General features: G+C 35.2%; 1 protein-coding gene across 1 annotated transcript; it reads left to right on the forward strand.

Annotated features, from left to right (window-relative positions):
• The first annotated feature begins 34,323 nt into the window (after positions 1 to 34,323).
• On the forward strand, positions 34,324 to 35,863 carry LOC131065468 (protein PLANT CADMIUM RESISTANCE 7). The gene is made up of 4 exons (XM_057999969.2): positions 34,324 to 34,618; positions 34,706 to 34,777; positions 35,016 to 35,225; positions 35,500 to 35,863. Exons 1-4 carry the CDS (start codon positions 34,471 to 34,473, stop codon positions 35,553 to 35,555), a joined length of 486 nt encoding a protein of 161 aa, XP_057855952.2. The 5' UTR covers positions 34,324 to 34,470; the 3' UTR covers positions 35,556 to 35,863.
• Positions 35,864 to 72,089: the final 36,226 nt, after the last annotated feature.

The following is a 72,089-nucleotide window of genomic DNA, read 5'->3' on the forward strand; positions in this document are numbered from 1 at the left end:
ATTAAGTATACTTTTGTTACATTGCAGCCAAAATAGACTAAACTAGAAGATGTGATTCAATTCCCTTCTATGCCTGAAAGAGTTGAATCGAGACCACTTGATAGGAAAGAAGTTGGGGGGATCTCATCTAGCTCTAAATTTTTAGAAGTGGAGGAAGAACCTCCAATTCATCTTGTTCGAAGGTCTACAAGACATAAACAACTAGCTGAAAGGTATTCACCGGATGATTGAAGATGTATTTTTGCTTTGAATACTAATATGGATGAACCTAGATCTATAGAAGGGGTATTAGGTATGAATGATGCAAAATCCTAGAAGATTGCTATGGAAGAAGAAATGACAACTTTGAAAAAGAATGATATATGGGATCTTGTACCATTTCCTAAAGGACAAAAGCCTCTTGGTTACAAATGGGTGTTCAACAAAAAAATTGGTTCAAATGGAAGCATTGAGAAGTATAAAGAAAGGTTGGTTGCAAAGGGCTACTCTCAGGTTGAGGATGCTTATTATGGTGAGATATTTTCTCCTATTGCAAAAATGACATCCATTAGATTTTTGCTTTCTATTGTTGTTTCTTATGATTTAGAGGTTGAGAAAATCAATGTGAAAACTGCTTTTCTTCATGGTGATTTGGAGGATATTTATATGACACAGCTAGAGTACTATATAGTGAAAGGCAAAAGTAATTTGATCTATAAATTGAAGAAATCTTTGTATGGCCTCAAACAGAGTCCTAGGATGTGGTACCAGAAATTTGATACATATGTGTTGAGTTTGGGCTTTGAACATTATAAATTAGATCACTATGTTTATTATAAATCTGATGGTGACGATTTTTCTATACATTGCATTATATGTTGATGATATGTTATTCATTGGTAGAGGGAAAGATATGATTTTAGAACTAAAGTCTCAGCTTACTGATAAATTTTAAATGAAAGATTTTGGTGTGGAGAAACACATTCTTGGGATGGAAATTAAAAGAGATAGAGTGAACAAAAATTTATGGCTAGGCCAGAGTAAGTGTGTGAATTCAGTTTTATGGAGGTTCAACATGCAGGATTGTAGACCATTATGTGTTCCCTTCACAGTTGGAATGAAATTATCTATTTTAGATTGTCCTACATTTCCATCAGAGATGGAAGACATGAGCAGAGTGCCTTACTAGAGTGCAGTTGGAAGTTTGATGTATGTTATGATTTTTACTAGACTGTAGACATTGCACAAGCAGTGGGATTTATTTCTAGATATATGTCTAATCTTAATAGAGTTCATTGGGATGGAATCAAAAGAGTCTTCAGATATTTGAAGGGCACCTCATAGTATTCTTTGTGTTATCATGGTAAGTTAGCTGGAGATGTAATTTCCCTTGATATTCATGGTTATGTGGATTCAAACTGGGCATGTGATATTAATAGAAGAATATCCACTAGTGTTTATGCGTTTACTTTATTTGGTGGTGTAATTAGTTGGATGAGTAAGTGACAAGCTGTGGTTTCTTTTTCCACTATGGAAGTAGAGTATATGGTAGCTACTCATTCTTGTAAAGAAACCATTTGTCTTAAGAGACTATGTTCAAATATTAGAATTAAAAAAGGTGTAGTGATAGTTAGAGTGCAATCTGTATAGCTAAGAACCCAAAATTTCATGCCCAGACCAAGCACATTGATGTTCAATATCATTTTGTCAGAGATATTGTCAAATATGGCAAGGTGAAGCTAGTTAAGGTAGAGCCTTTGATGAATGTTGTAGATTCTTTAACTAAGGTTGTGAGAATAGAGAATTTCATATGGTGTTCAGAGTCTAAGGGCCTCATGGACCCTAGCAATTAATTTATTGTGTTGATACTTCCATTTCTCTTGCAAGGTGTTCGACAAGTAGTAGAATGTTGGAAAAATTGTGTTTCAACCTTGCATTTACCTGAGGTTGATTTTTATAGTAAGTTTTTGTTTGAGTACAAAATGGTACAAAATTCTCCTCAAAGCTTCAGATTGGCCAGATAAGCATATCGTAAATTTTCGTCTCAATATCATAGCTAGTTTTGAAGATATTAAAGTTTTCATTTTTGAAGGGTGCGATGAAAGGTTTAAATTTAATTTTGAGGATTTTATACCCTCTAAAATGCTTTTAAAAGTGGGCATAAATAGCGTAGAAGTTATGAGGTGATAGAGCACTTTGCAAGTTCTCAGGTGTTTCAAACGGTTTGTCAATCAAACACACAGTTCACAAGTTATGGCCTCCAAATGTTTGGACTTCTGAAATAGGAAATATTAATTGTATCAAAAACATAAATGAGTTGTAAAAGGGAGGAACACATGTTGATGTGTGTTTTGACACATCATAGGGCATCTAGAATGGAGATAAGGTTGGCTCTACTTTATTGGGTGGTTTTAGCCCATGGTTTTGTAATATCGTTTGACGGTTTCTTGTATTGTATCTCCTATATATGAGGCATATGAGATATAGGTTGTGTGTATGAGTCTTAAAGCTATTGAGTTACCTCTAAATCTCTCATTAGTGGTACTCTTGTGAAGATATTTCTCTACAAGTATATTGTAATCTGCTACTGATTGTTGAATAATATATTGAGCTTCTTTTGGAGTGTGGGTTTTTTCTCTTGAAAGGGTTTTCTTCATGTAAATCACTGTGTTGTGGTATGCATGATATTATCTTATTTTTGTTAAGTTTCTATAATTGATGTAATAATTTGTAAAATAATGCATTACCCTCCTCTCGAGGTTAGTGTAGGAAGTTGTTCTGCTACTTAACTTCCTTACAATTTCCCTGGGGTTTTCTATAATCCTCAACAATCCTTCATGAATCTATCTTGAAATATATGATGAGTAATTGAAATCCATTTTGACATACTTATGCTGAATTCGCATTGCTATCAGCATTATCCAGACTAGGATTTTTTCTTTAGCATCCAACCCCAAGACTTGACGTAAGGAAGAATATGTTTTAATAAAGTACATCTCAAATTTGTTAATAGAGAAGGGCTCATTTTCAAAAAGTGGTATAGGAAGAGTATTAAATTATCAATCATTGAGCCTAAATAGAGGTAGCTCCCCTTCTTTATATATTTTTTCAGTTTTCTTTTGTAATCTACCTCAAGGGTTTTTTTATCAATCTCAACTTGGCCTGACCCAATCAAACCAAAATAGTTAATGATTGCCAATTCACATATATCCACTAGGATATGTCCCTCTACATCTCTCACTGTTCTTGAAGTTGGATCCTACATAGTTAATAAATGCCTAATCAAGTCCACTTGATTAAACACAATGGGCACAATAATTCTAGTCATGTTCAGAGACCATGGATTGCACTTGGGGATGAGCTCATCCTTATTCTTGTAGAAAAATGAAATCAACCTCCACCCTCTCTCAAGAATGTATGCATCTCCACACAAAACACATACTTCCAAAAGGTCATCATTATCACCATTATTCATGGTGGAAGTAGGTAATATATCTAAAAGATCTTGACATAAGACTCTTCTTGTCCTGCAGGGACTGGCAGAGCTTCCACATTTACCTAGGGCCTCTGAGCATGCTCCTCCAACCTTTCTATAGGAACCCTATGCTCATCATTCAAAACCTCTTCAACTTTTTCCTTTTCAACAAATTTCACTTCTTTCTTCTTTCTAGGGGCACTAGGTTTTTTCTCCCTAAGTGTTAATGATTCTCCAGTCTCTATTTTTTTTCCTAGAGGTCTTAGTTTTTTCTATCTCTTCCTGAAGTGAAGCCTCAACCCTAACATTCTCAGGTTGCTCAAAATAATTTCCAACTACCACCATAGTAGGTACCTCTGGATATGTATCCACTATGTCCTTAACCTTTTCATTTCTTTTACCTATAGAGGACTCTCCCTTCTTTGATATTTTACAAACTAAAACATGCTAGGGATTTCTAAAATTCTTCTTCAAATTTATACAACTCAATCCTTCAATCATAAAAATGCAATTCTTTGTGAAATAGGGAAGAAGCTTACTTACTATTAATTGTCTAAATTGTTTCATGTTGCTTGTTCCCTCTGATGCTTTGTAACCATAAACCTTTTCGTTGGCTTGCTTTATCTTCCAACTCCAAAATAAAAAATGTGAAACATCACTTCAAAAATCATCATTTATAGCTTTGCAATTGGTGCAAGATCATGTCTCCTCGACATTAATGGAAAATAGCTCTAGGTAAGAAGTAATTAGTCATGCACAACTTTGAAACCCAATCATTGATATATGCTATTTCGTCAAATCCAATGGCGAACATTTTCTCTCAACTTACATCATGGATATCAACTCATTTTTCGTGGACCCATAAATTATGCCTAGGATTGAGCCACCACATCACGGGGACATGGGGCCAGTAGTCTCTTTATCATCTTCACTTTTCCTTGCTTCTTCATACTTGTGAATTACCATAGGAAATAACTGATGACATTGCGGGGTTGTGGGGCTTAACATTTCATGTCCACTTGGAACTAACCTAAACTCAATGCGGGTGATCAAGATATATTTGAAGGATGAAACATTTTCCATGTGTAAAATTATAATTATAAAATGGGTCAGTGGGGCATGGCACAAGTTGGAAACCAATGAGATAACCTAAGAACCAAAGAGGGGCCAGTTAAAGCACGAAGGTAGGCCCATAAAATAAACCTTTTAAGAATGGATGACCAGCCTTGCAAGTCAAAGGTTAAACATAACAGAAAGCAACCACAAGGGAAACCTTGTCAAAAAATTAGCCAAACATATCTTTAATATATTACACTCTTGGATGAACAACAAAAATGAGATAATCTGGAGGAAGAGAAAAAACCAGCAATCCTGACACAATCTTCTTTTAGGATGACCTTGGCTTAATAGTATACAAGTTGTCCCTTCTACACTTCATCATAGTGTCAAATTTATTTACAATAATAAGATGTATACTTTATTTGTTGATACCAATTTACAAGCTTGTCTTCAAAATTAATCTTCTAAATATTCTTCAACTACTTCTAATTCCTCTCCAATAAATCCTACTTCTTCAAATACTCCTAATTCTTCTTCCTATCAAACCGAACCACCATCTTCTTCCAAAGATAATTCTTCACCAAAAGAAGTACTCTTAGGTGAGGATTGGGGGTCCTTAGATTTTACACCTACCTTTATAGGAGAATATAAAATCCCCCCAAGAGAGCCTAAGACTGAAAAGGTAGAAGATATGGTGGAAACCAAAAAGCAACCTATTTTGTCTTTAAACAATTTAGTAACTATTTTGTGACTACTTCTAATTCACACAATTCTTCAAAATATTCTTATGACATTGCGACCTTTGAGGCCCCGCCATCTCTTTCCTATATGGCATCCCTTTATGGTTCATGTTTTCACATCTTAGATAAAAGTCGATTTAATGGCAATGGTTGTGGTGTAAATGAACAAGGGATTAATGTTCCTTTAGAAAATAAAATACATGAAGCCTCATTTGTACTTGGGTATAATCCTTTAATTCCCACCAAAGAATCTAAAAGATAATCTGTCAATGTGAATTCCATATTTAGTAGTGATGATGACATCATCTTAATTAGATCATCCTCGACATCTCTCAACACTCATTCCACTCATAAAGACATTATGATGATTGACAAGTCTCTTTATACATCTCCCAAGAGATTGACAATCCCATTTATGAGTCTTTTTCTTCTATTCATGCCCTTTCTTATATGAGTGAGGCCCTAATGAATTATACTTATCCCTCTCCTAAGGTTTCTTTTATGTATGAGGAAATTTGTGTGCAAGAGGAACATGACTTAGAGACATATTCTTCTCCTAGAAACTACTTTCTTGATCAAGACATTGTTACTACTTATCAAGTTGCCATTAGTTTTTATATTCAAAGTCATACTATATATTCTAGTTGGTTAGCACTACCAAATCATGCAATCGGTATAAACAGAGAAGTCGATATGCATAGTCTAGTCAGTTACAGAAGAAAGCAGTCATAGAACACCATATACACCAAAGCTGTCTATCGAGTATCTTTTTGAGACTACCGAGCAGTAAATTTAACACACCGAATTGATATTCACCGAGTGAAACGTGTAACCAGATACATTGAACTTGGACATGCATATGAAAACGTGTTACAAGAACGAGGCACATCTAACCGTTATTACATTGGAAATTGCACTAGAAGATTGTGTATGATTACAAGGTCAATCCAACCAATGAAATATTTTGTTTAGTTATTCATTCGAAGAATCTTGTTTGTAAGATCGAAGCAATGAATTGGATCACCGTTTTAAGAGATCTATTTATACAACATGAATTAAGAGCAAGGTGTGTGCATATATGTATGAAGGAAGATTGTTACAGAGACAGAGGTCACCAAGAAGGTTTTTAGAGAATAGTTGAAGAACAAAGTAAACAGAAGGGTTTACCGAGTTACTATATGGGTTACCGAGGTATGCTATAAGCAAGGTAATCTTATCCTGAGCACATAGAATCTACTATAACATTTCAGATGTAAAGTTGCAGATGTTTGTAATGATTTTATTGTAATATTGTGAAAGAGAAACCTTTAACAGGGTAAAAGACTCTAACCAAGTCTATAATTTGTAAGGCCTCTAACTAGGTGCTGCATTCGGAATAAATGTTGTGAAATCCTTTAGCAAGGTAGATCTAATAGATCTTGTTACTCCTAATAGGGTAAGCTATCAGAAATAGCTAAATGTAGCTCTAACCGAGCATCTTTATTATTGTAGTAGTGAAGTTGTGGGTGCCATCCCCACCACAGTTTTTCTCTCTAACCAAGAGTTTCTACGTAACTAAAATATATGTGTTATGGAGTGAATCATGTATGATTGTTATCTGTTTGTTTTAACTTTATTTTATGTTACTGCACTATTCTGTTTATGCATAATAGTAAGGTTATTATTAAAGAAAAGTTTTGGAGTACTGATTCACCCCTCCCCTCTTAGTACATTAGCTTTCCATATTGGGCCTAACAATTGGTATCAAAGCCTGAATCTTGGAAAAGGGTTTAACTACCTAAAGAGAAAGATCTTATCAATGGAAGGCTATAAAAAATCTCAGAGGATTGTGTATATGCAAGAAGAGCTGGATCATGCAAATCAAGTGATTGCAAACATGCGAAGGCAAATGCAAAAATATCTGAAAGTAAGAAGAAGATTATCTGATGACTTGCAGGATTCTCAAGAGTTAGTGGAACAAATTGAGACATCATCTGAGAATAGTATATTTGAAGAGACTAAAGAAATGATTGGAGTATTGAAAGAAAAGAACAAAGCATTGGCTAATCAACTAAAAGCAATGAAAAGAGAACATGAACATTTCAGTACATAGATGACTGAAAATCTAGATGCATTGAGGACAACAGAGGATAAAGAGATCTACAAAGAGAGAAACAACAACTTGAAGTCTTAGTATTTGATAAGAATGATGAAATCATAAGGTTAATTGGGATTCAACAAAATATGATAGATCAACTAGGTTATGCACATCAGGAAGCAATTCTAAAGAATGATGAGAATCAAGCATTGAAACTTGAAGAATCAAGATTGATCAATGAACTTGAAATAGAGAAGAAATCCAAAGAAACATTGAAGAAGAGTTATGATGCATCAAAGATGTTGGATGAGAAACTGAATACAAGAAGACCCAACAAAGATGCAGGACTTGGTTACAAAGGAAAAGAATCAACCGAGAAAGGAATTCATACTACCAAGAGAGGAGAATCATCAAAGCAAGCTAGAAACAGGAATAACATCAAAAGGAAGAAGCCTATTTGCTACTACTGTGGAAATCAAGGTCATACTGCCAACATATGCCAGATTAGAAAAGGTAAGCAATCAAATATCACTAAGTCCAATGGATATTGTTACAATTGCAATAAATATGGTCACACATCTAATCAATGTAGGACAAAGTCTGTTAACAGCTATCAGAAGGCAAAATTCAAAGGGTTTTATAAAAACTGCAATAGATATGGACATAGTACCGAGAAATGCTGGTTTAAGAAAAAGAATCACATGTGGTCTGCACACCGAGCAAACACTAGAGGTTACCAAACTCACACAGACCCTTACCGACAATATCCAGTAGTACCATGGGATTACAATACAAGGATATGGTGAGAATGTTGTGGAAGATATGGACATATTAGTGCCAACTATTTTATAAGGTTTTGAATGAACAACCGAAGATCATGGAGAAATCCTGGTATGGCATGTTTTCATTGTCACAAAGCTAGACATTTAGCTGGAGATTGCAGAGATCAACCTAGAAGAGACACTGAAGAGATAAAAGAAAAATTTAAGATGATTTGGAAAAAGAAGGAAATCATGTCAGATGAAGAAAGCACCTTACCTATCGAGTTAGGTGCACCTATTCCAAATTAATCAGAAAAAGTATGAAGGGACTGCATTCTCTAAAGGTTAAATCATAACAATTCATATTCTATTATGTACAAAATTCAAAATCTGCATAGTTAAGATGCATTAGTAAGTTTGAAATTCCATCAAAAGCACTTTATAGGAAACCTGTCAAGTCGGTGTATACAGGAAGCCTGTCAAGTCGATAAATGAAGGAAATTTGGTTACTCAGTTAAAACGAGAAAAAAAAGGAGTAAATCGGTTAAAGATAAACTGAGTGCATTTAATGTTTTGACCTAAACCGCACAGAGCCCGATAAGTTATTTTTGTGTACTTAAAGTTATTTTCGTGGTCATTCTCATTCACCAAGTTTTCAAGAAAGCAGAGCAGAGCAAATCAAGGCGATCAAACTTCATTCAGAGCGAATTTCAAGGTATTTACATCAAATCTCATCATACTGTTAAGCTGGTTTTCAATCTTGTCAAATTGCTATTATCTACCAAGTGTGAAGCATCAATTGTTTGTAAACCGTCAAACCCTAAGGATAGTTTGCTAAGTTTTTACCTGAAATCTACAATGGTGCCCAAGATCCAAGATCCTGTAGTTGTCAAGAATGTGGAGAAGCCCTTGCTGAAGTACACTTTGACTCCTAAAGTTGCCTCTGAACTAGATGACAAAATTGCATTCTCACTCATCCCTGATCGAGTCTTGTTAGTCAAAGATGTTAGATTCTTCACCAAATGTCGTGTTGAAGAACTCGGTCATGTTGAGATTAGTGACACATATGATGAAATTTGTACCGATGGCAAAATGGATAGCAAGTATGAGCATATCAAAATCAAGGGATTAACTGAAGCCCTAGCCTATCCCCATGTGTTCAAACCCCGGTGGGTTAAGTTTGTTTTAAGCAAAGTCCATGATGATTTTATGTGGCTAGAAGAGCAACCATTCAAAATCACCATGGAAATCATTCATGTGATCACCGGGTATCCTATCTATGATCATGCACGAGAACAGAAAATGATATCATAGAAGGAGTTAATCAATCTAACTGGAGTAGAATCTAATTACCGAGGACTATAATTGAACAATGGCACTGATGTAGAACTTAAGTTTGCAATTAGAGTAATTGGTTACTGTTTCTTCCAATCAGCAAGGGAAAATAGTGTACCATGTGCCGTAGTTGACTTAGCCTATAAAATAGTGAAAAAGGGAATGAAAGTAGATTTATGTGAAGTGCTACTGAAGAATTTGTTTGAGAACCTTAACACAATAAGGAAGCCGAAGAAGAACAACTCGGCAAATACACTGAAATTTGGTTCACTTCTTGTATGCATGTTTTTCTACTTTGAGAAGTTCTTTCCCTCAGTCGGTAAAGTAGTTTAGGAGCTACACCGACCTATCACCCATCAAATCAATGATTTTATCAAGAAATTGGGAGATAATTTTAATGATATCATGGATGACTATTTCAGCAAATTTCAAGAGAAGATGCACAATAGGTACCGGATTCCACCACAGCTGGTACAAAAATATAAGGATGATATATGTTTTGAGGCAGACACCGATTACTGTTATATGAATGTTGTTGAACCAAGCACTCAATCTTTGCCACCAATGGGTTATGAGATTGACTATGATATTACACAACAACAAATTGATGCCTATCTTTCATTGCCAAGGCATGCTACCGATCTAAGATATGGAACTTATGAAGAGGTGAAAGAAAAAGTAAAAATGAGCATTGTAGTACCCAAGACTACAAGAAAGGCTACAAAGATGATAAAGGTTTTATCTGAGAAATTCAGAGAAGAATCCTCCTCTACACCTGTCAAAGGCACTATTTCCATTACCGAAGAGGAATCAGAAGCTCAAGAGGCAGAAATAACATTAAGTACCGAGTTGCCTAAGGGTAAACTTTTGAAAAGAAAGAAACAAGACATTTAAAAGGCCCTACCAACTCCACCAACAAAGAGATGCAACACTAGAGCATCAGTTGCATCACCAAGTAAGAAACAAAAGAGTGTTACTATTCCCAAGGTAACCAAGACCTACAAGAAATCTACTCGGAGACTCATTTTGGTAAAAGAGTCTAGTGATACAGAATCTGATGATGCAAACAAATTTCAAATTGTAAAAAGCAAAAAGGTAAATATTCATAGTGCTGAAAAATTTTGTGCCAATCTTACAGAATATGGTGGATTTGCAGGATTTAGATATGTCCAGTATGAGACTAGGAATAATGATGAGAAGCGACAAATTGAAGAAGCTATCATTTGCACACTTCTAAAGTTTCGGCTAGCTCCATTAGAACTAGTAAAGTCACTTCCGAGTGAATTATACGTACATATTGATAACAGATGAAAATATGCAATGGACTCAGAGAAACAAATTAGAGAAAGAAGTCTAGTCCATCTATTTCCTGATATGTCTATAGCAAAAATTAAAGAACATTTGACAACATACAATTCTAAATTTCTTGTCAAATAGAGAGCCTTAAAATTGATGAATGGGCTATACATTGATGTAGAAAATGAGACAAAAGCCAAATGGCAGGATATCTTCAAAATAAAGGATGTCAGTGAACAATCTCAAGTTGAAATTGTTGATGTCACCGAGCATGATCCTGATGTCACCGAGCAAGGTCCTGAAGCTACCAAGCAAGACCCAGCTGACACTATTCAAATTGATGAAGATGTCATGGATGCAGAAGCACCGGAGCAAGAAATGATAGAAGGCACTACCTATGCAAAACTTGTATCTAGTGAGTCTATCTTAGAACAAGTTCAGCCTTATCCGCCGGTCAAGCCACCTGTCTCTACCGAAGCTCCTAAGGATACAGAACAAGGCACCGAAGGTCACAAGTTTGAAGCAGTAGAAGATACAACTAAAGATCAGATGTCTCAAGCACCGTCAAGCACTGAAAATGTTACAGCTGAGACCCCTAGTACTGAGACACCCAAGGACACCACGATGGCTACAGGAACCGACCAAAGTGTTGCATCTACCGAGCAACCTACCGAGGGTCAGCAAGCCTCACAAGCACTTGTCTTAGTACAACTGACCAAAGGTAAAGAGATGAAGGTGAGAAAGCATAGTTTCAAAATTGATTTAACTAAATTGATAGTGTTGCTCAATGTGGATATCTCAAAATTAAAAGGGCAAGCACTTATTGATTTTGGTGAACTATGCAAAGCAAAGGTTGAACAAGAAAAACAATTGGCTATTCAAAAGAAGAATAAAGTACTACAGAAGGTGAAGACACTACTAACAGATATGCTACCTTCAGCAACAATGTCAACTGATGCAACCATCCACATTCAACTGGATGAACTCCTTACTCAAATAGAAACATCTAGAGTTGATGCATCTGAGTACTTGAGCAAGCTAAAAGATAAAGAGCTTACTGCAAAGATGATAGAAGAGGTACAAAAAGCTCTCGCTATAGGAAAAGTAAAGCTTGTCAAATTCATTGCTAAATTGTCCCCTCAACTCAAGCATATTCTTTATTTATTTCAGAAACTTTGTACATTTTCCTTATTCATTAAAGATATTAAGAATAAAACTGATACAATTGAGATAGAGATCACCGATCTCTCAACTAAGTTGACCACCAAGCCTAATTCAGTTCAGAATTTTTATACCAAGCTTCAACAACTCATGGCTTAACAGTTAGAACTCAGAAATGAAGAGTATAAGATCGGGATGGATATAATGACCCTCCAGACATTATTCCTTCCTCATCTCTCATCAGTTCAAGAGCAGATTAACCGAGTTACACACCTATCAACTACACAAGAGGGAAGCACTCTTGATGGCTTAATATCACTATTGGCTGATATTCAAGCACAAAATTATTTAATGGAAAGTGTAAAGGATGCACTCTCAATCGCACTCACTAACGCCCAGAACAAGTATAAATCTATTTTTGATCAGTTACCACCCCCAGATGAAAATTAAGTTTTTGATGTTTGTCAAAAAAGGGGAGTAATACTACATATAATACTACATAAGGGGAGTAATATACTATATTTGGAGAGTGATACAGTTTTGGTAATAAAATTTTGAGTATTGTATACAGGGGAGTATACCGAGCAGAGCACACAAGCAAAGAACAGAATTGAGCATGCAAAATTCGAGTAATATATAGAATAATGATAAGGGGAGTATATCTGCATATACTATTTCTTTGACTATTGTATATATTGTCAAGTGTAGTCATTTTGCAAAGTATATAGATTTTTGAGTTATGACTTTGAAAGTAGTTTTTGTCAAACATCTCAACTAATGTCAAAAGGGGAGATTGTTACTACTTATCAAGTTGCCATTAGTTTTTATATTCAAATTCATACTATATATTCTAGTCGGTTAGCACTACCGAATCATGCAGTTGATATAAACAGAGAAGTCGGTATGCATAGTCTAGTCGGTTACAAAAGAAAGCAGTCACAGAACACAGTATACATCGAAGCTGTCTACTGAGTATCTTTTTGAGACTACTAAGCAGTAAAGTTAACACACCGAGTTGATATTCACCAAGTGAAACATGTTACAAGATACATTGAACCTAAACATGCATATGAAAACATGTTACAAGATCAAGGCACATCTAACCGTTATTACATTAGAAATTGCACTAGAAGATTGTGTATGATTACAAGGTCAATCCAACTAATGAAATATTTTGTTTAGTTATTCGTTCGAGGAATCTTGTTTGTAAGATCGAAGAAATGAATTGGATCATCGTTTTAAGAGATATATTTATACAACATGAATTAAGAGCAAGGTGTGTGCATATATATATGAAGGAAGACTATTACAGAGACACAGAGGTCACCGAGAAGGTTTTCAGAGAACAGTCAAAGAACAAAGTAAACAGAAGGGTTTACCGAGTTACTATATGGGTTACCGAGGTATGCTATAAGCAAGGTAATCTTATCCTGAGCACATAGAATCTACTATAACATTTCAGATGTAAAGTTATAGCTGTTTGTAATGCTTTTATTGTAATATTGTGAAAGAGAAACCTTTAACAGGGTAAAAGACTCTAACCAAGTCTATAAATTGTAAAGCCTCTAACTAGGTGCAACATTCAGAATAAATGTTGTGAAATCCTTTAGCAAGGTCGATCTAATAGATCTTGTTACTCCTAACAGGGTAAGCTATCAGAAATAGCTAAATGTAGCTCTAACCGAGCATCTTTATTATTGCAGTAGTGAAGTTGTGGGTGCCATCCCCACCACAGTTTTTCTCTCTAACCAAGAGTTTCTGCGTAACCAAAATATATGTGTTATGGAGTGAATCATGTATGATTGTTATCTGTTTGTTTTAACTTTATTTTATGTTACTGCACTATTCTGTTTATGTATAACAGTAAGGTTATTATTAAAGAAAAATTTTGGAGTACTAATTCACCCCTCCCCTCTCAGTACATTAGCTTTCCATGTTGGGCCTAACAGACATTTCAATACTTATCATCTTATACATTTTTTTTTCTCTCATTGATTGTAAAGAATTTGACATTTGTATTCAAATTATTCATCCAATCTATCATATACTTAAATAACATTAGTGGCTATTATTTTTCTTTTCATTATGTGACATTAGTAGCTTACCTATTAGAAGCTCATTGTCATTCATGATACTATAGTTTCACATGAAATCATACTTTGGAAGCAACATAATAGCCTATTTTTGTCCCATATCTTGTCTCTATGTATGGGGGAAAGAATGATTTCAATAGTCTCTCCTTCTTAAGATTAAAACTTTCCCTTTTGTGAATTAGTGTCTTCTATAAGGATCTCTTATTGATTGTGGAGGTCTATATCCCTGTTGGGGATCTCCTTCCTCTTATTGGAACAAGTGTCCATAATGAGGATCTTAAGCACATATCCTTAATCGGGACCTCTTCCTTAGTGTTGGAAGTCTATAATCATCAATCAAATCCTTTTCTTCATTAAGTGATATCTTTTATAATAAACCCCTTTTTTATGGTGGATGTGTTTATCCCTAATGAGGATCTCTTTCCTTCTTTTAGAAGAGTGTTTCTTTTATAAATGATCCCTCTTTGATGTCATTGCCTCTATTCTTGGGGGGAAAGGGTGATATTAAATCTTCTATCTCTTTTTCTTCAATGATTGGCCTTTCCTTTGTTGAGTTTTATTTTGCCATTTGATGCCATTTCTTGCATAGAATATGTGTGTTCTTTGTTTAGGACCTATTTTCTATATGAAATAATACATCTTTCATGAACAATTTTCCCTTAGTGAAAGTGCACAATTATTCACAAAAATCCACTTTTTCCTAGATACTTGAGAAGGTGTGTATTCTTATTTTCCTTCTCCTCTTATTAAAGATGTTATCTTTATCAAAGATCCCCTCTATTATCAAAGATTTAAGTCTTTAGATAATGATATATTCTTCCTTTCATCTATAAAAAAGACCCCTTTACACTTGTTACTATTTCACAGGTAATTTTTTTCTCAATTATGTATCATGCTCTTAATCTTTTTCATCATGAGCTAGAGGACTCCGAGTTTTCCACACTATTGGTTATGTCAAAATCATGTTTCAGTTCTCTTTCTTACCAAATTATTCTCCATTATTTTTGATCTTGTATCAAACCTTGTTGTGAGAATTTATCATCAATTTTCTTTCACAATTTGATGTGGTATACATGATACCCTATTTCAACTCACTAATTAGCAAGACAAAACAAGGGAGCATATAGATAACCTCTAATTTCATCACTCTTAGTAAGAATTTAGGTGATTTTCTGATTTCAACTAACAATGTGGTTTTTTAAGATGCAGATCCTAACGTTGTATTGCAAATATTTTTGGTCAATTCATTTGACATCTTATCGACATATCGTTTTTCCCATGAATTTTTACTTATCTATACTTTAGCTTGCATATGCATGTAGTGTCATGTAACCACTAAAGTGGGAGTTAAATGTAGCATCGTAAATTGTACACCCTTAATTAGAGTTGTCCAATTTCACTCTTAGGTTGGCACCCGACTTAGTGTGTTGCATTTTCAATTTTAAAATTCATTTAATCATTTAATTAATTAAATTAATTAAATTTAAATTCACCTCTTATCATTTTACATATTATAAAATTTGCCACTTAACCTTGAGTTTGCCCCTTTTTCAATTAATCCTAATAAAGTCCTAATTTTGACCTTCAAGGTGCATTTTCGCATATGTGAACACCTTGAATTCACACACCAAGATAGATTTGAATTTGTATTCATGATACCTTGCATCCCTAAAAGTTTGGAAAAAGGTTGGCTAGACTGGTGTGACCACCACACCGATCCCCACTTTTCCTCCTCGAATTTTGGGATCTCATTTTGGTGGTATTATAATGTTCAAATCCCACTTTGTGTGAAATTTCATCAATTATAGGTCACCTTATGATCGAAATTAAAGTTAGAGTTTCATATATATAGCCTTTTATTTCCTCATTTAAAGGATCCATTCACTAGCAATTGAAGGAGACATCTTATGAAGTGAAAGTGTAGGTTTTATGTGGAGTTTACAATCAAAAAATTAGTCATCAATCATGGAAGCTTAGAGATATTGAAGAATAATAAGGAGATCATCAACTATTGATTGGCTTGTGCCTCTCTCTTAGAATTTGGTATGGTTTTATGTTATTTCATATCTCTATGTGAGTTTTCAGATCTACATATCATTCATTTTCAGATTTACATTATTTATTTAAATCCATATTGCATTTATGATTTGAAGAACTTACATTACCTTCATTTAGGTTTTTTTACTCCAAACATAGGGTAGAAATCTAGTTTGCATCTTAGCTCATATGAATCTTACAAACACATGAGATTATAGGGCACACACACACTTTTCAATACATTATTGGCTATTTGTGGGGATTAAAATCACCAAAACAAGGGGTTTGACTAAGGAAAACCCTATATAGCAACAAACACACCATTTTTCAGCTTGTAGGTGTAGTTATAGGTTTCCGTCAGAGTGGGCAATTTCTAGGAGATCTCAGTGAGTAGACATAGGTCTATTTGCATAATTTGGACCTAAACCTCTGGGACCAGAGTGCCCAATGTTCAGGTCTTGGACCAGAGTTCCCAGTGCCCTGGTCCTCCCTAGCCAAGTGCAATTTTTGGTAGATAGAGCTCAAATCACTTCAATTCCTAGATTTTTACGTTTTAGCTCAGTACAATGATAGGGAACAAAGCGCCTTGTGCCCTAGTCTAGCTCAATCATAGTCAGATTTCAGTATCAGGTGCACATCAGAATTCCCCCCTTAGATCTGTAATACGCATCTCAATTTAATTTCTATATCGATCTATTATTGTAGTTAACATAGTTTGTTTCATACATTTCATTGGCCTAATTTGTCATTGCTTTGTATTTGACTCATTTAGCTCATATCAGCAAAGGAATAGAAACCCTAAAGGTATTGCTTGAATATCTTCCATAAGAGTAAGTCAAAATGAATCACCTCCTTAGGCTCTTTAGTATTCCAATGTATGGAGGAAAGTGGGATTAGGTCCTAGTTTACTTGATCCAATTTTCCACCATCACATTTTTGTGAACCTGACATGTCCTATGCTTACATCTAATTTTCATCTTAGATATGATCTGTATGCACTCAAACATTCATTTTAAAATCATTTCTTAAAACATATAGCTTATGTACTTTCATTAATTGTATTGGTTAGTTTATATACTTGCACTTAGTTAATCACATAATTGCTTCATTGTTTAGACATTTAGTTTACTTTCTTTACTTACATTTTTCTTTCATTGCATTTTGTAAAAAAGAAGGTTGTTTTCAAATATTTTCATGTTGCCAATTTTTTTTTCATGACACTACCCCTAACCCCATTCCATGTCATCAATCTTAAGGTGACATGTCAGCATTTGGCCAACTTGTCTTTGCATCATAATAGTTTCTTTGATCTTGTTGTAACACTGCACCCCCTTCCTAACAATCCTACTAAGGACATTTTGAGGCAAAAGGATGATTTCAATAACACCTTTATTAATGATATCCCTTCTAAAGATGAAGCATTAATAAATAGTATTATTCACCAAAATAAGTACTCTTAGGTGATGATTGGGGTTCCTTAGATTTTACACCTACCTTTATAGGAGAATATTAAATACCCCGAAGAGAGCCTAAGACCAAAAAGCAACCTACTTTGTCCAAACAACTTACTAACTATTTTGTGGCTTCTTCTAATTCAAACAATTCTTCAAAATCGTCTTATAACATTGAGACCTATGAGGCCCCACCATGTCTCTTTGACATGGAATCCCTTTATGGTCTGGGTTTTCACATCTTAGCTAAAAGTGGATATAATGGCAATGATTGTGGAACAAATGAACAAGGGATTAAGGTTACTTTACAAAATAACATATGTGAAGCCTCATTTGGACTCGGATATAATCCTTTAAATCCCACTGAAGCATCTAAAATACCATCCCCCAATGTGGATGCCATATTTAGTAGTGATAATGAATTCATCTTAATTAGATCATCCTCTACATCTCTCAACACTCATTCCACCCATAAGGAAATCATGATGATTGACAAGTCTCTTTATGCATCTTCCCAAGAGATTGACAATCCCATTTGTGAGGCTTTTTATTCTATTCATACCCTCTCTTATATGAGTGAGGCCCTAATGAATTATACCTATCCCTCTCCTAAGGTTTATTTTATGTATGAGTAAATTTGTGTGCACAAGGAACATGACTTGGAGGCCTATTCTTCTCCTAGAAACTACTTTCTTGATCAAGACATTTCAATACTTATCATCTTATACATGTTTTTGCTCTCATTGATTGTGGAGAATCTAATATTTCATATTCAAATTATTCATCCAATCTATCATATTATTTACTTAAATAAAGTTAGTGGCTATTATGTTTCTGGGTATGTGCAGGATCATGGTGTGCCAAAATAGGCCCTTAAGTGGCAATGAAATTTTAGAAAATCAGAGTTATGCAACTTGACATGAAAATTTGAATAAGTTGCCAATGTTATTTTTAAAATATGTAAGAAGAGAATCTATAGAAAATTCAATGCAGTTTATAATCTACTAGTTGTTTTTTGAAAAAAGAAAAACACATTTGATGAAAATTTCAAATTTCAATGTAGTGGTACTAAAATTTTTGGAAAAAGATAAGAAGTAGGCGTATGTCTGACCACCCTAATCACAATCAAATCATAATATTTTTTTATAATATTTATAATATAAGTATGAGACTCATGTCCGGATGTGACACATATTTTTCTATAATTTTTAATAAATTAAATAATTATTTATGAATTTTTTACTACACGTTTTCAGAAATTCAGAAACTCCTATGTCTGACCACCTTAACTTGGTAAAAACCTTAAGAAATTTTATTTTTTAAATTTTTACATGTAGTAGACAAAGCATAGGCTGTGACACATGTTTCGGATTCAAAAAATGTTATACCGTTTGAAAGTTATGAGTGTTTTTTAATCAGTCTATCAATTAGGACTTTTGTCAGAATTCAATTAGAAAATAAATAATAATTATTTATTAAAGTTGAAAGAAGACAAGCCTTATATTGTTGGAAGACTGAGAACGTCCTTAAAAAACCCTTTTTGTTTTATCAATTTTGGCTATAAAAAAAGTCGTCAACCACCAGTGTAAAGTCTGGAAAATCAAGTAATACTGAATAAACACGTGTTTTCATTTGACTTTCCAGGCTTGTCATTTCCAAGCTAAATCCCAAAGAATTCCTGAGCCAAAATTTGAAATTTGAAATTTGTAAAACAAAAACTGGATATCCGATTTTAGTAAGTAAATTCAATAACTAAATTTGCACATAATTAATCTATTGTTTATTAATATATTAATATATAATATATTAATATACAATATATTAATTTATAAATAAATTAGTATATGATATTAGGGAGAGGGAGAGGGGGAAGTGGGGGCAAGAGAGAGAGAGATTAGGGCAGAGAGATAGAAAGATAGAGATTAGGAGAGAGAGAGAGAGAGAGAGAGAGAGAGAGAGAGAGAGAGAGAGAGAGAGAGAGAGATTAGGAGAGAGAGAGAGAGAGAGAGAGAGAGAGAGAGGGGGGAGAGAGAGGCAGGGGGAAGGGAGAGAGGGAGAGATAGAGAGAGGGAGGGGAAAGGGTCATATTGTGTCCTAAGGGGTCATATTGTGTCCTATGACCCATTAGGACACCATATGACCCCTTAGGTGTCAAATTTTTGTAAGCAATATTGGCACAACTTTTTATATTGTATTAATGGTTCATCTTGCCACCTTATGACACACTATGACCCCTTATGACACCATATGGTGTTGTTAGAGGTCATATGGTGTCCTAAGGGGTCATGGGACACCATATGACCCCTAAGGACAACATATGACCCCTTATGACACCATATTTAGTCGTTATGAGTCATATGGTGTCCTAAGGGGTCATATTGTGTCCTACAACCCCTTAGTACACCATATGACCCCTTACGACACCAAATTGTGTCATTATGGGTCATATGACCCTTGTAAGACACTATATGACCCCTTAGGACATAGTATGACCTTTTATAAGTCTATATAATGTCATTATGGGTCATATGACCCCTTCTAACACCATATGGTGTCATTATGGGTCCTATGGTGTTCTAAGGGGTCATATTGTGTCCTACGACCCCTTAGGACACCATATAACTCCTTAAGACACCAAATCGTGTCTTTATGGGTCATCTTATGTCCTAAGGGGTCATATTATGTCATATGACCCCTTTAATACACCATATGACCCCTTAAGACACAATATGACCCTTTACAACTCTATACAGTATCATTATGGGTCATATGACACCTTATGACACCATATGGTGTCGTTAGGGGCCATATGGAGTCTAAAGGGGTCATGGGACACCATATAACCCCTTATGAAACCATATTGGGTCGTTATGGGTCCTATGGTGTCCTAAGGGGTCATATTGTGTCCTACGACCCCATAGGACACCATATAACCCCTTAAGACACCAAATTGTGTCGTTATGAGTCATATTGTGTCCTAAGGGGACATATTATGTTATATGAACCCTTTAAGACACAATATGACCCCTTAAGACACAATATGATCCTTTGTGACTCTATACGGTGTCGTTATGGGTCATATGACCCCTTATGACATAATATGGTGTCGTTAGGGGTCATATTGTGTCCTAAGGGTCATGGGACACCATATGACCCCTAAGGACAACATATGACACCTTATGACACTGTATTCGGTTGTTATGGGTCATATGGTGTCCTAAGGGGTCATATTGTGTCCTACGACCCCTTAGGACACCATATAACCGCTTAAGACACAAAATTGTGTCTTTATGGGTCATATTATCTCCTAAGGGGCCATATTGTGTAATATGACCCCTTTAAGAAACCATATGACCCCTTATGTCACAATATGGCCCTTTACAACTCTATATGGTGTCGTTATGGGTCATATGACCCTTTACAACTCTATATGGTGTTGTTATGGGTCATATGACCTCTTATGCCATCATATGGTGTCGTTAGGGGTCATATGGTGTCCTAAGGGGTCATATTATGTCCTACGACCCCTTAGGACACCATATAACCACTTAAGACACCAAATTGTGTCGTTATGGGTCATATTATGTCCTAAGGGGCTATATTGTGTCATATAACCCTTTACGACTCTATATAGTGTAGTTATGGGTCATATGACCCCTTATGACACCATATGGTGTTGTTAGGGGTTATTTGGTGTCCTAAGGGGTCATGGGACACCATATGACTCCTAAGGACAATATGTGACCCCTTATGACACCATATTGGTGTTGTTATGGGTCTTATGGTGTCCTAAGGGATCATATTATGTCTTACAACCCCTTAGGACACCATATAACCCCTTAAGACACCAAATTGTGTCGTTATGGGTCATATTATGTAATAAGGGGCCATATTGTGTCATATGACCCTTTTAAGACACCATACGACTCCTTAGGACATAATATGACCCTTTACGACTCTATAAGGTGTCGTTATGGGTGATATGACCCCTTATGAAACCATATGGTGTCATTAGGGGTCATATGGTGTCCTAAGGGGTCATGGGACACCATATGACCCCTAAAGACAACATATGACTCCTTATGACACCATATGGGGTCATTATGGGTCCTATGGTGTCCTAAGGGGTCATATTGTGTCCTATGACCCCTTAGGACACCATATAACCCCTTAAGACACAAAATTGTGTCATTATGGGTCATATTACGTCCTAAGGAGTCATATTGTGTCATATGACCCCTTTAAGACACCATATGACCCCTTATGTCACAATATGACCCTTTATGACCCTAATCTCTCTCTCTCCTCTCCCCTAATATTTCTCTATCTCCCCCTACCCCCTCCCCCCTCTCCCCTAATCTCTCTCCCCCTCCCCTAATCTCTCTCTCCCCTCTCTCCTAATCTTTCTCTCTCTCCCCTACTCCCTCCCTCCCTCTCCCCTACTGTTTCTCTCTCTCCCACTACCCCTCCCCCTTCTCTCTCTCTCTCTCTCTCTCTCTCTCTCTCTCTCTCTCCCTCTCTCCCCTAATATTTCTCTCTCTCCCCCTACCTCCTCCCCCTCTCTCTCTCTCCCTCTCCCATAATCTCTCTCTAGAATATGAGTATTGAAATTGGATATTGGATTTCATCGGATATCTGATTTCTGCCATTGCCATTAATGTGGCAAAAGTAAAAAAAAAAGGCGGCAACAGGAATAATTTTTGGGACCACAAATTTATACATTAAAATTGGATATCCGATTTAATCCGATATCTGATTCTATCAGATATCTAATTTTTGTAAATAAAAAAGAGCCCTATGGGCCATTTTGTGGATTCCAATGGCCCACATTCTTCACATTCTCTTTTCTGCCGACAATCACAGGTTTTCAAATAGGTTGAGACAAATTTGTGCTTTTGAGAGATTCTTAAAGTCAAATATTACATTATCAATCATTTAGGGGCATTTTTGTGGAGGTAAATGGGGAGTAGTAGTCATCGGAAGTCTAAACGCAAAAGAAAACTTTCAAATGAACAAATTGAAGTGTATAGAGAAAGAGATAGAGAAGGTCATAGGAGGAGAAGACAAGGTATGTTAAATATTTCTAATGTTACTTCAAGTGAAGAGGAAATTGAATTTGAAAATATTGAAAGTGATACTGAAAATGCTCAACATGACATGAGAATGGAAAGTGAAAATTTGGGAGTTGACAATGAAGATGTCCATAATTTTGGTGTAAATATGAAACTTTTTGACATTGGAGGTGAAAATGTAGAAAATTTTGACATAGGAGGTGAACATGTGGAAAATTTTGACATTGGAGGTGAAAATGTGGAAAACTTTGACATTGAAGGTGGAATTGCTCAACCAAGTGAATAATATGTAACACCTAATTACTTTAGAAATGAAGACCCTCTCATGGATGAAAGACAAATTCCAAATCCAAGACCTTCAAGAACCCCAAAATGGTTACTTGAAATTGATGAGAACATTATTGCAAATCCTAAAGGCAAGAGGTCAACAAGAACTGTTCGATTGTGGGCTACACAAATTTCTGACCAAAATCTCAGCAATAAGACATTGACCGAGAAATGCCAACTTTTTGTTCAATTGCTAAAGATGATAATGATGAGACCATTGCTAAACAAATTGAAGATTCGTATGAACAAGAAGATGGAGAGAAATTCTATTATTGCCAAAAATCTATTTGATGCTCTCAATTCTATTGGAAAGAATACTAAGGAAAGAGATAAGAGAGTTGCTCGAAGAGTGATTACAACCTCCTTAGTAAGCCATTAATTGAGGAAGCCTCATCAAATGAGACAAACTTGTGTTGATTTTAACATAAACCATAAAACTTTGGATAGAGAACTTGCACAAAGACAAAGACTTGACGATCCACCTCAACATGATACATGGGGTTTTGGTGGGAGGCTTCCACACGTTGATAGAAGGTTGACTAGTTTACTCTTGGTGATGGTACATATTCCTTTGTGCATTAATGAGATTAAATTTTATGCATAAACACCAAGTTAAGTGAATTTATTGCCATTTAGAAATGACAATATCTACCATCGTCTTCAACCATGTAGAGAAATGCAGTGAGAAGGGCTTTAATCAACATGCGTCTTTCTTCAAAGTTATGCTTGTAGACTTTGCAGAGAAACTGGTAAGTTTCATAATTATACATCTTGTACGTCTTAAAAATGTTTCAAATTATCTATTTATAATTTGACAAAATAATTTGTATTAAGTGTTATAATTTGTTTCTTGTAGCACATTCATTCTGCATAAAAAGGTTGCTTATTTTGGTCTTCATTTATATGCAGGCATTGTTGTACGCAAGCTTTTCTCTTAGGACATGAGGATGTCTGATGCAGATGAAGTAGGATGTTGTATCTGTATATGGATGTGAATTGAAGTAACTTGTTATGATGATATACAATGTCCATGAGCAAATTGGTTTAGTTATATTGATGATATACAATGTATTTGTACATGAGTACATTGGTGTAGTTGTATTGATAATGATGAAAAATCATATTTGCATATTCATTCATGGATGTCACATGCAAGTGTAATGGTAATTATGTGTATAAAATACATAGAAATATTGATGATCATTATGTGTCTATAGTATAATGCTTGTTTATCTATATTTTTTCATTGAATGAGACTGACAGATTTTTTGCCAACTAAAAAAATGCCGCCCTAATAAAACCATAAGGAAACTTGAAAAATCGAGATAGTATTTTGTAGGGACCCCTCTCATGGCCCCGTAGGTTCAAATGGATCATTTACAAGTGCCACAGATTTCAAGTTAGGGCCCGTCAAAGTTTGACGATTTTTAGCACTTAGGGTGCTCAAGGGAAGATGCCGGTAGGGTATGACCTTGAGCGTTCGACCAAGTTGGGGGGGGGTAATAGGAGAATGCATAGGGTAATAATGTCTAACTATACATGTAGGAACCAATGGTTCATTATCACGATGAGCAGAACGAGAAATTGGCCACGTGACAACATTCGATTGAATGAGACTAACGATTTTTTTACCAACTGAAAAAATGTTGCCCCAACAAAACCATAGGGAACTTGAAAAACTGAGATAGGATTTTGTAGGGACCCCTCTTGTGGCCATGTAAGTTCAAATAGATCATTCACAGGTTCCACGTATTCCAAGGCAGGGACGGTCAAAGTTTGACAATTTTTAGCACTTAGGGTGCTCAAGGGATGATGCCAATAGGGTATGACCCCGAGCGTTCGACCAAGTGGGGTGGGGGAGGGAAATAGGAGCATGCATAGAGTAATAATGCCTAACTAGACATGTCAGAACTGACGGTTCATTATCATGACGAGCAAAATGAGAAATTGGCCACGTGACAACATTCAATTGAATGAGACTGACAATTTTTTTACCAACTGAAAAAACGCTGCCCTTATAAAACCATAGGGAAACTTGAAAAACAGAGATAGGATTTTGTAGGGACCCCTGTCGTGGCCTCGTAAGTTCAAATAGATTGTTTTGAGGTGCCACGAATTCTAAGTTAAGGGTCATCAAAGTTTGATCATTTTTAGCACTTAGGGTGCTCAAGGGATGACACTAGTAGGGTATGACCTCGAGCGTTTGACCGAGTTGGGGGGGGGATAGGAGAATGAATAGGGTAATAATGCCTAACTAGACATGTCAGAACTGATGGTTCATTATCACGTCGAGTAGAATGAGAAATTGGCCATGCCACAACATTTGATTGAATAAGATTGATGATTTTTTTGCCAATTGAAAAAATGCTACCCTAATAAAACCGCAGCGAAAATTGAAAAAACAAGATAGGATTTTGTAGGGACCCCTCTCATGGCCCTATAGGTTCAAACAGATTGTTTGCAGGTGCCATGGATTTTGAGTTAGGGTCCGTCAAATTTTGATAATTTTTAGCACTTAGGTTGCTCAAGGGACCACGCCAGTAGGGTATGACCCCGAGCGTTCAAACGAGTGGTGGGGGAAAAATAGGAGCATGCATAGGGTAATAATTCCTAACTAGACATGTCAAAACTGACGATTCATTATCATGCTGAGTAGAATGATAAATTGGCCACGCAACAACATTCGATTGAATGAGACTGGCGATTTTTTTCCAACTAAAAAAAGTTGCCCTTATAAAACGGTAGGGAAAATTGAAAACCCGAGATATGATTTTGTAGGTAACCCTCTCGTGGCCTCATAGGTTCAAACAGATTGTTTGCAGGTGCCACGGATTCTGAGTTAGGGCCCATCAAAGTTTGACAATTTTTAACACTTAGGGTGCTCAAGGGACAACGCTAGTAGGGTATGACCCCGAGCATTCGATCGAGTGGGAGGGGAAAGATAGGAGAATGCATAGGGTAATAACTCCTAATTAGACATTTTGAAACCGATGGTTTTTTATCACGATGAGCAGAACGAGAAATTGGCCAGGCAACAACATTCGATTGAATAAAACTGACGATTGTTTGCCAACTGAAAAAATGTTGCCCTAATAAAACTATAGGGAAACTTCAAAACCCAAGATAGGCTTTTGTAGGGACCCATCTCAAGGAACCATAGGATCAAACTGATTGTTCGTAGGTGCCACAAATTCCAAGATAGGGCCTATCAAAGTTTGAAATTTTTTAGCACTTAGGGTACTCAAGGGACGGCGCTAGTAGGGTATGACCCCAAGAGTTCAATTGAGTGGGGGGCAAAAAATAGTAGCATGCATAGGGTAATAATTCCTAAATGGACATGTCAGAACCGACGGTTCGTTATCATGACGAGCAGAATGAGAAATTGGCCACAGGACAACATTCGATTGAATGAGACTGACAATTTTTTTGCCAACTGAAAAAAAAGTTTCCCTAATAAAACCATAGGGAAAATTGAAAAACTAAGATAGGATTTTTTAGGGACCCCTCTTGTGGCCCCATAGGTTCAAACAGATTGTTTGGAGGTGCCACGGATTCCGAGTTAGGGCCCATCAAAGTTTGAAATTTTTTAGCACTTAGGGTGCTCAAGGGATGACATCGGTAGGGTATGACCCCGAGCGTTCAACTGAGTGGGGGGGGGGGAATAGGAGCATGCATAGAGTAATAATGAATTGTATTGTTCATGAAATGAATTGTATTATACTGTTCATTAAATAAATTGTATTGTATTGTTCATTAAATGAATTGTATTATTCATTATACAAACAACACTTACAATGAAATGAAATGAATTTTATTGTTCATTAAATAACCATTATTAACCATTGTTAATTATTAGATTGAAGATTAAATTTTTTCATGATAACACCATGCACACATGAGAAACAATTTATATGATCAAATATCAACTTTCGTATATATGAAAATGTCAAATGATTACAACTGTATGTCCATACACAAATATGGCATAAATGCCAACTCAAACAAAATATATGTCTATATAAGTGAATGTATGTCCATATACAAAATATACATGCCAACTAGACATGTAAGCATCCCAAAACTATCTATAACATCCTAAGCTACTGATGGATCATCAAAATCGATCCTCTTCACCGCACTGCTTGGCTCTAAAGGATCCTGCACAAGAAAAAACAAACCACGATTAAGATTATTTATATTATATAACTCACATTCGAAGAGTTAACATAAAAATGAACTATAATTGAACTATTATTGTTTACCTCATCTCCACGTTTTCTCTTCGGCTTTGCATGACTCTGATGTATGTCTTTGGTAGAGGAGGTATGTTTTTAATATTTTCATACACAACCTACATATGTTCACAAACATGACATTGATACAAGTTAGCATATAATTGTCACTGATAATAACGAATTATATCTACTAAACACAAAATAAAATAAACACACATGTACTCGAGGCATCTCTTCTTCTTCTTCTTCTTCTTCTTCTTCATCTTCATCTTCAGGTATAGTGGGTGTAGTCAACAAGGATGTGAAGCCAAGAATTCTCTGTACATATACAGAACAAGTATATGAAACTATCAATCTATGTCTAGACGTGTATAATCATTCTAAGTTATTTAAACTATTCATTCAATCATATTTGCATTCAATTACCTTTCCCTTGTCTCCAATTGCACTACCAGATCCTGAATCACACAACCCCACACTCATGCTACTTTTTCCCTACAAGAGTAAAATAAGATATGCATGCAAGTTACTACATAATCTAATTAATACCAATATAAATAATGAGCATGTATGTACAATAAAATACAAACGACTACGTGCAATAATATATGTACCGTAAAGCTATCAAGGCCAAATGAAATGGTTGACAAGGTGCCCTCCTGGATTTGTGTCAACTCCTCCTCTGTCATTAATTGTTAAATATACCATGTAAATAAAAATTAGTACTTAATATTATCTAGATTATAAATATTCATTTAAAATAAAGAATGAACTATGAAAATACAAATCTTACCACTACAACATCAATGTATGATGAAGGTGCCTCCTCACTTCTAACATGCGAGGAATCTCTAGAGTATCCTCTAATCTGTGTCATAACATCTATTCCATCGTGCATCTCATGCACCTCATAATCTGCAGTGTGCGTAGGAGGATCAACAGGCCGTCCAATTGGACCCAAGTATACGTGCCCACACATGACACAACTATGGGGCACACAAATGTGTGGAGTGGAGGAGGACATGCCAGTGCCACTAGATGCACCGCTACCATCAAAAGTTGGCTGAGCTACTGCCCCAGTCTAAGAAACCAAAAGGCTACTCAAAGAGTGAATAACTGATATGGTCTGTGATGCCGCCTCACAGATGATATCTGGATGCTGCACTGGAGGTGGGGGATCAACAGGAGAAGGGGGGACATATGGGCCTTGGACTACTCTGCCTGCCTCAAGTCTATTTTGGGGCATACCAAAACCCACACCCTAGAAAGGTTGGATGTCAAAGTAGTTCACATGTTTTCCTAAAACAAACTTAGCATACAATATTTTGATGAAGTAGAAGGGGACATCAAGATTGTTGTTGGGTGGTTTATCGAAAACCATCCACCAATGATCCCAAAAGTTTTTCACAATACCAAAATTTGTGCACCATTTAATAGAAAGTTTTTTTTTTGGGGGGTCTACGGGTTGACCAATGTGGGGATTCACAAACAATGCAACAATAGTGGCTTTGGATATCTCAAGATCCTTGATCTCCTTATAGGACAAGTCATCCCCATATTGTTCCCTCATAGAATCTCTCCACAAAAGAGCGACATTGTGCTCCTCAGTGATGGTTTCTATACTCTTTATGATCGACATGAGGTGATCAAACATTGGGTTCAAGCGAGGGATCCTACGATAGACATCTGCAATCCCCCTCAATTGGTTCAAATTTTGTGCAATTAAATCTTGATTTGAGGGGGGGTTTGGCAAAGGAGGGTTTGGTTGTTGTGGTTGTGGTTGATCAATGTTTTCACTGTTATCCCCCATTTTTAACCTAATTGAATGTAAACAATTCAATTTAGTTAACAAATTTGAACAATTTTGTATTTGATTTAAAAAAACCTAGTTTTCATGAAAAAAACATATTTTGAATGAAAAAACAAATAAACATTAAAAAAAATACAAAAATTTAAATGAAAATGATGGAAAACAATAAAAATCCTACCTTTTAATGTTTTTTTTTGCAAATTTGGGTCAAAAAATCGACTATTGAGTCCAACCGGATATCGGATTTTAAGAAATCGCGCAGCCAGTGGGTGAAAAATAACTCACGGGCTATCATAGTCCACTTATATTGTCTCATAAAATCAGATATCAGATAAAATCTGATATCTGATTTTATTGGATATCGGATTTTTATACTTTAATTATTTTAAAATAACATTATATTATATAATATAATAATATAATAATATATTATATATTATATATTATATAATATATTATATATTATATATTATATATTATATAATATATATTAAATATTAATAATATATAATGTAATATAAATTTAATATATTATATAATATACAATTTAATATAATAATATATTATATATTACATATTATATAATATATAATATATTATTATATATTATATAATATATAATATAATAATATATTATTTAATAATATATAATATAATAATATTATATATTATATAATATGTAATATATAATATATTATTATATAATATGTTATTAAATAATATATTATTATATAATATATTATTAAATAATATATTATTAAATAATATATTATTATATTACATTATATATTATATAATTTATTTTTTAATTTAGAATTACTTATAAAAATCATATATCTGATATTCTCGGATATCCAATTTTATCCGATATTTGATTTGCTGAGGTGTTTACCATGCCAAGGTGTACTGACACCTAGGCCAAGCAAAAAGTCAACACGGATTTTCGCGTTTTTAGTCGAGTGGAAAAGGCTATTTTTTTCACATCGCCACTTTTTGGCCCCTCATGATCCTGCACTAACCCTTCTTTTTATTATGTAACATTAGTAGCTTAACTATTGGAGGCTCATTATTATTCATGATAGTACAATTCACGTGCAATCATACTTTGGAAGAAACACAATAACCTATTTTTGTCCCATCTCTTGTCACCATGTATGGGGGAATGAATGATTTAAACCATCTCTCCTTCTTAAGATTAAAACTTTCCCCTTTTTGAAGTAGTGTCTTCTATAAGGATCTCTTATTCATTGTGGAGGTCTATATCCTTGTTGGGGATCTCCTTCCTCTTATTGGAACAAGTATCCCTAATGAGGATCTTAAGTACATATCCTTAATTGGGATCTCTTCCTAGGTGTTGGAAGTCTATAATCATCCATCAAATCCTTTTCTTCATTTAGTGATATCTTTTATAATAAACCCTTCTATATGGTGGACGTGTTTATCCCTGATGATGATATCTTTCCTTCTTTTAGAAGAGTGTTTCTTTTATAAATGATCCCTCTTCGATGTCCTTGCCTCTATGCTTTGGGGGAAAGGTTGATATTAAATCTTCTCTCTTTTTCTTCCACGATTGGTCTTTCCTTTCTTGAGTTTCATTTCTCATTTGATGTCATTTCATGCATAGAATATGTGTGTTCCTTGTTTAGGACCTATTTTCCATATGAAATAATACTTTTTTTATGAACGATCTTTCCTTATTGAAAGTGTGCAATCCTTTCAATAAGAATCCACTTTTTCCTAAATATTGGAGAAGGTGTGTATTCTTATTTTCCTTCTCTTTTTTAAAGATGTTATCTTTGTCAAAGATTCCCTCTATTTTCAAAGGTAGATGTCTTTGGATAATGATCTCTTCTTCCTTTCATTTATCAAAAGGATCCCTTTACACTTGTCACTATTTAAGAGGTAATTCTTTTTCTAAATTTCATATTATTCTCTTAATCTTTTGCATCATGAGCTAGGGGACTTCGATTTCCACACCATTGGTTGTGTTAGAATCGTGTTTCAGTTCTCTTTCTTACCAAATGGTTCTCTATTAGTTTTGATCTTGTATCAAACCTTGTTGTCAGCATTTGTCATCAATTTTCCTCCACAATTTGATACGATTTAAACATGACACCTTGTTACAAATCACTAATTAGCAAGCCAAAAGAGTGGGGGCATATAGCTACCTTCGAATTTCATCACTCTTAGTAAGCATTTAGGTGATTTTGTGATTTCAACTAACAATGTGGTTTTGTAAGATGCGATTCCTAACGTTGTATTGCAAATATCATTGGGGGCTTCATTCGACATCTTATGGACATATCCTTTTTTCCCATGAATTTTTACTTTTCTATTCTTTAGCTTGCATACGCATGTAATGTCATATGACCACTAAAATGGGGGCTAAATGTAATGTTGTAAATTGTACACCCTTAATTAGGGTTGTCCAATTTCATGCTTAAGTTAGCTCACCCACCTTAGTGTATTTCATTTTGCATTTTAAAATTCCTTTAAGCATTTAATTAATTAATTAAATTAAATCTAAAGTCCACTCTTATCATTCCACATATTATAAAATTAGGCCCTTAACCCTAAGTGTGCCCCTTTTTCAATTAATCCCAATAAAGTCCTAATTTCGATGTTCAAGGTGTATTTTTGTATATATAAACACCTTGGATTGATGCAACGATTTTGATTTGACTTTGTAATCATGATACCTTACATCCCTAAAAATTTGGAAAAAAGTTGGCTAGACTAGTGTGACCACCACACCGGTCCCAACTTTTTCTCCTTGAATTTTGGGATCTTAATTTGGTGATATTATAATGTTCAAATCCCGCTTTGTGTGAAATTTCATCAATTCTAGGTTGGCATATGATCTAAATTAAATTTAGGGTTTCTAATATATAGCATTTTCTTTCCTCATTTGAAGGATCCATTCAATAGAAATTGAAGGAGACCTCTTATGAAGTGAAAGTGCAAGTTTTATATGCACTCTACAATTAACAAATTCATCATCAATCAAGTCTTCATCGACCTTGTTCATCAATCATGGAAGCTTAGGAGATATTAAAGAATAATAAGGAGATCATCGACTATTGTTTGGCTTGTACCTCTCCCTTAGGGTTTGGTTTGTTTCATGTTATTTTGATTATCTCTATGTGATTTTTCAGATCTACATATCATTCATTTTCAAATTTTACATTATTACTTTAAATCCATATTGAACTTGTGATTTGCAGTGCTTCATTTAGGGTTTTTTACTCCAAACATAGGGTAGAACTCTAGTTTGTATCTTAGCTCATAAGAATCTTACAAACACATGAGATTCTAGGGCACACACACTTTTCAATACATTATTGGCTGTTTGTAGAGGTGGAAATCACTAGAATAAGGGGTTTGACTAAGGCAAAACCCTATATAGCCACAAACACACCATTTTTAGCTTGCAGATGCAATTACAGGTTTTCGTTATAGTGAGCAATTTCTAGGAGATCTCAGTGAGCAAGAACAGGTGTATTTGTAGAATTTGGACCCAGACCTCTGGCATCGGAGCACCCAGTGCTCTGGTCCTAGACCAGAGCACCCAACGCCCTGGTCCTCCATAATCAAGTGCAGTTTTTGGCAAACAAAGCTTAAATCACTTCAATTTGGATATTTTCACTTTTTAGCTTTGTACAGTGATAGAGACCAGACCACCTAATGCCCTGGTCCAACTCAATCAGGCTCAGATTTCAGTATCAGGTGCACATCAAAATTATCCTCTCAAATTTTTAATCCATGTCTCATTTTCATTTCTATATCTGTTTGTTATTGCAGATAACATAGTTGCTTTCATACATTTCATTAGCCTAATTTGTCATTACTTTGCATTTGACTCATTTCCCTCATATCAATAAAGGAATAAAAACCCTAAAGGTATTATTTGACTCTCTTCCATAAGAGTAAGTCAAAGTGAATCACCTTCTTAGACTCTTTCGTATTCCAATGTATGGAGGAAAGTTGGATTAGGTCCTAGTTTATCCTATCCCATTTTCTACCATCACAAAAGGATCCTACCCTAGAGGTTCCCTCTTCCTTACCCTTTGAAAAGATTTAGAAGAATGAAATTTTAATGTCACTAAAGATTGTTGGAAGATGGATGCCTCACTTAATACTGTGAGGTTTGAAGATGGTGCTAGCAATAGCTCCTATTGTCTCAAGAAAAAAAGGTATGAAGACAAAAACAATAAGAACTACTCTACAAATTGCTTGAAGATGGATACCCCATTCAAGTCTGTAAGGAAAAAGGATGGAATACCATTATGTTTCGGTCTCAAGAAAGTTAAGTTAGGGGATTCTGATCCCGGTTATTTGTAAACCAAAATTGCTCTAGAGCACTTTAAACCACCCTAATGAGCTAGCTTGTTGTTTAAATTTTTTTGGTTTTGCTCTATTTTCTGTTTGGTGCAATTTTGTTGTCTCTCCTTTAGGTTGTTCCCTAATTTTTGTTGTACTTAACCTTTTATTGTAAAAGGTTCTAGGTCCTCTCAAAACCTTGCTTTTCCTATTCGTTCATGGTGGTTGGTGGCTTGCTCTCCAAGCATGTTTTTTGATGGTTTTTGTTTATGATCTATAAGGGTTGGGGCCCTTCTCCGCTTAACATAATAATAATAAGTAAATGGAAAGCATATCAAGTAGTTTCATGTACACTTATTTTTAAAACCATTATTACTAGGTTAAGACATTAAAATTAAGAATCACAATGAATCAATTGATGAGAACTATGTTTTGTTTCCTTAATTATGTCATTCACTAAGATTTAAATCCTCAAAATAACGATAAGCTTGAATTTGACCCTCAATGACTTTAACAAATTAGTTTACCTTACAACATTATAACTAAAAGATAACTCATAATTAAACGATATACTCTCTCATCATATTATAATTCACTATATAAAAACAGATAAACCAATATCAATTATTTGTTTTAAATTAATACGCGTTTATTCACCCTATCATGAAGAGAAGGGACACAAATTTCTTGTGGATGACGCCATTGAATTCCCACAGCCTCCCCAAAGTGTTCATATGAGGGGATTCAAAAGTCAACCTGGTGGGTTCAATTGCAGAGGCCGTTAGAAAGCAATTGGATATATACTACTTTAAAATAACAATATTAATATATTTTCTCCTTTAAATACAAAAAAAACCGTGTTTAATTGCTCTAGCAAATATTTTTTTAGTCTGTTTGACAAAATTTGGCTTCTTGAACAAGCAAATAAGAACAAGGAAGTCCCCCTTCTTGGAAAGAGTCGATATATATACACCACTTCTATGTTCTAGAAGCACACCGAGCAGTTCCCGGTCCAATCTTCCAACTGTTCTTGAATGCTAAATTTCATAAAAAATGTACTTTCATTGAATCCTTCAACAGATTAGGATATAACAATATAAACAATTTAGATTGGATAGTTCCTGGTAAATTCATGATATGGGCATATAAATCTGATACAATACAATCAATCTTACAGAAACCCATTACAAGAAATCCCATACCCATTTCTTATTCATAGCCTGTGAAAACTACTGTGAAAGGATGTATCAACAGCAGCAATATGCATATGGAGGAGGCCCAGGTTATGCTTCTGCACCTCCGGCCATGCAGGCACCATATCCTCAGTATCCCTACCAATCTTCCAGATGGTCCACAGGCCTCTGTGACTGCGGCCATGACTGTTCTAACTGTAAGTTTCTCTTGCTCCACCTATTCTGTCTTTCTTAACAGATATAACACCCAACAAATGTTGATGGAATATATTGTTGATCATCAGGCCTCCTGACATGTTGCTGCCCCTGCGTTACTTTTGGAAGAGTGGCAGAAGTTATAGACCAAGGCCGAACAAGTAAGTCAGTTTCATATATTGAAAATCTTTCGTGGAAAACCCATGAGAAAAGTAGATCATTATATTTGTCCAATTTAGTAAAGAAATTCTTAAACAGATCTGTAGATGGTTGTGTAAAACATGAAAGAAAATGAGAGGAAGGACTTAAATTTGCAGGGAAATAAGAATGAAATAAGCTAGACAATTTTGAGGACCATTTTTGTATGATTGATCTTTGTTGTGATATATATAATGGCAGCCTGCTGCACTCATGGGATTGTATACACTTTATTGTGGGCTGTGGGAGTTGGATGTTTGTATTCATGCCAATATCGGAAAAAACTTCGAGCACAGTACAATCTGCCTGAAGAGCCATGCGGTGACTGTTGTGTGCATTCGTGCTGTGAATGCTTCGCTGTGTCTCAAGAATACAGAGAACTTAAGCAGAGAGGACTCAATCCCTCCGCAGGTATATACCTACTGCAACTCAAAACTAAAAGAATTTGAGTGTTTCTTCGTACCCACAAACTCAAAACAATTTTTTTTAGTATTTCTTCGTACCCTCTAACTCAAAACTAAAAGAATTTTATGTTTTTTCATACCCACAAGCTCAAAACTAAGAGAATTTTAGTGTTTTTTCATACCCGCAAACTCGAAACTAAAAGAATTTTAGTGTTTTTTCATACCCACAAACTCAAAACTAAAAGAAATTGTCTTTGCTGTTTCTGAATTTGTTGATTCAGGTTGGGTAAATCCTGCAATGACTCCTCCACCACCCTTTCAAGGCATGTACAAGTGAAGCATTCTTTGTTGAATTGACGAAGGAAAGAAGTGATTCTGTTATGTGGCCATATCTGAAATTATCTGTGTCTCTAGTACAACATATGTAGTATTTTTGGGTTATTTTCTTCTGTAAATTTGTTCGTTTGGGGATGGACTTTGTTGAGCTCTGCATGTCCATCATCGCTGCAGGGACAATGTAATAATTAGTTGCTTTCACATTTGATGGGTGATTTAAAATTTATTTATTATTTTACATTTTCGTGGTGTTACGTAAGAGGTTTGAATCTTTGAATTGACCAAAGTTTGTTGAAATGATTTCAGAAACATCGGCCATATCTCAAAACAAGAGTGGCAAAGTCGCATTTGATGGGTCATTTAAAATTTATTTATTATTTCATATTTTGGTCGTATTACCTCAGAGATTTGAATCTTTCAATTGACCAAAGTTGGTTGAAATTGTTTTAAAAGCAACAACCATGTCATTTAAAACAAGAATCGCAAGGTTATTTTCAAGATCATATATTTATAGATAATCTATATGCTTATATTAATTTTAATTAAATAGTTTCGAAATGGTATTCGTTGATGTTTCTAAGATAGATGGATTTAAAATATCTATATAAGTTTTATTTTAATATGATATATCTTTTATAATATTAAATCTAAAAGTTATTCAATATTTAATTTTTCTTTTAAATCATTTAATGATTAAAAATAAAACATATTAACTTGTTTAATTATTCATACACATGTAAACTCTATATTAAAATTGTTTTGGTTTACTTAAGTAATTAAATTAAGGATCACAATGAATTGAATGAGGTCAATTGATGAGGATGATGCTGTGTTCCTTAATTACAACATTTACTAAGGTTCCAACCCTTTGAAGGTGTGATGGGACAAGGTTTGACCTCTAAGTGCATAAGACAACTTCTAATTTAGATATAAACTTCTTCATAATATTATTTAATTGATGATACAAAAATAATCTAAATATTGAAAAATAAATAAAAATTGTCAAGTTTAGAATTATAGAAAGATATCAAATGATTTGATTTTAATGTCAAAAGAGATTTACTAGGGCTATGCCTTTTCTTTGCTTATGTTAGTTTGAATCTTCCCTTATGTCATACTACTTCTTTGAAGAAAGAATTTGCATTGTGTTTCTACCTTTATTTTAGCATCACTTGAATTGACACACATATAAGCATATTTTCCTCTTCAAAATGGCCTCAAACTCCATTAACATAGTAATTATTACTCGTGGTACACGAGTTGCACTACCAGCAACAAAAGCCACAAAATTCATTGCCAAGGTCTTTCATAAGATATGTCTTCTAATACACCTTTAGATATGGTTCTTCCCATTCCAAATTTGATAGTGTGTAGCGCCCACCAACAAACCCCAGGGAAACTTGCTACAACTAGGTCCAAAAGAGTGGAATAATTTTTTTTTGTTTACTAACAAGGTTACATCTAACTCAATCTAGACATTAAGTTAATGATTTAGCTCAATAGTTTAAAATACAAAGTTAGGTGTTTATCTGTTGCTCCCTACATTATGTTACTAACACAGGAGAAGGCATGTTTACAAGGTTTAATAACTTAGAGGGTTCCAATGTTTCCCTAGGGTATTGACATCACTGCTAAGTCCTACACCATTTATGGTTTATGATCGATACTTTAAATTTTCCATCGTCATATTAGTCCACTCCTATGTTCTAATGATTTAACCTTATCATGGAACACAACTACAAATGCATGTATGCATATTAATCTATATCACACACTTCACATGATATGCTACTATTGTTGTTCACTAATCAATGCATCTACCAAGGCATTCTCATTAACCTACTTATGCAATCTACATGTTCATAATGTCGTTTATGCAACATTAGGTTTATGGCAGCCATATCACAATTGTATAAATTCTCATTTAGCTCCTAATGATGTCTACTTATTAAGTTTCATAATAGTATTCAGCAGTAGTGATGTTCTAGTTTTCAAGCATCTAACTACATCTTCAAGAATCTTGTATTTCACATGCTTTACCAATGATAGTTTAAGTTCTTCGTTCAATGCCATTGTTCATATCATTGATCTCATAAATGTATGCTAACATCTACTTAGTTTACATCCATATTCATATGAAAATATTGAAGGTACAAGCATTAATTCATTCCATTGCTAAATAAATAACATGAAAGGAGTAACAACATCCATTTTCCATCATATCTACATATCTACTATTTAACATTTAAAAACCACACAAAGAATCGTATTGCTGATTTAACTATTTGACAAGATACAATTCAATTACAATTAACTACCCTATCTCATAAACTAAGCATGACAACTAAATTCATGTCATATGAGTTCAAATTAAGGAATATGTATGATTAACAAATAATGAGACACTACTAGCAAGGGTATATCATTTTCTTCTTTCTTTCTACTTACAATTGATTAACTCATATTATTACTTCCATTTTAATGTACCATCTAAAGTAACTCATGAATACTTATAGGCTGTTTTACATAGTATTACAATCGTGAGTATTGCTCACTTCTTATACAACATTCTTAGATTATTACATGATTTGAGTTTATCTACCATAAGGTGTACACTACATGAATCTGCTCCAAAGGTTCAAGGAAACATGAAAAAGGCTCCAAGTCCACGTACAAAGACAACACCAAAGAAGAGGGAAAAACCCCTATGGCAAAAAGCTCCAACCACTTGACCAATGTGGAACTTACACAACCACCCACAAGCTAGGAGATGTCTCTAGGTCCTAAATCACACACTAAACCAAGGTTGATGTTGTACCAAAGGAATCTGACACTAAGTAGCCTCCATACACATAACCACGCATCAAGAAAACAAGAGAGAACAAGAGACTTTCAGAGGTCGATAAAACATCATAACAAGAGTACAAAAGTAAGCGAATGACTCACATGTACAAGGGAGTGTCATCACACGCCAACCAAGAACAAGGCACTAGCCTATGGCATGCAGAGCCATCTCCACCTTGAGAGAGAGACCAAGGGAGATTAGCGTACCGTCTCCATGGTCTTCCCATGCTTAGCCTAAAACATCCTGCCTAGGACTGAATCATGAGGCACTAATAAGTTATTATCTCTTTAAATTATCTCCCTACCCATACACATTCATTAATTAAATATCACTTGATTAAAATATGGTAAACTCCCTTATGCCCAAAAGGTCTAGACTTCACGCATCCATACAAAGAATCTCATGAAATTCTATCTCTCATGACCCCCAGGTGTCATAAAGGAGCCCACTCCCTCTACATGGATTCAAAACATTAATACATGAGGCTCTTACACAAGTAAAAAAAAATCGGATACAACGTCAACAATGCCAAACCATGACACACACATACCTAAAAGAATGAATAATAACACATGTGAAAACATGAGCCTCTTAACCAAGGAAATACGACTAACTCATGATACCATTGCTCTAAAACACATCAACATCGCGAGGTCTTCACACTCACTACCACAAAATCACCAATATGGTTATTTTCTCCTCATAGAAAAATCATCACGATGGCATGTCAAATGGGCAAGTAAATATCATGATATGCAAATAAGACAAAACTCACATTAATCATTGGTTTAAAACAAATGACACAAACGGCCTCCAGATGCGAAATATAAACCGAAAAGACTCTAAATTTGGGAAAGGTGCACTCAATGGGCAATCCATATATACGATGGAACGAGGGTATACTCACATTTATATAAATATTTATATATATGTATATGTCCAATAACATCTACTATTTCAATTACATAATAGGAATGATAACAATTGAGCCATCGATAATACATCGTATTATAATTTAATATTGATATTATCATCTTCTAAATGTCATTTAACGATTGACACTTAATCATTATTTTATCACTTAAATGCTTATCCTAATTATACCCATTAAATTAATATCTACAATAATCTTTTTTTTTAACTAACATATACTGTTTATTATATATTTTTATTGATTAAAAAAAAATCACTTTAAATTAAAATTAAATTATTTTTAGATAACTTAAAATAAAATATGTTTAAAAATTAATAAATTAAATTTAAATTAAACAAAATTAAAATAAATAAATAAATATATATATATATATATATATATATTTGGTTTTACGTGGTGCTGTGCACCACGATATGGAGGGTGTCGTAGAACTTCCATATCATGGGGTGCTGCAAGCACCTCACACCCCATGATATGGGGTTTAAACAACAGCCGCCCCCTGAAAAAAAATTCACTATTTTGATTAAAAATTTTTTGTTTAAAATTTCCCTGTTAAATTTTATTCTGACTATAATTAAATTTTTTTTTAAAACAATCTCCAATTTACATTAACAGTCATGGTGCCAAAATAAAAGTAGTCCATCTGGAAGAGAATAAGGTTTTAACAACAAATCAAAATGTAATAATAGAGTCCCATTTTCAAAATTTCTTAACTGGAAGGACAAAGAGGGTTTATTCAGATCTGATTTTGAAATCAAGGGTTCTTTTTTTTTGTTTCCTTTCAACAACAGTTTGTAAACACAATGTATTCTTCTACAAGTCAAATCCCCATCAAATGCATTCAAGATTTGAACAAATAGAAAGGTAAAAACAAATATTTCTTTTTCTAATCTTCTGATTTCAACTCATGGAAGGAAGGAAAACAAAAAAAAGAAACAAAGAAATACAAAGCCCTACCTCTTCCTGAAGAAAATGATAAAGAGTAAATTTGGGCAGCAACAAATCCACTAATAACAAGCCTTCAACAACTCTTCAACCTCCCCAAATTCTTCAGCAGTCTTCCTCCCTCCAAAACCACCAAAAATTCCCAGAAACATGTGTAGAGAAAGAATCCCCCCAAAATGAAAACCCTAGCTCTTTTTGTCAAGAGAAAATGAAATAAAATAAAATAAAATATTAAAATGTCATATCTCATTCTATGGGATTTTATTTCAAAAATCTATCCTCTCCTTGAGTTTTTAAAATAACTTTAAAAAATACGAGACTGGATATTAGAATAAAAGTATAATAAGTGAAATATTAAAATCTATTTCCTCTTTTTTTTGTCATCCAAATTACGTTTACTTATATACATATACACACACTAATTTGAAATCGACAAACTACCTTCATTAAATAATCGATTCCTCAATTTTCAATTGAATAAAAATCAAATCTGATATTAAATAAATAATATAGTTAAAGTAATCAAGGCAAGCAAATAATTAAAGAATAAAATCGCTAAATGACAATAAAGTCAATAATGCAAAAATAGTAAATAATTGAAGATCATTAAATTTTAATAATTTTAAAATAACAAAATTACTAATGAAGTCGTAACTAGTATCAAGCAACCACTCAACATAGTCAAACAAATGCCATAATTAAATACATTAAATAATAAATCAATCACTACTCAAGCAACGTAAATAAAATAACTAAATGATCAACTAGCCATACCACATACTCACAAGTCATGACGACGATGATGACATGGACAACTGGCCAAGACTTATAACAAGGACTCGATGCCAGACCTAGACCTAGAGTGTGGGAAGGGAACCAACAACATCTTCGAACCACATATTGCCATTAGGAAGAGGCATGCTCACACTTGTCAAGCCAGGGGAGTTCTCACCTGGTTTCCCGGGAGGAATGAATGCCTTAGTACCTGCAACCTTGCAACCACAAAATGATACATGTGCATATATATATATATATATATATATATATATATATATATATATATATATATATATATATATATATATATATATATATATATATACATAGATAACAGACAAGTGGAGGAATATCGCAACGACACATCTCGCTCGCAATGAGTGATGTGATGTTGATTCCCCCACGCATATAGTCAAACAATAGTCATACAATGGGAAATACATCTTACATAAATCAAAATTGGGGTTAGTATGTTCATCTCATCATAAGCAATAATCAGTGAAATGTATCTATCTAAGCATCAACATGACATAAATACATGTAACAATGAAACATCATCATGATATCTAATCACATAAGACCGCAACGAAGCATGAGCACAAGTCCATAATATCCAAAGTCACAAAACATACAAGGTCTATCAATGATCATCAATGAAACACACACATAAATCCAAAATACATCTATGCATCATGTGAATCCAGACAAGTACACCATATCCATCTCATAAAATAAATGTCTAATCGAGTCTATCAAAATGGAATAAGAGTTTTCTCAAGTGTGGGCATTTAATAGTGTATATCCATGGGTTAAATTTTTTACTTAAACCAACTATTTTGTTGAGAGGGCTCTCCTCAAATCATGCTTAAATATTAGGTGACCAAGGCCTAGGTCCCACATCACATTTAACTTGATGTTGTCCAAAACCTAATCAAAAGGATTTTTGATGCAGGAGAATCCCCGGTCTATGAGCAATCTTGCATCAACCAAAACTATTTCCTTTCAGTTTTGTTCTTGTTCAGTTCTGGTAGCAGTTTTTTGTGTTTTCCTTCAATGTGTTCTGGTAGTTGGTTCTTTTTCATTGCTGATCAAATTTTTGATTTCTAGGCTTGTTCTTGTGCATTATTCCAGATTCTCAATTTATTTGGATTTTTTTTTGGAGTGTTTTTCCTTCCGGAGTGACTGTTTCCTAGTTCCAAAGTAGTTTTGAGCTTATCGCTTGTGATTCCTTCTCGTGCAGAGAAAATCCTTTGCACGTGGATCCATTTGGTACCTTGCTCGATGTTCTTGAGTCCTTGGCCAACCTTCCTTTTGATCTGCACTCCTTGGTTGTTCTTTTCCAAAGGATTTTCCTTTCATTCTTGGGGCTGACCTATATGCACGTTTCAATTTTTTATCTTCGTAAATGTAATATTTTGTGGCCAACCCATATGTGTTCCAGAGGGTATATATATTGTTGTATGTGATCCTTAAGAGGTCATCGATGGTTATGAGCATCTAGTATTTGGATTTGAGATCCATTTGCCTCTTAGAGGTCGGGATTAATTGTAATATGGGCATGTTAGCCTGCATGTAACCAGTTGATTATCAGATTTTCTATGACAAAAATATGATGAAACAAATATCTGATTTTGCAATTTATCTATGTTTTTTTGTTGCTTCCATTGTATTACTCTTGTTTCATGATCTAGTTTGTTCTCTTTGAGGACCCACCGGACCATGGTTGCATCAAGTGGTATCAGAGATGGTTGTGAATCTTGAGGCATTCTTTTGGGTGAACAAATCACTGAGTTGAGGTAGACTGCGAGTGTGTTCGATAGATTGCTAAGTGTGAGGTAATCTAAACTAGTAAGGAGGTCATCAAGATGAGGTCATTGTACCAAAGCAAAGGAGGAGATGTCGCCTAGAAGAATGAACCCCCAAAGGGTAAAGCAGATGATGGAGGATTTCAAGAATGAGATGAGGAATGAGATCTGAAATGCATTGGCTAGTTTGTGGAGGAATCTAAAATCTGAGGATGAGTATGAATAGTCTGGAAAAGAGATTGAGGTCGAGGAAGTTGAAGGAATGGAATATGAAAGAGAAGAAATATTTCTGAGAGCAGTGGGGCAAGTGAGTAAAGTTCATAAAGTGGAGGTTTTGAACTTTTTCAAGACACTGAATCTAGAAGATCTGGTTGATTAGATCGAATATTTGGAGGACTATTTAGAGTTTGAAGATATTAAGGACCCATAGAGAGTTTGGTTGGCACAGACTAAGTTGAAAGGATATTGTGCCTTATGGTGGAAGGAGTTGTAGAGGGATAGATATGAGAATGGTGAGATGAAGATCACTCGATGTAGGTAGATGGTAGTGAGATTGAAGGCTAAGTTCATTCTGGGAGACTATGAGTTGGAGCTATTCAAAAAGTTGCAGAACCTGAAGCAGAGAAACCTAAGTTTGAAAGAGTATACTGAGGAATTCTACAAGGTAATGATCAAATCTGGATGTAGAGAGATGGATAGAGAAAAGGTGGCAAGGTACATAAATGGACTTGCATTTAACATTCAAAATGAGATGAGTATGTTGAAGATTTCCACAGTGGAAGAGGCTTGTCAATATGCTTTGAAGGTAGAGGAGAAAGTGAAAAGAAGAGAACAAAACAACCCTAGAGGAAAGGAGAGATAAGGGACAAATGAGTGGCAGTATAGAGAAGCGAAATGTTGAAGAATAATCAAAACCTAAGTGGAGTAAAGAACCAGATCAAAAGACACACAAAAAAGGTAGTAGCAGTACCAACAGATTATTTTGGGTAAATATTTCAAGTGTGGAGAAATCGGACATAGATCTTTTCAGCGCAAGCAAGGGATAGCAAGGAACTACATGGAAAATGAGGACCATGAAGCTATATTTACCTGTGAGAATCTATTGGAACCAGAGCAAGGAGAATCCCTTATGTTCAGAAGAGTCCTGATGGAGCAACACAATGAAGATATTGGATCTACTCAGAGGAAGAATATTTTCTGGATTGTGTGTAAATCTGATGGTAAGTGTTGTAAAGTTATTGTGGATAGTGGAAGTACTGATAATTTGGTATCTGAGGAGATGGTAGAGAATCTTGGGTTGAAGATGCTTAAGCACCCTTGTCCTTACCAAGTGAGTTGGCTGCAGGACGATCATAAATTAGAAGTAAAAGAGCAGTGTTTGGTGAATTTTAATATTGGAACTTTTAGGTATGAGGTCTTATGTGATGTTTTGTCTATGAGTGCTTGTCATGTTTTGTTGGGGAGACCTTGGCAGTTTGATAGAGGAGCTATCTATGACTATAGAAGAAACTTAATCACTATTGAGAAGGATGGGTAGAAGTTCACATTGGATTCTTTGAAGGAGAAAGAGAAGGAAGTCAGGAACCTTAGTCTTGAGAGAAGTTGCAGTGCTAAGAAAGTAGTTCAAAGGTGATACCGGATGGTGGCATAGATTTGTAGAAGAGTTTGATAGATAAGTCTAAAATTCAGAAGGAACCGCATGGCAGTAAGGTTATGGTGGCAAACTTGATGAAATCTTATGGCAGAATAAGTCAGAGTTGCATAAGAAAGAGAGTATCAGTTAGAAACAATGTGCAGGTCTAAAGCAAGGGAAGAGAAATAAGGAGAATCAGAGGTTAGAGAATCTGGTTGAGGTTCCAAAGGAGGAAAGGAAGAGGTTGGTAGACAAAGAAGATGTTTGGATTAGAAATGAGCATGGAGTCTATATCCCGAATTCTTTTTGATGTTCATGAGTTGCCTCTCATGGAACATTTCTTTCTACCTAGGGTGTCTGATGTAGGAGCATCCTCGGTCTATGAGTAATCTTGCGTCAACTAAAAATATTTCCTTTCAGTTTTGTTCTTGTTCAGTTCCAGTAGTAGTTTTCAGTGTTTTCCTTCAGTGTGTTCTGGTAGTCGGTTCTTTTTCATTGCAGATCAGTTTTTCAGTTTCCAAGCTTGTTCTTGTGCATTATTCCAGATTCTTAGTTCATTTGGATTCTTTTCCAGAGTGTGTTTCCTTCCAAAGTGACTATTTCTTGGTTCTAGAGTAGTTTTGGGCTTATTGTCTGTGATTCCTTCTCGTGCGGAGAAAATCCTTGGCTCGTGGATCCATTTGGAGCCTTGCTCGATGTTCTTGAGTCCTTGGTTAACCTTCCTTTCGATATGCACTCCTTGATTATTCTTTTTCAAAGGATTTTCCTTTCATTATCTTGATTTGTAGAAATTTGTGTTTATTATGATATCAATGGATTGATCGTGTAGAGCTAAGGATAGTATAGTTGAAGTAAATAGACTTATTAGAGGATTTATGAGTTTATTTAAGAATAAAGAGTATTTCATTTTATTATCGAAATTAGAATGTTATACATCTTTACATATACTATCTACAATCATAAAATCATACTTACTTATGTGTTGCATTAGTCTTGTCATTGATGTCAACACTTATCCTTCTAGAAATCTATGGTTATGTTGAACCAACACATTATGTACACTGGCAAGTTTAGTGACTTATGCACAGTCACCAGTATATTGTTCACCGACAGGTTATATTGTTCACTGACACTGATGATGACTTGTTTTCATCTGGAGATCACTTGATTATGTCGAAGACATGGTTTGGATACTTGGTTTTGATATTCTATTTAATGTTCTAATCGGGTTGACATATTTGTTGTTACCAACACATTGGTCTAGGTTATGGATCGATATGTGTTATCTATTCCAGATCAGCACAACACGTCATGGAGATGATTTATTGATTGGATATTGTTGTAAATGTATTGAGCCGACATGATGCATCGTGTCTTGACTTGTTTGTAATTGATTTTATTGTAATATTGTTAGTGAGCCGACCTACACATTTGTTCTTAGGTTTTGTATATATGTAAGATCTCAATTAATGAGATATAGGATATGGGATATCGTATGTAAGGTTATGGTATTGTAACATGGTGTGTGAATATTGAAGATCATATGAATAGACCATAGAGAAGGTTAAAGGAAGGTTTGAAGGTGATTATTAGAGCTTAACCGATACGGAATCTAGCATTGGAGATGCTATTTTGAGCAGTACTTATTCTAGGATTTAACCATCATACTGTAGTCATTGTGACTCCCATTTGAGTAGTGTGCTCTAGGCGGTTGGCCTTTCTACATGTGCAAACCCCATTTGTATACACATACTATCTGTAGTAGTATCATCTGATTGTGGGTAAGGTTTCCCACCGTGGTTTTTCCCCTTATAGGGTTTCCATGTTAAAATCTCTGTGTTATGTGTTGTGGATGTTGTTTCTCTTTTTGTTTCATACATTAAGTTTCACTCATATTGATATTAACTGCTAATCTGTTAACCAACATTAAGTTTGGTTTACTGATATTAAGTATCAAGTTTGATTAAGTTATAATTGGGTTGTAATTTATAGACAACTAATTCACCGCCCCCCTCTCAGTTGCCTTCCGTGTCCTAACATATGACCTTGTATATCTGGGTTAATCATTAGACCCCTTCTATCTACTCTCTTTTTCTATTATGCATATATTCAAAACAATATCTTTTGTCACTACACACACACCTCTCAACATGTATTCTTTCATCTATCAAATCTATTTTATGCATCATCCATTACTCTTTCTCTCATAACTTTGCCTATTCAAATCATCAAACATAACATTCTGACAAGATTCTTTAACATGCATTTTCTTATTTCACCAAAATATCTACTTACAAATCATATATATGTCTATAAGATTACCATCTTCATCAACAAGTTGAACATTGACAACTTGTTTATGTCTCCATTAACAACAATACAACAAAAAATGAAATTCTATCATTTAATCATCAATACAACAACAACACTTACACACAATTTGTAGAGTTAACACATCACTATGTTGTTATCATACATACGGTCTACAAAAGAATCATTTTCATATTCTATGCATACTCCAACCAACCTCTTTGAAGTAAGATTTTATCACTTTTTAAATCTTCATTGAGCAATTGAAAAATTATTATTTGAAGAACTGAACTGGCAACCACTCATCAAGTTTATGTCTTAGAAACTAACCATTAGTATTTGAAAACTTTAGAACTCAAATATCATACCCACTCATATTATAAATAAAACACCAACATTTGGGATTACCATAATGATTAATATTATTAACATTTGATACTCTGTTATTTAAGCCAAACAATAAACTTTTGATCACCATGAATATGAAGTTCATGTCATCGTAACCACTTTCTATCATAGGTTCCTGTCGCCAAATTGACAAGATACATAAACTATTATTGCAAGACTTTTGCTACAAGCTTCAACCATCATGTCTACGTGAAGAATTCAAGAGAGCATAATGATGAGAAGATATTCATTTCAAAGACCACTCTTCTATACATTACCTTGGACAACACTATTGACATCAATGACAAACCAATGGCAACACTATTCTATGGGGAACAAAAAACTCTCAAGAACCATTTTTTACTAGAGCTAAAGAAGCCTAGAATTGTATTTATAACTTTTTCAAGCCTTTTTGACTTGATTATTTCTTGTAGCATATTGTCTAACTAAGATATTGACCCAAAACTCCTATTAAATTTACCTTGATATGGAATGCTTTCATAGTACAGATTATTTTTATCATTTTAAGAGAAGAGAATTATACTATCTCTTTTGGTTATCAATTGATATTCACTTTACTCTTTGCACTACACTATGATTTTTTCTAATGTTCTTATGCAAATAAAGTTGCACTTTAAGTGGCATGGTTGTAGATGCTATTAGATCATTGGGGGGTAAATGCATGAACCTATGTTACACTTTCGACCAACTATGGGTAGTTCAACTAGACTACAACCAGGGCGTGTGGTGCTGAAATGGGGCCAGGAGTCTGGCCACAGGCCAGACCAGGTCCAATCGGACTATCAGTTATATAAACCAAATTTTTGGCCACCGACCCCCATTTGCACCCTAAGGAGCTTTGGGAATTCGATCAGACTTAGAAGGAGCTTATTTCCAGCCCCAATTTTTCTAGGTAGGTTTATTCCCCCCCCCCCTTTTTTTTGTTTTGTATTTGTAGTTTAAAAAATGTATATATTTATTGCTATAATTATTTTTATTGAATATTTTATCAATTTGTTCAAAAGTTTTAGAATGAAAATATTAGAAAAATATTAAAAAAAATTAAACCTTGCAAAATTAAAAAAATTAGTAGAAAACTATTAAAAAAGAATGCACATATACCTGCTAAATAATTAAATTTTTTTTTTTTCTCATAATCAAACATACATACACACACACACAAACACACATACATGCACACACACACAAACACACATACATATACATATACACATAAAAATACATATATATATACATATACACATAAACACATAAACACATAAACACACATACATATACACTTACATACATACAGACATACACAAACACACATACATATACATATACACATACATACACACACACACACATACATATACATACATACATACATACATACATACATACATACATACATACATACATACATACATGCACACACAAACACACATACATATACATATACATATACATATACACATACATACATACACACACATACACCCACATACACACATACATATGCATGCATACATACGCATACACATATACATACACATACACACATACACATACATGCACATGTACACACACATACACACATATGTACATGCATACATATATGTGTACATGTACAAATGTACGCGTGCATGTATGCATGTACATATGAATGTATGCGTGTATGTATGTGTGTACATATGCGTGTATGTGTGCGTACATGTGCAGGTATGTGTGTATGTGTATGTATTCATGAATGCATGCACATTTGTGTATGTGTGTATGTGGCTGTATGTGTGTGTGTACATGTATATATGAATATACATATGTGCGTTTATGTGTGCATGTGTGTATTCGGTTCCTTTAGGAAGTGTTCAATCAGAGATTGTTGGCATTATGTGAACCAGTTTGAGGACATAATGACATTGTATGTTGTCATTGATGTCAATATGCTGAAGAAGTGAAACCGACATATGAGAGAACCGGTAGAACAATGTGAACCGACATTTGTGCCAAAGTGAAGTGGTGTGTTTGTTCATGATGAACTGACATATAGTTATGGGAACCGGCACATGGAAGTGTTGTATGACTACCGGTTGGTAGTCTCAACTTCAGGGTTTCCAGTTTAAGTGCTTCAAGCCTGTGAGGCTCAATCGGTGACTTTGTGTGATGAGTTAGCATGGCAACAAAGAACAGATAGTGTTGCTACGTAAGCCTTGTGCGCGTGAAGGATCTTGCATGAAGGAGATTATTCCTATCTACCTCGGAAATGTGAGAAGTGTGTAAAAAGGTGATAACATGTGATGGGTTCTCAGCCGCCATGAAATCAGTGGAAATGGACGATGGAGAATGTCTTGAGATTGGATCAAGAACTACTGCATTTAATGTAGTGTGATCAACGGTCAGGATTGAACCATTTGAATTCCTTAACCTAAAAGGTTTAGGGTTTAGGGTTTATGCTACCAACCTATCTATTTTCCTATAAGGTCGATGTTGTGTCTCTTTTTGAGGTTGTTGGAAAAAGTTGTTTGTGTGTATCCAAGAGAAGGGATACGTGATTCTTGCTAGACCAAAAGGAGAGAAGTGATACTTGTAGAGTGTAAGTGCAGAAGGTGAAGAGGAGCTTGAGCGGATCTGCATTGGCATTGAGTGTTGTTGCCAGATCATTGTAATATCTGTTGATCTCTAACCACCTCAATAGTTGGAAAATCCCTTAATAGGGTAGCCTTAACCGGCTTGTTGTAAATCCTTTAACAGGGTAATTCAAAGCTATTGAGTTCAAAATCCTTTAGCTATTGAGTTATTGAAATCCTCTAACAAGGTAACCTTTAACAAGGTTTAACCCTTAAGAGGGTATTCTAGCCATCCCTTAACGGGGTGATCCCTAATAGGATTGGTTCCTAGCAGAACCTATTGTAATGTCTCTAACCGAACAAGGCTCCTAACATAGTGGACTTCTAAAGAGTTCAAAAATAGCTTGTGGGTATTCATCCCCACTGTGGTTTTTCCCAGTTGGGTTTCCATGTGAAAAATATGTGTGTCATGTGTAATGGTTTTATCTTGTAATGCTTTGCTATAGTCTGTCAAGCATATGATGGTTCTGTGTTTTATGCCTATCAATAAAACATGTTGAACTAGCTGTTATTATGATCTGATGATAGATTACCAGTTTATGCATAAGGGTGAAATGGTAGTGTAGTCTTGAGTTGAGTGAAAAGCTAAGTGAGTAATTGGTTAATGCTTGTCTCAGTCATTCTTATCTTTACCGGTTGCACTCTGTTTCAAACCGGTGTCACTATTTGCCAGTCATTTGAAATGTCTGCTGTCAAACTAGTTTAGGACTATATTTTTGTTTGTACTAATTCAACACCCCCCCCCCCTCAGTACCGGGTTAGTACTATCCATTCATCATTAAGTTATCAATTGGTATCAAAGCATCCTCTAGGTCCTCTATGCTATAAGCTTAACCGCTTGAGGTAAAGATCCTAGTCTAATGATGAAGAGGAAAGGTCCAAAGTTTAACATAGGAAATTTCAGTATATGGAAAGAAATAATGAAGATATACATCAGAAGCATGGGTGCTCAACATTGAAGCTATGTTGAGACTGCCTGTGTTGCTCCTACTGGTACCCTCACCGATGACCAAAAGAGAGAGATGCAGGAGAATGGGCAAGTCATGGAAGCCCTAATTAGTAGTTTATCTAACATTGAGTTTATTGATGTTCAGGATAAGGTAAATCCCAAAGAGGTATGGGATACTCTTGAAAATATCTATGATGGTGATAAGCATGTAAAACAGGCTAAGGAAGAAAGCCTTAGAGGGAAGTTTGAAGATATGCAGATGGTTGAAGGTGAGACCATTCAACAGTATGGAATAAGAATCAAAACCGTTGTTGGAGATATCAAGAGTGTAGGTGGTAAAATAGAAGATTCCACTGTGGTAAGCAAAGTCCTGAGATCCCTATTGCCGATCCATGCAATAAGGGTTGTTGCTACTCAAGAACTAAGATCAATAGACAAGACCAAGGTATCCCTAGACTCCATCATTGCAAAGTTGACAGCCTATGAGCTAAATAGTTTTGATGGTAGTGTTCAAAAGACTGAATCAACTTTTAAAGTTTCTATAGTACCATCTAGAAAAGGAAAAGAAGCTATCCCTAGTGGTGAACCAATACAAGGCAGAGAAATGGATGATGAGGAGATTTTGATGGCATTTGAAGCTCTCCTTTGCAGGAAACTTCCTAAAGGAACTGGTGAATACAGAGGTAAGCTACCTTTGAAATGCTTTTCTTGTAACCAGATAGGACATATTGTTGTAAACTGTCCTAATGGCGACAACAAGGACAAACTGGAAAGGTTCAAGAAATTCAAAGGAGGAAACCGGAGAAACTGTTTTGTGGCAGTTGATGAAGGTGTCATAGATGACAAATCAGAGGAGGAAGAAAATGAAGATATTGAGTTTGTTGCTATCAAGGAAGATGTGTTAGACAAGAAGGCTCTTGTCTCCCGGTTTGATAACTACAATGAGTGGATCATTGACAGTGGTTGTTCTCACCATATGACTAGTGACCGGAGCAAGTTTCTATCCTTGGAGGAGTATGATTGTGGTCTGGTTCGCTTTGGCAATGATCCACCATGCATGGTCAGAAGAAGAGGGTCTATCTCTCTGAATGGAAAGAGTAGTGCTGACAATGTGTATTGGGTTGATGGTCTTAGACACAACCTTCTGAGTGTTGCCCAGCTGAATGACAGTGGCCTCACTCTGGAATTCAAGAATGGAGTTTGCAGAATCAAAGGAAAGAATGGTGAAGTGGTGGCCACCGACATGCAGACCAAAGGTAACCTATTTCAGTTGAATGCAAATATAAGTACATGTCTTATGGCTAAATTTGATGATAGCTGGATATGGCATAGGAGACTCTGTCATGTAATCTTTGATAACATTGTGAAGGCTAGTAAGATAGGGGCAGTAAGAGGGTTGTCGGTGCTAAGAAAACTGGATAATACCTTGTGCAAAGAGTGTCAACTAGGGAAAATGTCTTCCTCAACCTTTAAAGGTAAATCCTTCATTGCTGACAACTTGCTTGATCTTGTGCATACTGATTTGTGTGGTCCTATGAAAACTAGAAGTGTGTAGGGTGATAGGTACTTCATGATTCTCACTGATGATTGCTCAAGAATGATGTGGGTCACATTCTTGAAAGACAAGTCTGAAGCCTTTGTAAAGTTCAAAGCTTTTAGAGCATTAGTGGAGAAGGAAAGCGATAAAAGGATCAAGTGCCTAAGAATTGATCAAGGAGGGGAATTCACTTCCGAGGAATTCAACAAGTATTGTGAAGAACATGGCATCAAGAGGCAATTGTCTACCCCCCGGATTCCATAGCAAAATGGCCTAGCAGAGAGGAATAACCGGACTATGGTTGAAGCAGCTAGAACCATGTTGATTCAAGGAAAGGTAGCTCACACCTTTTGGAGAGAAGCGGTGAGCACTGGAGCCTACATAATGAACCGGGTACTCATCAAGTAAGGGAAGGATAAAAATCCTTATGAGTATTGGACCGGTAAGACACCTATGGTTAGCTACTTTAGAGTGTTTGGTAGCAAATGTTACATCAAGAGGAGTGAACACTAGAGCAAATTTGATGCGAAATGTGATGAGAGAACATTCCTAGGATATTCCACCAAGACCAAAGATCTCAAGTGTTTCAAGAATAGGACTCAGAGAATTATGAAACCTCTAAGAAAATTGAGGAAACCAACAGAAGTGGTAAACGAACTAGTTGCAATCTTCTCGGAACCGGTTGATAGCCAACCAAGTACCAGTAACAATGTTCCTATACCGGAAAATGTAGATGCTAATACTGATGGAGATGAGGATGAAGAAGAAAAAGAAGAGGAATCTTTCAAGACCATTCCTCGGTATGTCAAGCTGAATCATGATCCTAAGCAGATCATAGGAGATAAGGATGCAGGAATTCTTACAAGAAGAAAGGTCAGAGAAAACTCACGTATGATCTCTGAATTTGAGCCTAAATCATTCAAAGAGGAACATAAGGATGAAGTCTAGATCAAGGCAATGGAAGAGGAACTTGACCAAATAGAGAAAAATGGTACATGGTCTTTGGTACCCAGACCAGAGCACAAAAATGTCATTGGTACTAAATGGGTTTTCAGAAATGTAGCGTCCTAAAATTGCGACACTTGCAATTTTGACTGCATTTGGGTCTTCACGATGGCGGTGCAATGTTGAACCTGAATGGAGACCCCGAAACCTACTTGTGACATCAAAAACTGCATTTTTCAACACCTTGGCATGATCCCTCCTTGCACCCTGCTGTCCCGGGAGGTGGGACCATGGCGCCCAACGCCCTGGTCCTTTGGGACTAGGGTGCCCAGTGCCCTGGTCCCCCAGGACCATGGCGCCCAGCGCCCTAGTCCCTGGCCCTATTTTGGGCCCGGTCTCTTTTGGGCATCGGGTCTTTAAGTTTGCAATTCGGGAAATAATGTTTCTAGGTCGGCCTAAGGTCGGGAAAATCAGTCTCTTAACCCTAATTGACAAGTATATAAACTACTTTTCCTCTCCTAGAAAGGGAGGAAGAAAAAGAAGCAAGAGAAAGACGCGGAAGCAATATTCAAACATTCAAACATTTAAGCATTCAAGCATTCCTTCAAGCAATTGAGCATTCTAAGTCTCCATTCAAGGCTAGGTGTTGCGTTCAAGACAAGGATTCAACCATTGAAGAGGAGATCACATACAACATACAACATACAACATACAACATACATTACACCTTCGCATGTAAGAATACAAACATTCTTACAACAAGGTATCAGTACTTGTTTACATTACAAACATTTACATTTACAAAATTCTCATTTCTTGGTTAATTCAAAAATTGGGGTTTGACCTAAAGGAAAACCCCTAATCCCTAACCCCCTAATAGTCCTCTCTTTTCTGTGTGTAGGTTGTAGGTATGTGGCTGTAGTTGAAGATCTGGAATCCTTGTGCAAAGACGAACAGATCCACCTTCGTTTCGCGGATTTTTCGGAGGACTGTGTGCACGCCGGGGGCCATCGTCCTATCAACTTTCACTCAAACTTGCAGAACAGCACCGTCTCGACATTTTACTGCTAATTCTAGGTCCGCAGCTTCATCCCATATCCCTATCTCTGTTTATAAGTGAATCTTTCTTGCTTCTACATACATTCCTAGTTCAATCATTCTATCTATATTCTTTACAAAAGAGGGTATCCTTGATGTCTTAACCCTTGAAACTCATTTTGAATCCAATCCTATATTGTGTGGGATTGGATCTTGTGGGTTTCAACTCCTCTTTTGAATGTAAAGTCTCTCCTAAGTGAAAACCATCAACCCTAGTGACCTCCCTTCTCTCTCCTTGGAGTTGGGGAGGGGAGAACAACTAGGGTTCGATTTTTCCCGCTTTACATTTTGGTGAACCCAATGTGAACATCATCATTCTGATTATTCATGGTTAGATCTAAAAAATTTGCTTCCTTAATTACATTTCAATGTTTGATCTTTTGCAAATTTTAGAGGCTAATTGCATAAAAACCTTAAAATTTTCTTTTTAGTAATTAAACTTGTGGAATATTTAATTGTTAATTCTTGTTTTAGATCTACCCTTCTATTGCAAATTGTCAATTCATATTTGTGCTTTAATTCTGAAAATTAAGTGGTTAAGTGCTAAAACCCTAATTTTTAAAACCTTCTTGATTCAACCTTTGACTGATAATTTCACTGATCAAAACACCTCCAAATCGGTTGTAACTTTGGATTCCACAATAAAATCACAATATATTTCATCCCTGAAAATTTGGAAAAAATTTGCGAGGACCGTGTGCACCCTGAGCGCCATCGTCCCTGACATTTTTTTCGAAATTTCGGGAGCTAGATCTTACTGTATTTTTCTGCTAAAATCCAGAATTTTGGCTAATTTTATCGATTTTAATACCTTCAAAATTAAAGTCAAAGTTGGTCTAGTGATTGCTTGGATTGAGGCTTCTAATCATTTAAAAATTGTTGAAATTGAAATTCATATCAAAATTGTGTTTCTTACAGTCCTAAATCTGAAAAGTGTGTTGGCATTCATTCGAAATTTCAGTGCTTTATTCAAATTTTTGCAGTTTGTGACTTTTGAAATTAAGTGTTTAATTGCAACAACCTTGATTTCCATTTTCAAAATTGAATTTTGCATGAAATTGAGTCAATTTTTAAAATTTCAAAACTTGCATTGCTTTTAGTATTCCCTCTAAAATCATAAAATTCAAAATTTCAGTTTCCCTCTCTTTTTCAAAATTCAAATTTTACATCTTTCAACAATCTTGGTAGGGTTCAATTTTGAGATTGCAACTTTAATTTGGCCTATCTACAGATCATAAAATCACTCAATTTTTTCAGATTAGCTTTAAAATCATCATAACTTTCATCCCTGAAAATTTTGAAAAAAGTTGTGAGGACCGTGTGCACTCCGTTCGCCACGGTCCCTGACATTTTTTCTGAAATTTTGGGAGATTGTCTTGATTGCATTTAACAGCTTAAATCTAGGAGATTGGCTGATTTTATTGAAATTTACTACCTCTAAAAAATTCAAAATCTTCTCTCTCTCTCTCTCTTTAGTGCATGAGTTTTACAACAATAAGCCCTACTTACACTATTTTCGTTAGACGAAGCCTTAGAATTAAGTCCTTCCAAGGTTTAATTACTAAGGAGATGGAACCTAATTTGAATGGCCTATTTAACGAGGACATGGGTAATTCCTCTAATCCTCTTAATGATGAAGAAGCTCTCCATGAGGTTTCTGTAGAACAACTTTCAAAATTGGATAACCAATTTGATGATTTTCGATAATGGATGTCTCAAGAATACCCCGATAGTCAAGCTCTTTCATTAATTGAGGGTCTAAAATGTATGGTTCAAAGTGATAAGAATGGAATTGACATTTTGCGTGGTATTGCACACATTGTGGATTCAAATGTGATGCCTATGAAGAGTTGTGCCGAAACTTTAGGTTATACACAACCTCCTAGTCAAGTTAATCATTTTATTCCTTTGACAACTCCTATTGCTAGTATACCTACTTTTACATCAAACATAATGACTACTTCAATACAAGACATTCCTCCTATGATCACTAGTCATGGGGGCAATCCTTCTTCTTCAATCAACCCTCTTCCTTCATTCAATCCAACTTCTTCATTCATTCCTTCAATGAGTGTCCCTACTTCATCTCCACAAATAAACATGATGCAAGGGGGCAATTCATTTAACCATTCCATTCCTCCTTGTAGTGTTCCTCCTTTCCAATCATCTCCTATGACTAACTATCATAGTGTCCCACCACCTTACTCTCAATCAATACCTTCTTTCAATAACATAATACCTCCATCACAATCTAACACATCTAATATGAACTCTTCGACTGAAGCGACCATTAACAATCTTGCACAAACTGTCTCTTCTTTGCAGCAACAAATTGCCTCTATGAATCAATCTAAGTTTAGTGTGCCCACATTTGATGTTGCGAGCCCACTTTCTCTTGACATTGTTCGGGCTATCCCCCCTAAACATGTTGAAATTCCGCATTTGGAGCTTTATAATGGTAAGGGTGACCCTCTAACACATGTTAAGACCTTTCAAACAATATGTACTGATTTTGCTTATGACCAAAGGTTGCTTGCAAAACTGTTTACTAGAACATTAAGAGATAAAGCCCTACAATGGTATTGCTCGTTGCCTTCCTATTCTATTACTTCTTTCGAACAACTTGCAAATGCTTTTATTCAACAATTTCAAAACAATATAAGTCCTAAAGTTACTTTGATTGATTTAATGCATTGTAAACAAGGTGTTAAAGAAAAAGTGACTGATTTCATTGGTAGATATAAGCATTTGTATGCTCAAATTTCTTTTCCAGTACCTGACAATGATATTCAAAGAATCTTTATTTCTAATTTACAAAAAGATATTAGAGAAAAACTTCTATTTTCTGAGTTTACTTCTTTCCAACAGTTGTGCGCAACTCTTCACAATTATCAACTGACTGTGAGTCAAATGGAACAAGCAAATCCTATGGCTCTGAGTGATAAGGGTGATAGTAGTCAACAACCATTCGGGAAGTTTAAACCAAACAGAGAGTCCATTAAATTCAATGAAAACATCATCAACAACAATGTGAATGCAGCATCAGGTGTGCCTCCTATTTCTAAGTTTTTCAAGAAAGAAAGAAAGTTTACTCCTTTGAATGAATCATTGCATAGTATTATGAATAAGTTATTGGAACAAAATGTGCTTACTCTTCCTCCTATAAAGCAAATAGATCCTGCAAAGATTAATTCACCCTATTTTGATAACAAATCTTTTTGTCAATTTCATCGTCATCCTGGGCATGATACTGAAAAATGTTTTGCTTTAAAGGGTAAAATTCAAGATTTGACTGATAATAATACTATCTCTATTTTTGGTGTGAATGATAAAGGCAACACATCTGTAGCTCCTCCTAACCAAAATCTTAAGATTTTTACTGATCCATTACCTTCTCATACCTCTAATGTGATTGATACTAATGATTCCTCTGTCTCACCTAATGATCTTGTGTCTATGACTCCGAATGTGATTAACTTTGTAGAGCAGCAAAAAATCCCTAAAGAACCTTCCATCACATTTGATTCCAGTGAAACTATCAGGGCACCTGATGGTCCTTTATATATAGTTGCAAAAGTCAAGAATACACCTTGCCATGGAGTGCTTATTGATCCTTCTTGTATGGTTAATATCATTACTGAAGAATTTCTTTTTACTTTGCAATTGAATCAAGTGATCTATGATGAAACAAATGTGGTTGTGAAATTATTTGATGCATTTTCTTCTCCTGCAATTGGTTCTATTACATTACCTATTGAGGTCCATAACAAATCCCTTGATGTGGACTTTGCTATTATTCCATCATCCGAACAATTTCGTGTGAAGCTAGGCTATCCTTGGCTATCTTCCATGAAAACTATTGCTTCTCCTATTCACAAGTGTTTGAATTTCCCCATAATGGTGAAGTTGTTACTGTCAATCATAGTCTCTTTAAACTAGCTGAAAGAACTTCTAGCATTCCTATTGATTATTTTTGGCCTAAACAATTCCAATCTCTTCCACCGCGAAGTGATCATCTTTTCAAATCTTATCAAAGGTGGAAAAAAGATATGATCCTATCTCTAAGTGAACCTAGAACACCCAAACTTGATATTCCTATCGTTCTTGAGAAGGAAGTTCTTCCTTTGAAAGATAAAACTAATGTCTTTCCTCAAGAAGATTCCCAACCCATCCCTATGAATGTGACTATGCCTATGACTAATAAACTTCCTAAAAGTAGACCTATACCTCCTCGTCATGAGGGGCTTGGTCTCCTTCCTAAACCAAATATTCCTCCTTTATATGGAGCAGTTCCTCCTCCTTCCTCTTATGGAGAGAAGAGACCTTCCTCTTCTCCTATTACCCAACCTAAGAGACCACAACCTAAACACCCAAGTGATAAGGATGAGAACATTCCTCCTCCTCAATCTTCTCAACTTCCTACTAAGACTAGACGAAATCATTCTGCACGTGAATGCCGACGAAAGTGTCATCTTAGAGCTCAAGCAGCTTCTTCTCAAACTTTGCAATCCCCAAAAACACCTTCAACCAGTATTATTCCATTTTCTCCTTAGCTGAAGATTGAGCCGAAATCTCCTAAACATAAGATGCATGATGGTCTTGATCCTATGCGAGTTAAAGATCCTATTTTTATAAATCTTGATGATGATATAGATGAAAATGTTATTCATGATGAAAATATTATTCATGATGAAAATGTTACTCCTGTTCATTCTGATAGTGAATATGAATATGTTGATGTTGATAACCATTTATCTAATGAATTTTCTAAAGCACTTATCCTAGCTCCTAGACAAGAACAATGTGGCTCGGAACATGAACATAGCCCTTGTTTGGATCTTGTGATAGCTCCATCTGCTGTGTTGGATGTTCCTCCTCTAGCATGTTTCCTGCCTTCCTGAAATATTGATCAGCAAGATCGGGGGGTAGATGACGTGCTGGACTAGTTTCATTAGCATAGCAGACTCTCTCCTCCTCTCTTGATCTCTTTTGTTACTTCTTCTATGTGTTATTCTCATTCTTCTATTTGTTGTCCTTAGTGTTGTCTACTTGAGGACGATGCAAAGCATTGAGATCTCTTTTGGTCTCTCTCATGTTGACTCAAAAGACACATGTGTTCCCTTCTTCTAGGTGACCTTCCTTGATTGGGGAATGAAGAACAATTATTCATACACACATATGATATACATGAATTATCATACAGCATACTGACCCCGAGGAAAGTGAAGTCACCTTGTCCTTTGTGTTTTGTGTCTATTATCCTTGGGCTTATCTCACACTTGGGGACTAAATCCTTGTGATAACGTGCTCCTTTCTCATTTCTTATATGTATCACTACCTTAAAGCAATCACCCCAGGTGAGGCATGTGCGATCGCTTTAACATAGGGGGGCATACATCCCGTTCATATCTTTTCAAGATACTTGAAAATTTCTTGACAAATTTAGCTTTGCCTTGAAAATTTCTGATATCTTTCTTGCATGACTCATAGTGAGGGAACCTTACTACTAAAAGTCATGGTTCTCCCTTGTGATCTTCCCTTTTACTTTTTCAATCGAAGTCGTAAGATCCTTAGTCCACTGGGGGCTTGGTGTATCTTGCCTCCTTGACGTGGTGAAAGTCTCTCAATGTTGTTTCCTTGTACTTTACCGGAAGTATGAGCGTACGCTTATACTCCCGCTAAAGTGGGGGCTAAATGTAGCATCCTAAAATTGTGACACTTGCAATTTTGACTGCATTTGGGTCTTCACGATGGCGGCACAATGTTGAACCTAAATGGAGACCCCGAAACCTACTTGTGACATCAAAAACTGCATTTTTCAACACCTTGGCATGATCCCTCCTTGCACCCTGCTGTCCCGGGAGGTGGGACCATGGCGCCCAATGCCCTGGTCCTTCGGGATGAGGGCGCCCAGTTCCCTGGTCCCCCAAGACCATGGCACCCTCCGCCCTAGTCCCTGGCCCTATTTTGGGCCCGGTCTCTTTTGGGCATCGGGTCTTTAAGTTTGCAATTCGGGAAATAATGTTTCTAGGTCGGCCTAAGGTCGGGAAAATCAGTCTCTTAACCCTAATTGACAAGTATATAAACTAATTTTCCTCTCCTAGAAAGGGAGGAAGAAAAAGAAGCAAGAGCAAGACACGGAAGCAATATTCAAACATTCAAACATTCAAGCATTCAAGCATTCGTTCAAGCAATTGAGCATTCTAAGTCTCCATTCAAGGCTAGGTGTTGCGTTCAAGACAAGGATTCAACCATTGAAGAGGAGATCACATACAACATACAACATACAACATAAGTTACACCTTCGCATGTAAGAATACAAACATTCTTACAACAAGGTATCAGTACTTGTTTACATTACAAACATTAACATTTACAAAATTCTCATTTCTTGGTTAATTCCAAAACTGGGGTTTGACCTAAAGGCAAACCACTAATCCCTAACCCCCCAATCGTCCTCTCTTTAATGTGTGTAGGTTGCAGGTACGTGGCTGTAATTGAAGATCTGGAATCCTTGTGTAGAGATGAACAGATCCACCTTCGTTTCGCAGATTTTTCGGAGGACCGTGTGCATGCCGGGCGCCATCGTCCCATCAACTTTTGCTCAAACTTGCAGAACAGCACTGTCTCGACATTTTACTGCTAATTCCAAGTCCGCAGCTTCATCCCATATCCCTATCTCTGTTTATAAGTGAATCTTTCTTGCTTCTACATACATTCCTAGTTCAATCATTCTATCTATATTCTTTACAAAAGAGGGTATCCTTGATATCTTAACCCTTGAAACTCATTTCGAATCCAATCCTGTATTATGTGGGATTGGATCTTGTGGGTTTCAACCCCTCTTTTGAATGTAAAGTCTCTCCTAAGTGAAAACCATCAACCCTAGTGACCTCTCTTCTCTCTCCTTGGAGTTGGGGAGGGGAGAACAACTAGGGTTCGATTTTTCCACTTGAGCAGATAGAGAAAAATGGTACATGGTCTTTGGTACCCAGACCAGAGCACAAAAATGTCATTGGAACTAAATGGGTTTTCAGAAATAAGCTGAATGAGGATGGCATAGTGATTAGGAACAAAGCCAGATTAGTGTGCAAAGGATATGCTCAAGAAGAAGGAGAAGACTATGGAGAAACCTTTGCTCCTGTAGCCAGATTGGAAGGAGCTTGTATGCTTCTTGCATATGCAGCTTTTAAAGGTTTCAAAGTATATCAAATGGATGTAAAATCTACATTCCTAAATGGTGTACTTGAAGAGGAGGTGTATATTAAAGAAAGAGATGGGTTTGCCCTATTTGAAGATAGTGACATGGTATGTAGGCTACATAAAGCCTTATATGGACTAAAGCAGGCACCTAGAGCATGGTATGAACATCTGCATTCCCATCTTATGAAGATTGGATTTGAAAGAACAAGTGAAGATAGTAATAACTACTTGAAGTTTGAAGGAGATCAGATCCTGATCTGTGAGGTATTTGTTGATGACATTATCTTTGGTGGAGATGACAAGATGAGTCATGAGTTTGCAGATGAGATGAAGAAAGAATTTAAAATGTCACTCATAGAGGAGATTAAATTCTTCATTGAACTGCAGATCCAGCAGATGAAGGATAGAATCTTTATCAGTTAGTCCAAGTATGTCAAAGAGGTGTTGAAGACCTTTGGCATGGAAGATAGCAAACTGGTTGGTACTCCGATGGTGACCGGTTGTAAACTATCTAAAGAAGATGACTCAGAATTGGTTGATGAGAAGGAATACTAATCAATGATTGGTAAGTTGTATTATGCAGTGCATAGCAGACCGGATATTGCACATGTAGTTGGCATTACTGCAAGATTCCAGAAAAGCCCAAGAGAATCTCACTTGGTTGCAGTCAAGCAAATTCTTAGGTATCTGAAGGGAACTGTTGACTATGGATTGTGGTATCCTTATAGCAAGGATTTCAACTTGAAAGTATACACAGATGCTTATTGGGCTAGCAATATAGATGACCAGAAAACCACAACCGGTGGTGCATTCTTTCTTAGTGGTAGACTAGTCTCATGGATGAGTAAGAAGCAGAGTTGTATCTCTCAGTCTACAGCGGAAGCCGAGTATGTTGCAGCTTTCATGAACTGCACTCAACCAATTTGGATGAAGCATGTATTAAATAGCTTCAAAGTTATTGTATCTGAACCGGTAAGTATATTTTGTGACAATACTAGTGCAATTAATATCTCCAAGAATTCAGTTTTATATTCTAGAACCAAGAACTTCGAGCTTAAGTATCATTTCTTGAGGGAAAAGGTTCATAACAAAGAGATTGCACTAGAACATGTTTCCAGTTAGGAGCAATTAGGAGACATATTCACCAAGCCTCTCCCAAAAGCTACATTTATGTACTTAAGAGGTGAATTAGAGGTGTTGCCCCTTCAGGAGGTAAACTAAAGATATATGCTCCACATCAGTCAGGTATTGCATAGTCAAATTTTTCTCTAGGATTGATGTGTTGAAGGATGCTACTCCTCAGGGAGAGCAGCATAATGGTACAGGGCAGCTTGTGCCTCCACTTTGGCATTATTGTCAAAGGGGGAGAAGATGTGAAGTGGAGAAGATATCTGCAGAAAATGGGGAGAAGATGTGAAGCAGAGAAGATATCTTTGTTTATTGCCATCAATGCCAAAGGGGGAGATTGTTGGCATTATGTGAACCAGTATGAGAACATAATGACATTGTATGTTGTCATTGATGTCAATATGCTAAAGAAGTGAGAACCAGCATATGAGAGAACCGGTAGAACACTGTGAACCGACATTTGTGCCAAAGTGAAGTGGTGTGTTTGTTCATGATGAATCGACATATAGTTATGGGAATTGGCACATGGAAGTTTTTGTATGACTACTGGTTGGTAGTCTCAACTTTAGGGTTTCGAGTTTAAGTGCTTCAAGCCTGTGAGGCTCAACTGGTGACTTTGTGTGATGAGTTAGCATGGCAACAAAGAATAGATAGTGTTGCCACATAAGCCTTGTGCACATGAAGGATCTTGCATGAAGGAGATTGTTCCTATCTACCTTGAGAATGTGAGAAGTTTGTAAAATAGTGAGAACATGTGATAGGTTATCAGCCGCCATAAAATCAGTGGAAATGGATGATGGAGAATGTCTTGAGATTGGATCGAGAATTGTTGCATTTAATGCAGTGTGCTCAATGGTCAAGATTGAACCATTTGAATTCCTTAACCTAACAACTTTAGGGTTTAGGGTTTATCCTACCGACCTATCTGTTTTCCTATAAGGTCGATGTTGTGTCTCTTTCTGAGGTTGTTGGCAAAAGTTTTGTATGTGTATCCAAGAGAAGGGATACGTGATTCTTGCTAGACCAAAAGGAGAGAAGTGATACCTGCAGAGTGTAAGTGTAGAAGGTGAAGAGGAGCTTGGGCAGATCTGCATTGGCATTGAGTGCTATTACCAGATCATTGTAATACCTGTTGATCTCTAACCACCTCAACAATTGGAAAATCCCTTAACAGGGTAGCCTTAACTAGCTTGCTGTAAATCCTTAACAAGGTAATTCAACGCTATTGAGTTCGAAATCCTTTAGCTATTGAGTTCTTGAAATCCTCTAACAAGGTAACCTTTAACAGGGTTTAACTCTTAACTAGGTATTGTAGCCATCCCTTAACTGGGTGATCCCTAACAGGATCAGTTCTTAGCAGAACCTATTGTAATGTCTCTAACCGGACAAGGCTCTTAATAGAGTAGACTTCTAAAGAGTTCAAAAATAGCTTGTGGGTATTCATCCCCATCGTGGTTTTTCCCAGTTGGGTTTCCACGTGAAAAATATGTGTGTCATTTGTAATGCTTTTATCTTGTGATGCTTTGCTATAGTCGGTCAAGCATATGATGGTTTTGTGTTTTATGCTTGTCAATAAAACATGTTGAACTAGCTATTATTATGATCTAATGATAGATTACCAGTTTATGCATAAGGGTGAAATGGTAGTGTAGTCTTGAGTTGAGTGAAAAGCTAAGTGAGTAACCGGTTAATGCTTGTCTTAGTCGTTCTTAGCTTTACCAGTTGCACTCTGTTTCAAACCTGTGTCACTGTTTGCTAGTCATTTGAAGTGTCTACTGTCAAACCATTTTAGGAGTGTATTTTTGTCTATACTGATTCACCCCCCCTCTCAGTACCGGGTTAGTACTATCCGTTCATCATTGAGTTATCAGTGTGTATGTGTATGTATTCATGCATGAATGCATGCATGTGTATGTGTGTATGTGGTTGTATGTGTGTGTGTGTGTGTATATATATATATATATATATATATATATATATATATATATATATATATATATATATATATATATATATATATATATATATATATATATATATATATATATATATATATATATATATATATATATATATATATATATATATATATATATATATATATATATATACATATGTGTGTTTATGTGTGCATGTGTGTATCTATGTATGTAGGTACAATATGTGTCTGTATGTACATGTATGTGTATGTGTATGTGTATGTGCATGTATTTAATTTTAATTTTTCTTTAAAGTAATTTGTATCAAATGTTTCAATTACTTCTAATTGTACTTTAACAATTGTATATCATTTTGAAATATGTTTGAATTAGTTTAAAATAGTTTTTTAGAATTAGTTTGAATTGTTTTAAATAGTTTTGAATAATTATTTTTAAAATTCTTTGCTTTAATAATTATGTACATACAAATATTTTCCACATGGCCTATCAGGCATCAGACGGTAGTGTTCATTGTGAGGGCATTGACTAGATATCTAGACAGCCTGGTCAAATGCCTTCTATTGATAGTGATGTCAGGGCTCGACTTTTTACCAAAACCACTCAGGCCCTACAATGTGCTGTAGACCATCTTCCGTCCACATTAGATTCTACCACTATCCGACCTAATAAGGAAAGGGCATAGACTTTTAGGTATGAGTTTCTACATATGATTGACTCTATTCAGACATATAATCCTTATGATGATATGTCCATCGATTCTTTTATATCTCCCTTTCTCGCAGTGTCACTAGCACAGTGAAATGGGAAACCATGAGAAGGGATGCATCTTCTACACAGGTCCATACTATGTTCCCCCATTATCAGGGCCCAAGGCCGCGTAATATTAGAGGATATTTAGCTATGAGATGCACTGATCCACTTGTGGCACCATTCATATATCCTAGATGGTTGGCAGCTCATCATATGTGGCCACAGAAGGATGAGTTGCCACTTTATTTCTACAAACAATTGTTTGCAGAGTTTCATACATGGGCTTATATGTTGATTATACATCTATACCAATGAATGCTGGATAGGGGAGAGGGAGGCTTAGTGATAAATTTAGATGACATGATGTACCAACGCTCATTAATAAACGAGCAATAGTTGGCCCAAACCTTTTGGTTCTACCAAAATGTTTGGAGTTATCACAAACAATAGATGCAATAGCTGATGATGTCAGGTGACATATCTACTCTAGAATTGCACAGATTGCTACTCAGGTCAATCGGATGACATCTGATCATGTTGGGAGATATTTGCTATGATCGCAGGGTACCATTATGTAGGCTACAGATGTGACATCTAGTAGTGGCACTAATCCTTTCGCCTATGTAGACATACCACCTCCACTTGACACTACATGGTTGACAAAGGTTGGTCCATTCTAGTGGATGAGTGCATTGTAAACTAGTGATTTATTGGATTCGTATACGCTTCTATCTTTGATTGTTGGGATCCCAGTCAAGGATGTACCAACACAGGTGAGACAACATGTACATGGAGGTAGAGCATCTTAGTGTGATATGGGGAGAGAGGAGGGAATTTGGGTGCATCCTACAACCCCTCCACCACATACATCAGTTGATCTCACACCTCCTCCTCAACCTACACCAGGCGATCTGACACCTGAGCCAACACGTCCTACGCCGCCGCCTCCTATTACTTTTATACCTCCTTCTTGACCTCATGCTAACTATACTAGTCTTCTTATTGACATTTTAGAGGATGCATTGCTAGATATAGATGTTGACCATGTGTCCTTCCATTCATATAAGGCCAGCAGGATCGGGAGAGCCTTCGAGTCTCATGAGGTACACGTTGTTTTTTCTGTACTTACGGTCATATTATTTATTTGATTTTAAATAGTGGATTTCAACTTCAAAATTGTTAACACAATTTGAATTTTGAGTTATATGCAACATCCTATTACATTGGAGACATTAGGAGATTTGCAACATCCTTTTGCTTTTGCACATGGTCACAGTCGGGTATACATTATTGTTTTCTGTAAGGTCATGTTATTTAATTAATTTTAAATAGTGGATTTCAACTTTAATTTTATTAGTTAACACAATTTTAATTTTGAATTATATATGATCTAGGTTCGTGGACCACGTTTGAGTTCTTCATCTCTGCTACTTGTGGCTCATGCACACTCTGGTGGTGCAGATGATGGATCAAACTAAATAAAATTTGCATACTTATAGTTAGATAATATTGGCATGTTCTTATATATACATGTGCTTATGTGTACTTTCTTGTGCAGGGACAACATTCAGGACATGGATCAGTGGAGGGTCGACTAACTTAGTTTATACATTATCATTGTTTGATGAGATTATATGTATGTAGTGCGTGTACTCGTTTTTTACATATATGTATTTAACACTTGTTTGATGAGATTATATACATATCAAACACTTGTACATGTTTGTTTATGTATCTGACACTTGTACATGTTTGATGCCATTATATACGTAACAGACACACTTGTTTGATGAGATTAATTATTTGTTTATTACACGTGTCTATGTGTCTATGTTATATTTTTATAATTAACTCAAGTTACATAGAATTGATCATGTTATTTTAGATGATAAATTTTGATATTGTGTTAATTGAATTGTTGATTTAATAAATTGAATTATTAAATCAATTCGTTAGTTTAATTGTTAATTGTTGGTTTGATTTAGTTAGTTGAATTGTTGATTTAATTATTAAATTAATCAAATCAATTCAAATCAAAAAGTGATTCAAATCAATTAATCAAATGAATTCAGATCAATTAATCAAATCAATTCAAACCAATTCAATGATTTATTAAATCAATTAGTTAGTTGAATTGTTGATTTAATTATTAAATTAATCAAATCAATTAGTTAGTTGAATTGTTAATTGTTGATTTAATTATCAAATTAATCAAATCAATTAATCAAATTATCAAGTCAATTCAATTCAACGAATTAATCAAATTAATTCAAATAAATTATTAAGTCAAATTAATTCAATAAATTAATCAAATCAATTCAAATCAAAAAGTGATTCAAATCAATTAATCAAATTATCAAATCAATTCAATTCAATGAATTAATCAAATTAGTTCAAATCAATTAATCAAATTAATTCAAATCAATTAATCAAATCAATTCAAACCAATTCAATAAATTATTAAATCAATTAGTTAGTTGAATTTTTGATTTAATTATTATATTAATCAAATCAATTAAGTAGTTGAATTGTTAATTGTTGATTTGATTTAGTTAGTTTAATTGTTGATTTAATTATCAAATTAATCAAATCAATTCAAATAAAAAAGTGATTCAAATCAGTTAATCAAATTATCAAGTCAATTCAATTCAATGAATTCATCAAATTAATTCAAATCAATTAATGAAATCAATTCAATGAATTAGTCAAACTAATTCAAATCTATTCAATGAATTAATCAATCCAATCAATTAATCAATTAATCAATCCAATGAATTAATTATTTATCAATTCAATTAAGTGATTCAAATACATCCAATGATTTAATCAAATTGATTAATCTAATCAATTAAAATCAATTAATTAATTCAATTCAATTAAGTGATTCAAATCATTATAAGATAGAATGCAACAAATTAACTCAAATTGAGCAAATTTTGATTTCAAAGCAGTTGCAACAAATAAACTCAAATGTACATGTGTACATATGTATATGTTGCAATTTAAAATAACTCGAATGTATATGTGTATGTATATGTGTACATGTGTGCATATGTATATATGTATAGCAATCCAAAAAATAGCTTGAATGTACATACGTACATATGTATGACCACCCAAATAAATAGTACACACACACACACACACACACACACACACATATACATATATATATATATACATATATATATATATATATATATATATATATGTATATGTATACATATATATATAGACATGTGGCATGGTCAAAAAAATACATGAGTTCACTTGTTCTAAAAAATTAAGTGAGCTCATGGTACATAAAATCTGGATCTTCTCTATCTTTTACTATCTCTAATATCCTTTCATTATCTTTGATAGGCAACCTCCATTTTTGGTGGCCACAACCTCTTTTTTGTAAAGTTTCAAAATGTAATCTTGTTGCTATAACTAAATGACTATAATGCAAAACTTTTTGGTTGGCATGTATTTAGTAAATGTAACACTATTGTTATCTATTTTTGTTTGTTGATAATAAGTACCTTCAACAACGACTGATTCAGTGGGATATTGTTGTCCATCATCATCTTCAACTGATTTTGACAATTTACATTTTGGTTTTGTGCATCGTAGTAGGTAATAATCAACACCTTCTATATTGTCAGGATCTGCAAGCATATCAAAAATATCACCTATACACAAAAAATTACAAACAATTAAATTATAAAGTGTATGGTAGAATGTAAAAAGTTCAAATTTAATTAAAATTTAAACAAAGTACATGAAAATGCATAAGGATATTTAAATAAAATGGAAGTGTACATGGCACAACTAAGTCAAAAACTTGTTCTTAATCAGCTGAATATATAGGATCATGAATATATACAATGTCACTTTCTTCAAAAGAAGGCAGTGCAACAAATTGTTTCATCTCCCATTATGAGATAAATCCATCTCTAATGTTCTGACATTGTTGAATATTTGCATTGTTTTCAATACAATCAACACAAAATTATGTTTTTTTTCTAACCTGAATCACAAGAGATTTTCTATGTCCTGTAGTCATCACTTTATGCAAACTTATAATTCCATTAGTTGGTTGAAAATTATAAGGATTGGATCAATCATTGTATTTAACTTCCCAAAAATAGTGTTTGTTGTATGTCGTGTCACGTGATCCAAAATGATTTTTGCACCATTCTACTATCTCACTTGAATTCCATATGTTGTTACCTCCAAGTTCATATTCGTAAACTACACGCTTCACACAGGCTCTTGCTCCATCATGCTCTCCTTTTTCATGTCCACTCTCAAACAAGTTCCACAAAAACTTTAGACCACGTTTATCATGTTGTTGTGATAACCAATTGAACGCTTTTGCATATTTAAATTGTCCTGTCAAGTTACAATCAAATCTATTATATTAGTTTACAAAACTTAATTATACTAGATAATTAAAAGACTACAAGAAATTTAATCAATTTTTTTGTTTACCAACACATCCATCCGACCAAATCTAATGTTGTGAAGCATTTATCTGATGATTTATGATATATTTTAAAAAATTCTCAAAACAATGTGCTACATAACTCCTATCATGACAACTATCATCACCGATATAAAAGTGAACTTCTTTAATGATAATGTGTTCATCTTCACCAGATTATACACTGTCCACATGAAACTCTGCATGTCTATACAAAACTTGTACAAAAATGGCAACCTACTCAGAATGATAGTATTGACTTTGACTCTCTGTTTGAGGACTGAATGTATATTTCTCAGAAAAGTCTACTATTGAAATAATACAACATGGAGGAAAACAATTTTTTGAGATATGAAACTGTTTTGCTTGCCATCTTGCACCATGACAATGTAGGATATGTGGATATATCATATTGTGAAATCTACACATAAACTCTTTGTAAGGAAATTCACTCTCTTTTAACATTATTTTTTTCTATTTAGCTCCTGATTTTGTCTAATATTTTTCATATTCAAATCTCTTCCATAGAACTTGTGCTGAAAGATCAATGTTCTCAATTTGTACTTCAAATCTCTACAGTCAACACATGTATTTTTATTTTTTATTTTTTAGGGGATGACCCTTTGGTGGAATGGTGGGGCTTCTTGCCTGTAGTATCTACAATCTAGGTTGAAACCCCACAGGTTTGTCTCTACCATGTTAAAAATGGAGCATGCTTTACATTGGGGAGAACCTTGGAGAAATAGTGGGGCTTCTTGCCTGTAGTACTTACATCCTTGGTTCAACCATAAAGTTATAAAGTGGAAAAAATCAAACTGGGGAGTTTTGGAGATTGTGGTGTTCACTACATGGATGCTGATGGTGCTTCAGGTGGTACAACCACCCTTTAGAATCCAAGATGGCTATTTGGTAAGGTGGTCCTCTCTTCTCCCAATCACATTGTTACAAGATTCTTTAATCTTAAGGATGGATCCTCCTAGATCATATCTAATATCTATGCTCCTAATTGGAGATCAGCTAGGAAATCTGTATGGTATTCCATTTGCCTTGATAGATCTCTCTTCCCTAATGAGAAATAGATCCTCCTGGGTGATTTCAATACCCCTCTTTCTAATTTGGAAAAATCTGGTGGCTTGCCAATTTCTATCGATAGCAGACAAGACTTGGCTGACATGATCAACTCTTTGAGCCTTTTAGATCTTGATCTTATTGGGGCTAAATTCATACCGACACTCAGAACATCGGCACCGACACAGAGAAAGGAAGTATACCGGCACAAAGGCCGACAAGATTTTTGATATATCATGTTTTGTTTATTATTTGAAAAACTTTGTAATCCGAATTGATATCATTGTAAAATGACTCTTATATATAAAAGAGATCATTGTAGACATTTTGTAAGGAAGTGATGTAAGCGAAAAAGTAAGGAGAAAAGATTAAGTAGACCTATTATGCAAAATATAGGTTAAGGAGTATATGTAAAGAACAAAGTAGGAACCGGTATCGAATCTGGCATTGAAGATTCTATTGTAAAAGAGTACAAGTTATTGGATTTATGTAATCCACATTGTAAGTCAGTGAAACTTCCCATTTGAGTAGTGAGCTCTAGGCAGTTGGCCTTCCTACATGTGCAGGCCCCTATTGTAAGTAATATTCTCTTATTGGCCAGTAAGTGAATATTGTGGGTCACAAATCCCACCGAGGTTTTTCCCACACTGAGTTTCCTCGTTAAATCATTGTGTTATGGTGTGATTTTCATGTGGTTTCTTTCATTTCTGTTTATTGCATTATTTCTTGCATACTAGTACACTGTTACAATATGTTCTTAATGTTTTAAGTTGAGAAATTCTTATTACTAGTTAGATACTGATTCACCCCCCCTCTCAATATCTGTGAGTGTCCTAACACACAGTGGGGAGGATCTTATTCAGGTTAGGCTTTATAGGGGTCTTATTTCTCTAGATTGGCTCCGGCTGACATCCTACAAACTCAATTCCTTAGCTCGGGTTGGATCAAATCACTTTCCCACCTACCTCACTGTCTCTCCATTGTTTGGTAGAAAGGCATACCCCTTCAGATTTGAGAAAATGTGGCTCATGGCTCTGGAAATCCAAGATAAAATTTTGGAGTGGTGGAATATTAATATCTAGGGAATGACTATGTTTCATATAGCCAAGAAGCTTTCCAATGTTAAGTCTAATATCCAACACTGGAAAAAATCCACTTTTGGCAACATCTTCAAAGCTAAACA

The sequence above is a fragment of the Cryptomeria japonica genome, chromosome 4 (genome assembly GCF_030272615.1).
Source record: "Cryptomeria japonica chromosome 4, Sugi_1.0, whole genome shotgun sequence".
Classification (NCBI taxonomy): domain Eukaryota; kingdom Viridiplantae; phylum Streptophyta; class Pinopsida; order Cupressales; family Cupressaceae; genus Cryptomeria; species Cryptomeria japonica.

Bases quoted from the DNA above. Each gene is read 5' to 3' on its own strand.
- LOC131065468 (XM_057999969.2), top strand. From the start codon at position 34,471: ATGTATCAACAGCAGCAATATGCATATGGAGGAGGCCCAGGTTATGCT. The intron at 34,619-34,705 runs GTAAGTTTCTCT...GTTGATCATCAG, and splicing joins CGGCCATGACTGTTCTAACT to GCCTCCTGACATGTTGCTGC. The intron at 35,226-35,499 runs GTATATACCTAC...TTGTTGATTCAG, and splicing joins AGGACTCAATCCCTCCGCAG to GTTGGGTAAATCCTGCAATG.